A 71,023-nucleotide genomic window follows, 5' to 3' on the forward strand; every position below is an offset into this window, starting at 1 on the left:
ACAAGGACAACTCCGAATTTATATATTCTCCACCATTATAAGAATGCTTGACTTTAATACCAAAGGAATGTTGAGACTTTACCGTATGATAAAAAGTGTGAAATGTAGAACCAACCTCACTTTTAATTATCAACACACACAACCATGTCATAGGGGTGCAATCATCGACGAAAGTAATAAACTACTTAATTCCATAAGTTGTACTAACAAGAGAAGGCCTCTATATATACAGCAGAGTGTACTAGATCAAACAAAAATAGATGTTTATTCATACTTGAAAGAAATGAAGCACGATGGCTTTTAGTAAGAATACATACTTCACACTTCAATTCTACTAAATAACCTATTCTAGGAACAACGTCATCCAGATAATAAAGCTCATCTCCCTTAAAGCCACACTATGATCTCATTTCTTTGAATATCCTGAAGCAAGCAAAATAAAGGATAAATTGATAGAACACGGTTCAACTGTTCAGTAACTTGTTGTACGAGAATAGATGATGGGACAATGACGCAACTAATAAACAATGGTGTAAAGAAAGAACGATGTAAGACATAATGTTCCCACTCGAATAACAAGAGCGGTAGTACCATTAGCGGTTGCTATACACTTTCTGCAAGGAGGTGTCGTATATTGAAACAAATTCTTATCATAGGCCATATGATAACGTTAGGCGCTAGTTAGGCGGCAGGCTGGCGTTTAGGCGGCCTAGGCAGATTTAGGTATCTTGTATATCTTGTAAATACGTGCATATTAACACTTACAAAAAATTATATTTGTATTAAATCCATGGATAAGATAATAAAAGAATGATAAAATGCAAAAAGAGTATCCAACAAGTCCAAAATTTAAAAACACATTAAGCATATATGCCATATAACCATAATAAGAAGTATTGTAGGATGACACATGTATAATAAGTTCACAATTTAAAACCATATAAAATGCAAAATAGGAGGAAAATAAGGAAATATGGTAATGTAGATAGGATTTTTTTTTTTTTAATTTTTTAATTTCAAAAAAAAAAAAACTGCCGAGCCGCCTAGCACCACCTAGCCCGCCTAGAGCTCAGCCGATTTTTCCAACCGATTTGCAAGAAAAAGTCTCAGGTCACCACCACCCAACGCCTAGGCCTTTTTTTAAAACATTGCTGGAAGCCTATATCCAACTTGTGTTACGATCGGTGTCCGAGGCTAAGAATGCACACCCAACAGTAATTGTGCCTGATTGGCACGAGTCAACAGCAGCTGACTAGAATCAGTAGGAGTGGCTTCGGCTCCCTTAGTGCTGCTTGTATTGGCAGCTGCTACACTAACACATTCACCCTCAGTATTTCCATGCACCTTAGCTCTCAACTGCTTCGTAAGCTCCGGAAACGAATCGGGTACTCCATGTTTTGAGAAACATGTATCCTCAGTATGATGATTTTGACCACAATAGGTACATTTCAAATCATCCTTGTTCTCCCGAGAGAACACACGAGGATTCAAATGAGGATAATTCGATCGATCCATTCAACTTTACTCCACTCGGCACAACCAAGGTATCACTTTGGATCATAACCGAGTTCAACATAGGGTTACTTGTACGTTGAACTTAAGATCCCTTGTTTCATCTTTTGCTCAGAACTCGCATCTCCTCTGTTCACCATCTTGATGACGGTAATTAGCAGCAACGGCAGCACATGCACGGCGATGTGCTAGGGTTACAACAAGGAAACAAAATTTAAGGTTCGTATACGAACTCCGCTCCCGATACCAAATTGAAATATTTTGAAATATATATATATATATATATATATATATATATATATATATATATATATATATATATAGGCACACGTGCCTTGTCTCACAAGGAAAATAATTAAAAATATTACAATAAAATAAAAAATAAAAAAAACAAATTCTATTACTAGACTCCTTGAATATTTACAATTCATGACCACTTATGACTCAGGCCGACAATTTACTTATATAGCACGTACGTGAGATATTTTTTGAACTCTATATGTTTTGAAGGTTAGAGTTTTGTTCAAAATTTTCTATTTGTTGTCCCTATATCAACTTGATCACCATTCATAATAGTCGCACAATACAATAATCTACAGAATAGACAAGCCATATCACAATTATTGTTACTCCATACATTATGGGTGCAAAGTATAATTACCATGAAATTATGGTTTGTTTAAAGAAATAAAACATCAGAAGTTTATATTTGAAAAATATTTCTTTAATCAACTCATACTTTAACTGTTATATAAATAGACAAAAGTTAAAGAAATAACCTTTGTTGAGGATAGGAGCGAGACTGTTGCAAAATATTACACAAAAAGATTGCAACTTAGAGAGAAATAGGAGGATACTGGAAATATTCTAACTTTTCTTTATCTTTGCTAATATATCGTTGTTCTCATTGTTGAACACTCAATGCTCTATTTATAGAGCAACTACTTTGAAAACTTAAAAAAACTTCACTATTTAGCATATGAATCTGTACTATATACATGTGGGCAAATATACCCACTATTTACAACACTCCCCCTCGTTAAAACCTTGCTTGGAAAAACCCAGTGGGAAAAAAAAACCATAGCGAAGGAAAAAGAGTACAACTTTACCAAGTTTGTTGATATGATGTTGAGCATGCTTATGTTGCCTCATTAAAACCTTGATAGGGAAAACCCAGTGGGAAAAATCCTAATCGAAGGACAAAGAGTACAACATGCATGTATTATGGATGCTCCCCCTAATTCCGCATTCTTCAAATTTGTAAGCCGACGTAATTCGATTCCCTGCACTAACTTCTAAAATGTGCACTTTGGTAGAGATTTGGTGAACAAGTCTGCCAAATTTTCATTGTAACGGATTTGTTTGATCTCAATCACTTTGGCCTTCTGAAGCTCATGTGCACTGAAAAATCTTGGGGATATATGTTTAGTTTTATCACCCTTGATGAATCTTTCTTTCGTTTGGGCAACACAGGCTACATTATCTTCATGGATGACAGTTGGATTGTCTGTTTTTTAAGGTAGACCACATGAATTCCGGATGTGATGGATCATTGATCTTAACCAAGAACATTCACGACTTGCTTCATGTAAAGCAATTATTTCCGAGTGATTGGAAGATGTAGCAACTAATGTTGGCTTTGTTGATCGCCATGAAATTGCAGTATCTCCATTAGTTAACACATATCCATTTTGTGAGCGGGCTTTGTGCGAATCAGAAAAGAAACCAGCATCTGCATATCTAACAAGAATCTGGTCATTTGTGGATTTCTCTGAGTAGAAGAGACACATGTCTATTATTCCACGAAGATATCGTAATACATCTTTGATTCCCTTCCAATGACGAATTGTTGGAGCAGAGCTATACCTTGCTAACAAGTTGACTGAAAAAGCGATATCTGGTCTAGTACATTGTGCTAAATACAATAAAGCACCTATTGCACTCAAATATGGTACTTCTAGACCAAGGACCAGTTCATCATCTTCTTTTGAACAGAATGGATCTTTCTTAATGTCCAAAGAACGAACGACCATTGGGGTGCTAAATGGATAAGCCTTTTCCATGCCAAATTGCTTCAATATTTTTTCAATGTAAGCTAATTGATGGACCAAAATTCCATTAACACAATGCTTGATTTGCAGGCCGAGACAATATTTTGTTTTCCCAAGGTCTTTCATTTCAAATTTGCTTTTCAGATATTCAGCAGTTTTATTAAGCTCTTCAAGGGTTTCGACGAGGTTCATATCATCGACATATATTGCCACTATAGCAAATCCAGTATTTGATTTCTTAATGAACACACAAGGGTAGATGACATCGTTGGTATATCCTTGTTTAATCAAATACTCACTGAGACGATTATACCACATTCGTCCAGATTGTTTCAACCCATATAATGATCACCTTAATTTAATTGAAAACATACCTCATGGTTTGTTAGTTGCTTTAGGTAACTTAAGTCCTTCTGGGACTTTCATATATATGTCAGTATCTAATTCTCTATATAGATACGCGGTGATAACATCCATAAGTCGCATGTCAAGTTTTTCTGAAACCACCAAACTTATTAAGTAACGGAACGTAATTTCGTCCATTACAGGAGAGTATGTATCTTCATAATCAATTCTAGGTCTTTGTGAAAAACCTTGTGCAACGAGTCGTGCTTTATATCTTGCAATCTCGTTTTTCTCATTGCGTTTCCTTGTGAATGCCTATTTGTAACCTACGGGGTTTACACCAGACAGGGTTTGGACTACCGATCCAAAAACACTTCGCCTTTCCAAGGAATTTAATTCTTCCTGGATTGCATCTTTCCACTTAGGCCAATCTTGTCTCTGTTTGCATTCTTCAACAGAGCGGAGCTCAATGTCATCGCTTAATATAATTTCAGTGGCTATTGCAAATGCAAACATGTCGTCGATGATTATTTCATTTCAATCCCACAATTCATTAGTACATGCATAATTTATGGGTATTTCTTTGCTTTTATGTACTTCTGTCTCTTCAGGGACAGATGTCTCATCAAGGACATTTTTTTTTCTGGAAGTACAGAATTATGAATTGTGGATTCATCATTCATTTTCTTTTCCTGAATGATTTCATTTGGGTTCAATTGTGCCCTCATCTTTCTCTTTCGTGAGGCTGAATCTTTTGAACCTGGGGGTCTACCACGCTTCAGGTGTGCACTAGATGAATCATTCGCTACCACTTTATTTTTTCCAACAGGGACATCAATTCTTGCAGGTGCATTTGCAGCTGGTTTATGTGACTTTGTCACTTTCGAAGCATCATTAAATGCATCTGGCATTTGATTAGCAATACTTTGAAGATGAACGATAATTTTCACTTCATTTTCTCATTGAATGCTTCGCAGATCAAAATGAGACAAGGTGGGAACAACCCATGTCAGCTCTTGCCATTCTTCTGGAACGGCTTTCTCTCCCCTAACGACGAAAAGACTGTCCCATCAAAATGACAATCAGTAAAGCGAGCTGTAAACATATCACCTATCAAGGGTTCCAAATATCTAATGATAGATGGTGAATCAAAACCTACATAAAATACCAGTCTGCGCTGAGGTCCCATTTTAGTACGTTATGGCGATGCAATAGGCACATAAACAAACCAAAAACTTGTAAATGTGAAATGTTTGGCTGATGTCCAAACATGAGTTGTATTGATGAGTATTGGTGGTTGGCTATGGGTTCCAGTCGAACCAATGATGCAGCATGTAAGATAGCATTGGTGGTGCAAATCTCACATTTCCTGGTCGTGCCACCACAACAGGGTCATCCGCAAACAGTGCTTTGATAAACGAAGGGGTTCTCAAGGGCCGGCGACCTGTCATTCGTGGGTAAACATCTTCCAGAAAGTAATAGGCATGACCGGCAATCATTCCCTGATTCAAACCAATAAACATATCCTCATGCAGAGACTAACAATTTTGTTTTCATGAGCAAAGTGCGAGCTAGTAATTGAAGCTGCTTGATAAATACCTCTGCTAAACCATTTTGAGTATGGACATGAGGAATAGGGTGTTCAACATCAATGCCCAGTGCCATACAGTAATCATCAAAGGTTTGAGACGTAAACTCACCAGCGTTAGCAAGTCGGATTAACTTAATAGGATAATCTGGGAACTGTGCTCGCAACTTAATTATCTAAGCAAGAAGTCTTGCAAAAGCTACATTTCGAGTAGACAACAGGCAAACATGTGACCATATGGTAGATGCATCAACCAAAACCATAAAATATCGAAATGGTCCGCAAGGTGGTTGAATAGGCCCATAGACATCCCCTTGAATTCTTTGCAAAAATGATGGGGATTCAACATCAACCTTTAGTTGTGATGGTCTAGTTACCAACTTCCCTTGAGAACAAACCTTACAAGGGATATCATTTGAGGTAGTATTGTGTTTGCTCAATAATGGATGTCCATTAGAGTTGGTAATGATCCTACGCATCATGGTGGATCCTGGATGACCTAGACGGTCATGCCAAAGCATGTAAACTTTTGAATTCATGAACTTCTGGTTCATGACAGTATGTACCTCAATTGTCTTTATGTATGTATAATACAATCCACTCGATAAACCATGCAACTTCTCCAATATACACTTCTGGGTATCATTAAAGGTAATGCATAAATATTCCACATTTTCTGCACTTTTTGTTTCAATGTGGTATCCATTTAGACGTATGTCTTTAAAACTCAACAAATTTCGAGTGGATTTAGTAGCGTACAACGCATTCTGTATGAACAATATTGTTCCATTTGGTAACATAATTTGGGCTTTTCCTGAGCCTTCAATTACATCTGATTGCCCTGATATTGTTGTTACCTTTACTTTTGCAAGTACCAAGTTCGAGAAATACTTTCGATCTCGAAGTATTGAATGCATGGTTCCACAGTCTGCAAGACAAAAATCTCCGCCATTGCTCTAGTTTTAAGAATAACCATAATTTTAATCCATGCTCTCTGAGTAAAGAAATTACAGTTAAAAAGCAGTTTATTCATACTAGAATACTACTTTTATTGAATTGAAAATGCAAGCATTAAACCACAAGTACAAGTAACATGAGTACATTAAACATAAATGATTCAATCGAACCCATAAACTTCATTTCCTCTTTCAGCAATGAAGTCTGAAACATCCAGGTGAGTTGTGTTCAACTGTCCTGATAAATTGGTCACTGGATCAGGTATGTCAATCGGTTTAGCTTGGTCGAGGAAATTGGTCTCAACACCCTTCTCCTTGAGGGAGGCTTGATACAAATCCACCAGATGTTTTGCGGTACGATAGGTACGCGTCCAATGCCCATTGCCACCACACCTATGGCAAACTCTTTCAGGATTTCTAGAAGTGTTCATATGAGCTTTGCCTTTCTGGCGATTTGCACTCTTAAAGCTCGGGCCTGTATTATGCCTTGGAACCTAGACACCATGGTTCTTGCCTTTCCCATTCCATCGGCCTCACTTGTGGCTATGTCTTCGTTTGTAATTATTGCCATGAGAGGATGTGGTATTCCCTTCAAGGGAAGCAGCATTTACTTCTAGAAATGGTGCATATCCAGTAGGCCGGGACTGATGATTCTTCATCAGAAGCTCATTGTTTTGCTCGGCTACAAGAAGTACAAATATCAGCTGGTTGTACTCAGTAAAGCCTCTTTCTCTATACTGCTGCTGCAGGAGCACGTTGGAGGCATGAAATGTGCTAAAAGTCTTTTCCAGCATATCTTCCTCAGTTATTGTTTCTTCATAGAGCTTCAACTGGGAACTAATTCTGAACATTGCAGAATTGTATTCAGCCACCGTCTTGAAATCTAGGATCCTTAGGTAAGCCCACTCATAACGAGCCTTCGGAAGAATCACCGTTTTTTGGTGATTATATCTATTTTTCAGTGCCTTCCAGAGGGTTAATGGATCTTCAACTGTGAGGTACTCGCTCTTCAATCCCTCATCAAGGTGGCGACGGATAAAGATCATGGCCTTGGGCCGATCTTGAGAGGATGTAATGGTATCCTTCTTGATGGTGTCCCCAAGATTTCCTACCTCCAGATAGATCTTGGCATCCATTACCCATGTAAGGTAGTTCTTTCCAATAATGTCCAGGGCAACAAAATCCAGCTTTGCCAAGTTCGTCATTTTCTTTTCTGAAAGAAAATTGAGGTGTGTAAGAACTTGCAATAATATGTATTATGGAGGAATATATTGTTAGAACTTCTGATTCTTACAAATTTAGATCTTCAGGCCAAAATGATAAGTATTCGAAACTTCAGGCTCGAGATTTACATGATTAATGAGAAGGGCGATTGTACCGCACCATTCTCATCTAAACAAATATAGGATGGGTGATTATTCCGCACCACTTTAAACAGCAGGAAAATTTAAATATGCAGAACAGGGTGGACGATTATACCACACCACCTAAAATTGTGATAAAATTTAAATATGCAGAGCAAGGTGGGTGATTATTCCACACCACCTAAAATTGCAATAAAATTAAATATGCAGGATAGGATGGGCGATGATACCGCACCATCTTTGATTGCATAAATAAACACTGGGTTAGTAGTCAATAGCTACACCAAACAAGAAATCAAAGATATACTGTTATGTTAAGAACTAAAAGCAAGCATGGTGCAAACAGTTCTTCGCGAGGGTATATCCAACAGTTGAGGCAGAGGAAGAAGAAAAAACAGTAAAATTCTTAGAGGAAACATTTTTTTTTTTTCTTTTCGGCGAAGAGAAATGAGAAAATGGTTAGAGACTTGTGCTGTAACGTGTTATATAAATAGGCAAAAGTTAAAGAAATAACCTTTGTTGGGGATAGGAGCGAGACTGTTGCAAAATATTACACAAAAGATTGCAGCTTAGAGAGAAATAGGAGGATACTGGAAATATTCGAACTTTTCTTTATCTTTGCTAATATATCGTTGTTCTCATTGTTGAACACTCAATGCTCTATTTATAGAGCAACTACTTTGAAAACTTACAAAAACTTCACTATTTAGCATATGAATCTTTACTATATACATGTGGACAAACATACCCACTATTTACAACATTAACTTTGTTCTTACACTTTATTTCAGGCTACTTGCCATTTGATTTACACTTTTATTCTCATAGTTTTTGTACCTGCACCTTTTTTTCTCCATTTATCAATTGGCCCATATTATATTCATGAGATGAATTATGTGGGTTAGTAATCTATGTTCTAAATATAGTAATTATCCAGATTGAACAAGCTAAAGCTTGCCTGTACCTTATTTCTAAAGACTCAGTCAAACAATCTGGCATTGAGTTTAATCCCATAATTAGTATTTTCTGTTTATCCTCCAAAAGTGATGGAACTTTCTTCACGTGTCCTCCATATATACCAAGCAATTCACCTTCTCCACTCATTGACCAATTTAATTTTGGACCTGTAACCTCAACTTTTGCCAACTACAAGAAAAGCTGAGAGGTGGTGGAAAAATATCCGAGAGTTCAATCTCGAAATTCCAAGCAATTTAGAGATTGAACTTTCATGATTTCTTGTTGAACGTTCATTACATCTTGTTGCAATCTTTCTTTTTGTCCCAGCTATTAAACCATCTTTTTCTGTTGATCGGAATATTTGGGACAAACGAGAAAAATGTCGTTCAGCGGAACCCAACAGAAATGCAAGGCTTGTGATAAGACCGTTCATTTCATTGACCAGTTATCTGCTGATGGTATTGCCTACCATAAGACCTGCTTCAAATGCAGTCATTGCAATGGACAACTTTCGGTAGGTTTTGCATGCAATGCCAATTTACGTACTGCTTTCATTATTTTTTCAATTTAGCGGATAATATTCTTTTCCTATATCGTAGATTGTGACTAAACCCTTGATTATATATTATAAGATTGTTGAAATTTTGTTTGAACCTGTAGTTTATATATTCACAATCTTATAACTGGTACAAGAAACACTAATAACTTGGAGGCTGAAAATAAAATTAGGGTGCATCTTCTGTGTGCTTTAATGAATCATAGTACGAACGATGAAATCATAAATCTAATGGCATTTACAATAACAAGAGGCTAACAGATAAGTTGATCTTATTCACTTTTATACCTGAGGTCTCAAGTTTGGTTCACCCATTCCTTAATATCACATGTATAACAAAAAACAGAAGCAATTACAATCATCTTCTTGTATGAGATTTTGGCTTTTAATTTAGATTGGCTCTCTAAATATAGTTAGCAACGTAGTAGGTTAGATGCACCCAAATACGTATATACTAACATATTGAAAAAGCACCCATTTACATATATATATATATATATATATATATATATATATATATTAACATACTTAAAGAAGTTGAGGACATTAACAAAGAAATAAACAAGAAATGGATGGAGGATGAAGTGGCTGTTTTTGTGCTTTTATAGATGAGTAGTTATTCATCCATGGATGGAGTTTTATACTGCAAGCCTCATTTTGAGCAACTCTTCAAGGAGACTGGAAGCTTTTCTAAGAAATTTCAGACGTGTAAGATCCCTTTTCCCATTGCAATTTTCTTGGTACACAAATCTTTAACTAATTTTTTTATTGATTTTTTCAAGTTTTGATGAGCTAAAACCGTTTTGTTCAATCTTGTTTGATGCAGCTGGAAAGTCACAAAATGAACTGGTACACATCCTATTCCTAATACATTATATTTTGTATATGCTCAATGTTTTTTGTTTTTATTTTTATGTATGTGCGGTAAAACTTACACATTCTTTATATATGTAGACTAGGACCCCTAGCAAATTGTCCTCCATGTTCTCTGGGACCGTAGACAAATGTGCTGTCTGCACCAAAACTGTGTATCCACTAGAGAAGGTTTGAATCCTACATATCTCAATTCAAAATTTTGCACTTCAAATTAATATTATATATTATTTTACAAACTCACGAAAATAGTACAGGATAACAAACTGAGTGAATAATATTTCTACTATATCTTGATGCGACAATATTTTTTGTGGTTGGCTTGAGGTTTGGTAAATTCCAGGAATTTTTTTGTGACAGGTTACCATGGAGGGAGATTTTTACCACAAGCCATGCTTTAGGTGTAACCATGGGGGTTGCTTCCTCTCACCATCAAACTGTGCTGCTCTGGATGGCATTCTATACTGCAAGCACCACTTTGCCCAACTGTTCAAGGAGAAGGGCAGCTATAGCCACCTTACCAAGACTGCTTCACTAAAGAAAAATGGAGCTACATTGCCGGAACCAAAACCTGAGGAACCGCAACCAGAACCAGCAGAAGAAACAGAAGCAAAACCAGAAACAGAAGTAGCACAAGAGACGCAAGATTCAGCCCCACAAGAGCAATCATGAAAATGTACACCAGCCAATGACATGTTCCATTAAGCTTGTGGTTTTGGGATTTTTAAAAGCAGGTCCAGAGGGATTCGATAACTGTGCCATTTTCAATCTTTTTCATCAAATGCCAGCTGAAGGGAAACATATAGATTAAGCTTTTCTTTGTAGAAAAGAGCATTTGAATTAATGTCTAACGAAATTGTAAAGCATGTTCAATTGTGAATTTCAATACATTTAAACTGAATGAAACTTAATTCCGTCCGACAATGCAAACGGTACATGTAGACCTGACATTCGTGTCGTGTTCTCCGTGTTCATGTCGTTTTCGTGACATACTTGATATCTTAATGGGTCGTGTCGTGTAACACCCGTTAAAGTAAACAGATATTATGACCTGACCCAAAATCGACCTGTTAATATTACCAAGTAATATGACCCGATCCGTTACCCGTTAAAGAAAATATATTTTAAATGAAAATAAAAAAACATAATTTGACCCAACAAAAAATGGAAAACATATTACTAAATTAGTATATGCATACCACGTGGTCACATAAATATTACTTCAAAACATAAAAAAAACATTTATCTTTCAAGTATTACATACTTCAAAATAAGAGCCTAATGAAAAAACATTAGTACATTACTACAAAATATCAAATGTTCAAGGATATGCAAAATGGAGGGATGTGCGTTTCAAGATTGAGGAATCTTGTGCGTTTTTTACAATATAAAACCCTTCAATTTTCATCAATCACCAAAGAAAATGGTATTAGAACTTTGACTTGATATATTCTTTTCAAGAATTATATTGATGATGTTTTCATTAAGGTTTTCCACATTAGCACTCTCTTCCACATAAACTAAGCATAAAAAACCAAACATTGTAAACCATTCAAATGTGTTTCGTATTTTTAAATTACTTGATATTTTTATTTATAATGTGTTTGGTATTTTTAAATTACTTGATATTTTTATTTTTACTGTGTTTTATAATTTTTTTTAATCTCACTATTTGCCTATAGTATACTATGAAAATAAATAAATAAATAAAACTTAAAATTTTAAATTTATATAGAATAATAATACAATAATATATATTAATATACAATATACTTTACAATATGCTATTGAATTTTATAGTAAGTTTTTCTAGTAGTTTAAACAACATTAAAATCGTCAAAATAACTTTTTTCTTAATGTGTCGAAACGGGATATCCGCATGTCACCCTTATGTAAACCTGTTAAGGACCCGTTATTAACGGATTCTTATCATGTGACCCAATAACGACACGATATATTAGTTACCATGTTGACCTAAAACCCATTATTTTCGTGTCATGTTAACGGGTTGTGTAAGAAATTGTCAGGTTTACTTTAAAGTGAAGCAGTTTTTAGTGAAAATAATAATAATACCAAACTAGGCCTAACCATGCATCTTTGAACTGGATATTCAAAGGATAATGTAATAAAAATACAAGAAATGTTTGACTAAAGGGGCTTTTGGATCTAGGTCCAAAAACATAGGTAGTTTTTTGGACTGAGTCCAGTTATCCAATTACATATTTTGATATCAATTTTGCCCCTTCAGATAAAAATATTTAAATTCTTTAATTTTTTTATCATTTATTCAGTCTTTAAATTTTGAATATTTAAATACTCAAACTAAAATATTATCTAGTAACCACCTACTATTTATGAAGAAAACAAAACCGATATAATCTAGTAACTACCTACCTATTGTATAGGAAGAAAAATGCTTTATAACTACAAAGCAGATATAATCTACTTGCAAAACAAAAATAAACTACCTATTGTATTGGAAGAAAAATGCTAGGAACCTACAGGGCAGAACATAGAAATATAAATATGATATAATATACCTTCATTAAAGGAACGAATTTGGAGGGAAGAACACGAAAATGTCACCAATGAAAAGAAGAGCAAAAAAAGAGGAGGATTGATAGAGGGAATTGTTTGGAAGAAGGAAAAAAGGAGGGATGAAACGGACTGGGGGTTGAGGTGATTATATGGCTATAACTAATCCTACAATTAGGGGATTAGTTAAACGACAAATAATCCCATAATTAAGAAATTTTGTGTATTTACAACAATTTATAAGCCTAAGGGGTAAATATGGTACAAATCATAAATAAGCATACGTGGAATCTCAATTATTGGACCCATTTCAATGAAGTGGACTAATTCTACTAATGGCTCACAAAATTGGATCTATATCAAGTTATCCCTTGATTGATTAAATTTGAAAAATAAAAAAAATAAAAAAAAAAAAAAAAAAAAAAAAAAGATTCTACATATATAAAGCCAGGAGCAAACAAGGTGAAAGATTCATAATTCCAAAATTATCCCTCCTTAATTAAGATTTTAAAACAATCAATATTATTGTGAAAAAGAATTCACTAACAGAATAAAACTACTCATAGTGGACAATTTTTCCCCTTTAGTTTTTTAAAATAAAAATATTTAAAACAAAGATAAAATTACAAAGATTGCCACTGGCTCGTGGCAAGAGGTTAGCCTTCACATAAGATTGACATATTGATTAGAGCTTGCTCTTACCTTCATATTTAATTATATAAGATTTGACATCTTATTTAAAGATAGTCTAAGAGCATCTCCAAATGAAATGTCAAATTTTAAACATAAAATTTGAATTTGACAGCCTATGTGGTATTTTGACAATTTTCAAAATTTTACCCTTCATCCGATATGTCAAATTAAATATTATTTTATTACACTATTTTCTTTTCATTTTATTTTATTGAACTATTATTTTATGCCCCTTCTTTCTAGACTTCTCCTTTTCTGCAATTTCTACAGATTTGATATAAAAAAAAAAATTCTGCAATTTCGATTCCCATTGTTTCTGCCATGGTCTCAACGCTAGAAACCTTTGTCCTCCACAGCGCTTCCGGTAACCTCGTCTCATCCGTCGGTGCCACCCACTACTCCTCCAACCTTTCTCTGTCAACCCTGCCCCAAAATCCTTATCGTGGAAGCCATGGCAGCACTTCTCTGTCGTCGTCGGACTTTTCCGTCGTCGTCAGACTTTTCCGTCATGGAATTCATGGCAATACAGAAGCCCAAATTTCCCCAAATAATTTCAACCTCCTTCGTAATTTTTCTTTTGGGTGAAATTTCCTTCAGCTAAATTTCCCCAAATAGTTTCACAATCAAATTATCAAATCATGCAATGATTTTCTTTGGGTAAATTGGGTATGAGGGAAGCCGCTAATCTTCTCCGTGCATGTTGGGGTCCCAAAATTTGGAGACTTTGAGATGGGATTTTGGTGGGAAAAGGGTAGTGTGCTGCGAAGAGAGAGAGCAGAAGGTAGCATGTTGCGGAGAGAGAGAGAGAGCACAGAGAGAGTTCCAGATCTAATAAAAAAATATTTGACACTGCTGTCAAATTTGACAGCAAGGGAGAGAGCTGCCATTCCATTTCATGCCACATTAGATTTGGCTTTTCGGTGGGAAATCATTGTTGCTGCCTTTTATAACTGTTAATGATGAGATGCCAAATTGTCCAAATCAGCATTAACAGTCATAAAAGGCAGCAACAATGATTTCAAACCAACAAGCCAAATCTGATGTGGTATGACATGGAATGACAACTCTCCCCCTTTGACAGCAGTGTCAAATATGTTTTTATTAATTTTTTTATCAGATCTAAAACTCGCTTTGCGCTCTCTCTCTACAGCACACTACAATCTGCTCTATTTCTCTTCGCAGCACACTACCCTTTTCCCACCAAAATCCCATCTCAAAGTCTCCGAATTTGGGACCCCAACATGCACGGAGAAGGTTAGTGGCTTCCCTCATACCCAATTTACCCAAAGAAAATCATCGCATGATTTGATAATTTAACTGTGAAACTATTTGGGGAAATATGGTTGAAGGAAATTTCACCCAGAAGAAAAATTACGAAGGTGGTTGAAATTATTTTAGGAAATTTGGGCCTCTGTACTGCCATGAATTCTATGACAGAAATGTCCAACGACGATGGAGGAGTGTTGCAATGGCTTCCATGATAAAGATAGGAGGATTTTGGGGCGAGGTTGACAAAGAAAGGTTGGAGGGGAAATGGGTGGCATCGACGGATGAGACGAGGTTACCAGAAGCGTTGGGGAGGATAAAGGTTTCTGGCGTTGAGACCATGGCAGAAGCAATGGGAATCGAAATTGCAATTTTTTTTTTTTTTTATCAAATCTGCAGAAATTGCAGAAAATGAAACTAGAAAGAAGGGGCATAAAATAATAGTTTAATAAAATAAAATAAAAATAAAATAGTATAATAAAATAATATTTAATTTGACATATCAGATAAAGAGTAAAGTTTTGAAAAATATCAAAATACTGTCAAATTCAAATTTAACATTTGACATCTCCTATGCTTAAGCAGCCAAGTCCCTAGTACTCATGCCAATTTTCAAAGATTCGGATAAACGCCACGTCGTGCTCTCCGGCGGATAATAGAACTTGCTCGTTCATTCCCCAAAACCTCCAAAGCCTTTCACCCAGTAATCTTTACTATTATCTGAAACTGCATCCAGTACCACACTCTAAATTCTGATGAGCTTGGCTGTTCCTTTCTCTCTCTAGAAATGGACGGTTTCTCTCTCTCCCTCACCACCAACACCACCCCTTTCTTTCTCACTCGCACTCGTCTTCTTCCTTCATTTTCTTCCACAACCCAAAATTTCCCTCCGAGGCACAAGAAATGGGTTGTTTTCGGTTCCAGGGAGGAGCCAAAGCTCGACCCTTTGGACCAAATGGAGCTCAAGTTCGGTCGCTTGATCGGCGAGGACCCCAAACTTACGATTGCCAAGGTATCTATGTGTTGTGTTTGCACAACAAACAGTTGTTTGATAAAATTTGCATACGAACTTGTTAGAATTGGTAGATAAACCTTTTAGTTTCTCTAAGATGTTATTGTTTTTAAATTGTAGATTTTGGGTAGAAAAAGTAAACCCAGAAGCTAGTTATATGGTAATTCAGAAGATTTCTCTGTGTATATGTATATGTGTCTCTGTGTGTGTGTTTATGTATGAATTGTTATGGCATGGTGGTTCTATTGGATTCATTTTTTTATTTTTTTTATTTTTTTTTGAGAATGTTATTATTCTGTATTGTAGATTTTGGGAAGAAAAGCAAACCCAGAAGCTAGTTATATGGATATTGAGAAAAGTTTTTACAAGAACAAGGGTAAAATTGTAGAGATAAGGGAAGTACCTTTTGATGGGGCCAAGGAAGTTCAAACCAGCCAAGAAAAGGAGGTACCTTTAGATGGGCCTAAGGAAGTTCAGTCATCTAGGTCATTGGATGGTGTGAACTTGGTCCGACCGGTGCCAAAGAAAGGAGTCAAATTTGAAGTGGATGATAAGCCAAGAGTGTCGCTGGATAAGAACCTGAGACGCCCAGTTTCCAAGCCCGTGGAACCTACTAAACGTAGTGTTCCTAATGTTATTTTGAGAAAGCCGACTTTGTTTAATGAGGATGACGTTGAAGATATGCCTTCAAGGTTGCAAATTAAACCGAATTTGTCCTTGAAGATGAGGATTGAGCAACCAAAGGAGAAGTTTAGTGATATGACATTGTTGAGAAAACCCCAACCGGTGAGTGTTGATGAAAGTAGCGAAAATAAACAAGAGCAATCTAGTGATGCGGATAAGAATGTCATTGGTGACGCAGAAATGGAGAAGTGGAGAGAAGAAAATGATAAAGTTAGCGGTTTTACTTTATTAGAAAAACCCAAAGCAACTGGCGTCAAAACAAAGAGTGAAGATGATAATGAGCAATCTGAGAATGGCGAATCTGGTATCGTTGATACTGTTGAAGATAATGATAGCTCCAAGGATTTGTCTGAATTTACTGCAACTAGCACAACAAGAAACAGTCTTGAAGAATCCAAAGATGGTCCTGGTCAAAAGGATGACACCCTTATAGGTACTACTCTACCTTATAGGTACTACTGTATGTTGCTTTATAGAATTTCTTCAGCTAGGATTGTCAAATTAATATTGTGCTCGAAATTTTAAGGATTGCAGCCATATGAGCAAAGCACTATGGAGTCCAGTGAGGAGGTATCTGATTCGAGTGAACTGTCTGATACAAGCTTACCTGTTTCTAATGTTGACTTGACGATGGACACTGCACTACAAGGAAAACCGAAAAGGTAAATGAAAGGAGTTTCAAATGTTTATGTCTCTACTCTAAGTTTATATTTGGGCTGATTAGCAGGTTGTTTTCTTATAGATTAAACAAACCTGTTAACGATGAAGAGAGCATTTTTGTTGGCTCTGAAAATATGCGAGAATCACTCATTGAGGTCAGTGCTTTTTTCACATTTAACTCGGATTTTTCCTTAACTTGAATTTTTTTCTGTTACAAAAAATTCATATTCTATAAATCTATAGGGTCATGAAGATGCTGATTGGGTTATGGCTGAAAATATGGTTAAAAAAGGAGACAGGGGAGATGTAGAACTGATAAGTGCTAGCACCAGGGGTTTTGTTGTAAGTACACTTTGGACAGCCATTTTATAGGCTCCTATTAACTATATTTACTTTCCATCTGACCTTTCTGAGTTTGAGTTTACCTTTACGACAGGTATCTTTCCGCTCTTTAATTGGATTTCTGCCATACCGTAATCTTTCTTCCAAGTGGAAGTTCTTAGCTTTTGAGTCATGGTTGAGACAGAAGGGCTTAGACCCGTCATTGTACAGGCGAAATCTAGGAGTTATTGGAAGTTACGATATGGTGGAATCAAATACTCTTCCTAATCCAAGCCTAGAAGATCCTGATACAGATACCAAAAGTGAGGAAGTAGTTTCGCCAGATATGAAATTGGAAGACCTTCTTACGATTTATGACCAAGAGAAAATCAAATTCTTATCATCATTTGTTGGCCAGGTTTGAAGAAAGTGACCTGAATTAGAAAACTACTGCTGCATTTGGAAACTTCATTGTCATCATTTATTCCTTTAAATTAATTTTTAGAAACTTAATTTTGTAGAAAATCAGAGTACAAGTGGTGTTGGCCAACAGAAAGTTTGGGAAGCTGGTATTTTCAGTGAGGCCAAAAGAGAAGGAAGAGTCGGTTGAGAGAAAAAGAAGTCTCATGGTGAGAAGGCCACTTTCATTTGTGATGTGTCTTGAATGCTGTTTGTTTTTCCTTTATTCTTTTAGTATTCTTTTTAAGCTACAGTATTTGGTAACAACTATTTCCATTTCTGTGTTTAAGAGATCATCATGTTCAACATTTTCCGAAGAGTCGAAGACTAACCAATTTTTTTATTGTTAAGGGTGGTGGAAAAGTGTTTGTGTGTGCGTATAAACTTCCTGAAGCTGATTGTGAGAAATCAGTTTTTTATATTTAGTTTTTAGTATGTAAGGACTACATTTCTGGTTGGAATCAGGGAAAGGGAATTGGTCTCTGGAAATTAATTAATATGATTTCTGGTATATGCTATATTTGTAAGTTGATTAAAATGATTTCTGGTTGGAACCTGAGCAAGAACATATCCTTGACTCCCAAAATTGGAACTTATTAGTTCATCCAAATATATTTGTAAGGTGGTCTGAAAAATCTCTTTTACGTGGGTGATTCTTATATAACTGAGAAGCAATCTTGTCACTAATATATTAAGTGTCTGAAGGCCATGTTCTCTCGAAAGCTTATTGTACAATTCCAAGTATGAACTATGTTGTTTTAATCTCTTATGGTAATTCTTATGGCAGGCAAAACTTCAAGTTGGAGATGTCGTGAAATGCTGCATCAAGAAAATTACTTATTTTGGCGTTTTTGTTGAGGTAACTGAAAGGTTTTCCGCTCATTGTCTCTGGAAGTGGAAAAATACTTTACTCGGTTGTTGTGATATCACAGTTTTTGTTCCACTATGAGATTTTTTTTGTATGTATAAGTTATTCAAAATAATCTGTTGATGGATTGCCTTGCTACCATCTGGCTTTGGCACAATTCTTTGTGCTATATTTCATTAGTTTAAGGGTCCTGAAAATGGAGCCAAGACTGAGTTACATAGTTTTTCTCACAAAAATGAACCTAGTTAAAATTATGTAGGTTGAAGGAGTGCCTGCATTAATCCATCAGACAGAAATATCTTGGGACGCTACTGTGGATCCCTCTTCTTACTTCAAAGTTGGCCAGGTAATTTGGTCAATGATCAAACTGTAGGATACTATTTCAAATTCAGTCTATTCCACTGAAGTTTGTAATTTGTACTTAGTTCGTTAGCAACTTTTAGAGTTTCGGTGTTTCTTACTGTTTTGCTACTTTCTCTCTGCATCTTGTTTATCACATAAAGAAACTCTTTCTGATCTCAGATTATGGAGGCAAAAGTTTACCAACTGGATTTTGCACTTGAACGTATCTTCTTGTCATTAAAGGAGATTATGGTAATGTATATCTTATGGATTTTGTAAGCACACATTTCTAATTTTGATTGATGAGATATTCAATTACTAAGAAAGATTCATTCGTGTTTTTTGCAGCCAGATCCATTGATGGAAACCTTGGAGTCTGTGGTTGGTGATCGTGATAGTTTAGATGGGAGATTACAAGCGGCACAAGCAGATACTGAGGTTTATTTATTTTTGTTCACATGTTGAGTGGGATGTATTAGTCTAGCTACATCATCATAGTTGTGGACAGCATAGCGCATACTTGTAATGTTTATATGCTAACGCCAGCTTTAGTTAAGAATAAGAGAAATCAAATGCTTTTTCCAAAACTAAAAATTAAAAATAAAAAATAAATGCATAAACCATAAAGCAGTTAACAGATTTTGTTTAGAGTGGAAGACATTTGGGAATTTTGTTGTTGCAAGGATTTAAATCAGCAAGAACAGATTTTGTTTAGAATCATGCCAACAAGAAAGTAGCATGTTTTATGTATTTTTTCCTTTTTGGTATAGAATGTGATTTATGGTGATAATTTAATTTGCTATTGTACTTAATCTATATGTGATCATATGTTTATCTCTTTGATGGAAAAAAAAATAGAAGATGTAACCTCAATGATACTATTATACGTATGTAAACTATCTGGTAACTTCATGAGCTGACTCTATATATGATGTTTCTATTGCATATCAACACGTTATCTGATTCAATAGTTTTGACAGTGGGCTGATGTCGACTGTCTTATCAAAGAGCTGCAACAAACCGAACGAATCCAGTCTGTCTCAAAAGGTCGCTATTTCTTGAGCCCAGGGTTAGCTCCAACATTTCAGGTACGAACACCTAACATTTCTTGATCAAAGTTAAGGTTGGTAGAAAGCAGGGTACGATTATGTACTTTAAATTGCACTGTCAAGTAATTTGCTTGATCAAGGTTAATCACCAAACTTTTAGATTTATGACTGTTGGTTATGAATTTGTTGCTGTGTCTAGTAATCTAAATTTGTATGTGGGAACGTATTTAGGGATTTTATAATTTTACAGAATAAAAACGTACCTGGTTTCTCATTTGAAAGACTGTAAGGTAACATGACTATGGTGCATGGTTGATGAGTTTGTTCAACAGACTGCACAAATGCTTAACAATGTGTTGTAACCAATACATTAATTGTTCAAGGAATCTGATTCGGTTGAGAGTCTATCCCTTTCTAATGCTTTTTGTGTTGTATTAGTATGCTGGAAAATGTCTCTTCTTTGACCTGGACTTCTTAGCGTCATGTTTTTGCTAGAAAAACTAGTTCAGCTTATATTTGTCTAAATCTGTGTCCACTTCTTCAAAATAGTTTACTTATCTTGCCGAACTCAAATATCTGCTTTGGATCTATCTTTTCAATGCAGGTTTATATGGCATCCATGTTTGAGAATCAGTACAAGTTACTTGCTCGATCGGAAAATAAAGTACAAGAGGTGAGTTGTGGAAACCACAGTAGTTTTGCCTTCAAGGCTTCAGTTACTATTTTCCTTTTTTATTCCTTAAAAAAAAAAGAAAAAAACAATGCTTATCTCAATCTAATTATCTTGCTTTTAAGGCATTAGAAGTGCTTATTAAAAAGCAAGCACCTTAGTGACTTTAGAGCAAAGAATCAATTATCGATTGCATTACTCTTTTTTTTCAGGTAATAGTTCAAACTTCACTGGACAAAGAAGAGATGAAATCTGTGATTCTAACATGTACAAGCAGGGTAGGCTAGTTCTGTTCTTATCCGAGTTGTAAGTGCTGCGAGTGCAGTTTCGTTCTTGATAGGCATCATTTGGAATTTTGTAAAGGTAGAAAAGGAAATTGTTTCCATGGCGGGGAGGATTGAAATTGTTTCTTCATTTTGTAGAGATGGGGATCTGTAAATCCTCCAAGCTATAATTTAGAGTTATTAGTTTATGAATGCAGAAAGCTCCTTTTCCTTTCTATTGTATCTCCTTTTTTATCTTTGGGGATCCAAATCCAAGTTTGGTACTAATTTAGGATTGATTTGGTATTGTTGTGCTTTAAAAAAAAACTGTTTTTGCTGTACTGTGAGAATAAGCAGCTGTGAAATAAAGCAGAGAGTGTTTGGTAAACATTTTTGTAAAAGTGCTTTTGGAAGAAAAAAAAACAGTATTATAGTGTTTGTTATACTTTTATGTAAAACAGTTGTGACTCTGTGAAATGATTAAGAAGGGTATAATACTAGATATGTCATTAATTTAATTTTCTTAACAAATAAAGGTGAATTACTAATATACTTTATTTTTAAAAGAAAAATATTTATAACATCTTTGAGTGCAATTGCAACCTCATATAACATCTTTAAAACATTTCAATCTTATACATTTACTTACATTTTCATTACAATTTCATATTTCCGTTAAAAATTCTGTGAAGTTTACAGTTAATTGATGACGTGGCAATTAAATTTTTCACATAGATAAAAAAATTATAAGACAAATCAATATGAAAAAATATGTAATTTTTTAATGTTACATGGGCCCACCCCTTCAATGTGCATCTGCAATTCTGCATCTATCTCCATTTGACTCCATTACGAGAGAGATCATTGCCCAAGCATCATCTTCGTCGTGATCATCGGCCATCACACAGCCATCACCACCACTACAGCATCCTTGAGCCGTTTCACCGCCATAGTGCTCCCGTCGTTCGGCACCACCTTGTACATCGCCCCCAGGTTCTCTTTCCCCGACATCTCTATCAACGCCCACATCAAATCCTCCAACTCAAGCTGCTTCCTCCGGTAAAAAAACACTGGTATAAAAATGTGGTATAAGGTGATATATAAATATGGTATAAAAATATGGTAAGAATAGCATTACTGTTAAGAAATTTATAGTCATCATTTGCATCAATCAAGGAACTTCTGGTCCAATCTTTTTATATGATGGAATTTCAGGTCCAATCTTTATATATGCTGATGATTAAGGAACTTCAGGTTCGATTTTTTTATACAATGAGGATCAAGAAACTTCAAGTTTTAATTTGATCAAGGAACTTCTGATCCTGTATATACTCATCATAACAAAATGTAGCACAATAAGTAAATTAAAGCATAGGGTGATAATTCCAACCACTATAAACAAATTGCTTTAACTAACTAATGATTGTGACAAGGGCTTTAATTCAGCATCATTCACATAAATATCAAAACTTAAAGATAATAATTGTTATTATAAGAAAGGTGACGGTGCCGTGCCATTCATATATATATTAACGTATGATTGGTAATTATACAGCACCAAACACATTAATAACAAGATTAATAATGATAAGGAAAAAGTAAATATTAACTCACTATACTTCCCTTTTTCTTTCTAATCATAGTCATGTATGAACGGTAGTGTTTGAGAATTATAGGAAGAGCAAACTGTTGGATTTGACCCAAATTTTAGTATGATATGAATAAGAGGATAACGAACAACTTTTGTGAAGAAACCGTTTCGATCTAAACTACAAATGAGGTTTTGGCACTTATAAGATGGATGTCCAGTTTTCTACCGAATTGGAAATTGGGTTGGTGTTTAACATCTGCAACAATTGCATCACTAGATTTCTTGAAATTTGAATATGTTATAGGTAATGGGCAAACAAACAACTTTCAAGAAGGAAGTATTTCAATTCGAGGTCAGGAAGTTGGAGTTTATAGGCTGTTTACATGGCTGTAAGATTTTCTGTCAATAATAATAATAGTTATATAGTCAAATGTACATCTGCTTAAAGAAAATTAGTTGTACAGAAGTATGAAGATAAAGTAAAAGGATCTTCTTATCTGTGAGATTCTAGTCGACAGAGGTGAAAGGTAGGTATTGCTTCACTAGATTTACGGTGTTGTGATTTTCACTGATACAAAAGCTTCTCGTGCTAATAACATATTGTGAAACTGAGGATATGTGTGCAGTGAAATATAAAGTAAATAAGACACAATATTTCTAACGTTTGACAAGTCTGCTTATGTCCTCGGAGCAATAGTAGTACTTTCTTTTATTATCTGAAATAATAGGAGTACAAAATAACTCTCAGTATTCTTTCTTCTCTCTTGCTTGACTCACTGGTATTTTCTCGTGCATATCTCTTCTTTCTTTTTCTCTCTTTCTTTCTTTTCTTTCGTATGCTTTTCTCTCTTTTTGTGTCGTTTTTATTCAATGATGCAAATACCTCTTTATATAAAAGTTTTCATTCTTCCCTGATCTTATTTGGTCGACCATGTTTTTCAACATACCAATCTTACCAAGTCTTTTTCTCTGACAACATTGTAAAGCTACCGTCATATCTAGTTGCCTATACTCTAGGCATTCACACCTCCATTCATAACATAAAAAATATTTTAATGAAAAAAAATAATTTGTCGAAAATCCTTGGTTCAAATCCATTTTGTATTTTCAACAAATTACCGAAATAAAAAAATAAAAGAAAGTTGTTGTCGTGTCTGGTAACAAATGTCTGAAGAATCTAAGCTGTGTGACATAGATTCGCACCGAAGCCATGTCGCCTAAAGCGAACCGAACTACCTCGACAGCAGTCAACGTTATACTTTCACCTTTGACTGCAAGTTAAACATCAATTTCGAGTTAATTTTTGACCCTGAGTTACCGCTTGCCTTTGTTGTTGTTTCGGTTATCTCGGTGTCGTGTGTCCGCTGGTAAATCCCATGGATCATGAACCATGGGCAGGCGGTTGTCCATTGACCAAAATACCCTTCCGAACTCAGCATTATCCCCTTTGGGCCCCTTTCTGCTTCAAACTTCAAGTGCCACTTTATCAGCTCTCAGAGCCGCAGAAGCAAGTGGCCAATTTGTAATGAATGCATCTTCGGAGCCTGAGAAGAAGTCTCTGACATTTCTCTCCTCTCTTGCTTCTTATTTTCTGCAAGTTCAGAAAGATTAGATTTTGATAAAAGTTCAAGTAGTGAGAGGAATTTAGATTTTGGTACCAAAAAAAAGAGAGGGGGGATTTAGAAAGAAAAAAAAGGAAGAAATGGGAATGGGAACAAGCACATTTATCATCAGATGGGTCAACTTTCTCACCATGGTAATCTTTCAAAGTTTTCATCTTTCTGTAAAAATCTGTCTGAAAAAAAAAATCTGAAAAGATTGCTTCTTTTCTGTCCTTTTTTGTTTGCTCCGTTTCTGGGTATTTGTTCGTTTTAAGGATGGGTTCGGTTCTGTTTATGGATTTTAGTTTGACACTGTGATTTGGTTTTTGTCTTTGTCATCCTAAATTTGCTTGTTTCTTACCAGATTGATGTTTTTTTTGCAAAATTTTCAGTCTTTGCTCTTACATTGTCATTCAAATTGTTGGAGAGAATCTGTTGAAATTTGTGTAGCTGGTTAGCTAACCAATGAGCAGCTCTAGTTTATATGTTCTGTACATCAATTTGATGATGTCTTACTATGTTTGGTATGCAGCTCTTAGCAATTGTTGTCGTAGTTTTCGGGGTGTGGATGAGTACTCATCACGATGGCTGTCGGAGATCCCTCACGCTCCCCGTTATAGGCATTGGTGCGGTCATCTTTTTAATGTACGCTTTGCTTTCTTTAACACCCGAGTTTTTATGCATTCTTCGATTCCACTCTCTAACTTTGTATTGATCTCGAGAAATCTACTTATACTTGTGTGCTTTGGCTGTTAGATCAATAATCGGCTTCTTGGGTGCAATGAAAAATAGCTCCATACTCTTGTGGATTGTATCCTTAGTAAATGAATTTTGGTTGATTTTTGATCGAGGTTGTTTTGCGGTCGTTCGTTCTTGTTTGTTCCTTGACTTTTCATGTGCAGTATCTGATTCTGTTGTGCTTCATATTGGTGGGAATCCTCGTGTTCACGGTATTAGCGTAAGTAAACATCATCTGGAGCTCAACACTCTTCGTAATTCAGTTTGTACTTCATATCCCATCCATCTATTATCCGAATTTTTTTTTTCCTACGCCAGTTGACAGGATATGTATTTGAAAATATAAGAGAAGTCGGTACTTTTATGCAGTTTGACATTTTGATCGGGAGTTAAAGAAAATTGTAGACTTGTGGTAGTCACAATGAAGTGGGCATGCTTTTGCATATATTTTTTGTTCTGGAAATTACTTCATCATTCTCAAATGCAAGCTGATACAGGGGCTCAATTGCATTTTTGTCTATATGCTTCTGTTCTCGATTCTGTCTTTGAAGATAATGTTGATTGTGATCTTCCATAAGTATTTAAATGTTTTCTCGATAGTTGATAACCTTACATGTGATTTTTTTGAATTACTGCAGTTCAACCCAATTCAATATTTGCTCCTTAACGGTTTAGTTTTCATTGTACCAGTTTCATAATATTTGTACGAGGGCCCAGTTTTATTTGTGTGTATGAGTTAGACGTCGCATAATTTTCTGCCTTTACTTGCAGGTTCATTGTCACAAATAATGGCTCTGGTCATAGCGTGGTTGGCTTGAGGTATGCGAATTATTTTCTGGTCACTCGACTTGCTTTATGGGAGGGCATGATCTTGATTTGTGGTATCTACTCCCGAAATATTGTCTGACCAGAACTTTGAAATGATTAGGTTACAGAAAATTGCAGCTGTAAAAGTTTAGTAGCTTCAAATCATCTAGAGAAGCACAAGTTTCAATTTTTATTTCATCAAAAGAATGCACTTCTAACCACTGTAGGAATAAAATACAAAACATTTTTTCATCCTCTTTTTTCTCATCTGGACAGGTACAAGGAGTATCAACTCCATGATTACAGTCCGTGGTTTCTAAAACAAGTGAGTTCCTTTTTTCTTTTGCAGTTTAATGATGATATGTAGTGTCCGCTTTGTTATGCGTTTTTTTTTATATCAGTTGCTCACTTTTGTGTTTTAGTTGAACAATACGCAAAACTGGAAGCACTTAAAGAGTTGTCTTGTGAAATCTAATGACTGCAACGACCTACCAAAAAAGTATAAGGTGCACTTCTCAAACTTGTTTAAATTGCTTATTTGTCTGCATAATATAGTTGTGATTTCCTTTACCTTCTCTTTTTTCCGATTGACTTAATTTCTTTCACTTCACTTGTTGGATTCAGACTCTGAAGCAATACAAATTGGCAAAGCTAACCCCTGTGGAGGCTGGTTGTTGTCGACCACCATCTGAGTAGGTGCCATACTTCTTGTTTTCATTTCTGTGTCTTTTGTTGTTTGGTAAGTTTCCATCGCCTCATCCTCCTGACTGTCTTTCTGCTTTAAGATGGAGTTTCACTAGTCTGAAATATGCATATAAACTATTAAACTTCCATGAACTGCACAAAACGGTCGACAAGAAATAAAGTGCCCCCCCCCCCCCCCCCCCCCCCCCCCTCCCCCGCCCCCGCCCTCGCAAACACAACAACTGAGATGATAAGCATTCACTAACACAAATATGTAAAAGTATGAGACGATAATATAAAATAATTAAGTATATGAAATAGACAATTGAAGTGCATGGTACATACTAGATAACATGTTACTGATTTACCAATTGCTGGGATTCAACTTTATTCCTAGATGCGGTTATCCTGCTGTTAATGCGTCATACTATGACATGAGCTTCCATCCAGTTAGTTCAAACAAGGACTGCAAACTTTACAAAAATGCCCGGGACACCAAGTGTTACAATTGTGATTCCTGCAAGTAATAATCACACCTTTATCTCAATTTTTTTGTCTCTTCTCGTTTTTCCTGTATTCTTGTGTATAAATTTAATCAATTCTGAGCACTATTCGTCAATCATTTTCAAGGGCTGGAGTTGCACAATACATGAAAACTGAGTGGAGACTGGTTGCGATCTTTAATGTTGCTCTGTTTGTTGTTTTGGTGAGGCATTCTCTCTATTTATTCAATCACAACCATTGAAATTTCTTCACTTACTAACAAAAGCTGAACTATGTAAATTATGATAACATTATCAAACATTTCCAAAATTTAACTAACAAGAGTAGACATTTTGTATGTGATGCATGGCTAAAGATTAGAGAATAAACATCTACTATATTCATATAGTTAGTCTCTGTTGAGAAGACTGCAATAACTTGCGTTCTACGGTTGTACCATCATTTAAGATCAATTTTCTCCTGTAAGTGCTTGATGCCATGACATTCCTTTTTTTTGTGCAATGCCAGTCTATGATATATTTCGTGGGATGCTGTGCAAGACGAAATGCTGCAAGAGTCCGTTCCAAAAATTAACAAGAGGACCTCTGCTATCAGAAACATCTTAGGGACGAAGAAACTATGTAGTCCTGAAAATGCATTCAAGCAACCTGTGAGTGATTTCTTTTATAGAATTTAAACAAAGAAAGTGCTCCATCATACAATGGGGAAGTACTTGCTACCTAGAGGCTATCTGCCTAAAGATTGTATAAAAATGCTTTGTGATGCTACGGAAACAAATTATATCATTTCTTTACTTATCTGAGACTAAAGTCTGAAGCATTATTTTCTATCATGTTCTTGCCACACACACACACACATATCTACCTACGTATACTACAGTTACTGTATCATGATCGCAAATTTCAATCAAAGGTTGACAATTCAGTCTGTTCGAAGTAGAGGCCAGAAACTCGACTGTCAGGCAACCAAGCTAGCTCTACAGGACCTTTTGCGCCTTCTTCAACTGTAAGCATCCCAGTATTCTTGTTTATGTCAGTTCTGGTAAAACTAGGACTGACTGTGTTAATAGCAATGTCGGGATACGTCTTTGCCAAGGCTCTTGTATAAGCATTCAGTGCTGCTTTGGATACGATGTAGGCAGATAACTTGGCAGGCCAGACTTTGGCTTCAACCAAACTCTGCTTCACATCCTCCATAAATTCCTCAACTAGGTTGTCCACTTCCTCTTCTCTGAGGCTATCAGTATCTCCTAGAACCCTCTTTGCTTTCTCATTTGGTATTCCAAACTCAGACATGCAGTTGAAACACTAGAAATGAACAAAAATTCGTATACACTAGTTTTATATCAACAGAATGCATCGTTATATAGGTAATGTTATCTTGCCACATATGTATATGTCATGTTATGTTGTCAGTTTGATGACATAAGATAACATTTTCTTTGTATAAATTGGGAATGCATAGTATTGATGGATTTCAGATTCGGGTTTCGGTACTGTACTCTTAGCTTTCCCACCGAGGAGGAGACATTGACTATCGTTGCCGAGTTGGATTTTTGAAGCGGTGGAATAAGTGCTTCGGTAAGTTGCTTAACTCCATAATAGTTTGTTTTCAGGCAATCCCTTGCTGTCTCATAGGTTTGCTTCACAACTTCATTGTCGGATCCGGCATTGGAACGTTGAAGCTGCATCATTATTCTCTCTTGTCAATGAAATAAAAAGTTAATTATACTTTCTATGTACTATGTGAACAAAATAAAGAATCTGTGAAGCGAAACTTCCGAGTGACGAAGTAGCTCGACCGTGAGTGAGAGGCGAACCGTGTAAAAGTAGGGTTCCTAAGCAAACGAAGGTGGACAACGGAAGGGTTGGGGCTTATACTCCAACAGGTATTTCCATGGCTAGAAAGGCTTCTTCAATCCAGCCGTACCTTACCATGATCGACCCGGGGCTTTTGAGCGAGCAAGCCACTTCTCGGCAAGCTACAACCAATGTCATGTACATATGTCTGCCCCTTCGCGTGCATGATGGGGTTGCACACGAGAAACGGTGTTATTAGTAGCGAGAAACGCTGTTAGTAGTTAACTTCGTAGACATGATTAACCCATTTTATTGATTATCCAACGCAGCCGATAGAAGAATACAAACTTCCAAAATGATGTACAAAAAACAACCGAGTTCTATTGACTTACATCATCAGGCGCTATGGATCCAAGAGTTCCTGCATTATTTACCTGCAATATTGTAAAAGTATTTACTTCTTTTAGTGCTTAACCAAGTGATAAGGAGACCTTGGAAGTTCTCGTGCTGCATCCCTTTCTTTCATCGGCAGACTCAAACATAGGAAAAACATCGTAACAAGATTCGTAGTTAGAGACGGGAATTACCAATATGTCAAGCTTTCCGACTTGAGTTTTGAGAAATTCGGCCTGAGAAGCAATGCTTGTTGAGGAAGTTACATCAAGCTGATGAAATACTACCCCATAGAGGCCATAAGAAGCCTTCAATTTCTCAACTGCTTCTGTTCTCCTCACATCTCTTGCAGTTAAACACCACCCCAACTCCATGAGCAGCTAATTGCCTGCTTATCTCATATTCAATCCCTTTGTTGCCTCCAGTAACAACTGCAATTCTGTTAAGAAAGAATATTAATAAAACCGTGATCACTAATTAAGCATCGTTACTGCTCCTTCGTTGTCATGTGGCGCTTTAGGAGAGGATGCGGATCGATTAAACGAAAGATTGATGTACCTCTTGGACTCAAAACTGATGGTTGTTTCTGCCATTTGTTAGAGATTTGGAGGAGGAAAAAAATGTTAGCTATGTGGATGGTGGTGATGATTATTTAGAGGGACTACTCCAAGTGCTTCTTCATCCCTTGTTCTTAGGCTATTTATTGTTTAATTACTAAGCTACTGATTTATCATTTGTCAGAGATGGTCACGTATGCCATGACATTATCAAATGTTTGAGAATTCTATTTTCAATTTTCTTTGGTCAGGGTGCAACTTATATGATATGAGTTCATTGTCATTGTGACATTTGTATTAATAATACAAGACCAAATAAAAAGAAACTTACATGTAGTATTGTCAGTGGCACAAAACGTCACAATTGCGATGTACCATTTTCATGTAAAAGTTTTTCTCCTTCAATCATATTTATTGTTCAACGATGTTTCATATCCAGTTCAGTCATATGGATTCATTTGGATTTCAAGAAAATGGTGGTTTTCATTTTTCTGTTTATTCTTTATTGTGTTCTTTGTCAAATTTTACACGTGGCACGAGCTTAGAATCTAAGTAAGAAGAGATACTCTCATATTATTGGGGTAATGTTTGAGCATGTGACTAGTATTCAATGGATGAATTGGTGATACCACTAAGACTGTATATTGGTTGCAAGAGAGAGTCTTTCCCAATTAAGCCGGAAAGTGAGTCCACCGTTGCCGCATAAACATTTTACGAAATTATTAACCATGGTTTAACAAATATGAAATTTGTTTTAAAACATTAGATAATTTGTTAATAATGTTTGAAAAGGTCATAATCCTTGTGTTTTTCACATGTGATATTAGGGAAGATGAGTATGAATACAAGTTGTATGAACGAATATGCGTTCTTTTTCTTTGAAAAACATGAAACTAATCACGAATAAGATCATCGTTAGATCTTTAAACCACACATATCAAATTGTTGCTAAGAAATTATATCAACAGAAAATAAGCAAACAACACACAAAAATGACTCTAAATATGCCTCAACGTAGAAAATTCATCCGCTGTCATATTGGCATGAATATGCATTCCTAATCACTTAAGTTGCAATTTAATTTCTTTTGGTCTAAAAATATTGTCAATTTAAAGAATTGACCGTAAGAAAATGTCTCTTATTTAAATTTTGGATTTGGTTACAATACTTACATATCTAATTACCATCTCGATAGTCAAATAGTAGTTGTATTAAATATAGGTAAATATTGTAGCCAAATCCAAAAAAGGGACTTGAAGACGCAGAAAACAAGAAATTCAACTAAAACACTCAAATGACTGGAGACGTAGCAAAAGTTAAAGACAATATTAGCATTGTTTGAAGTGACCCCTGTCTCTTTGATAATTCTACAGTCAATTTTTTAACACGTTAAATGTTTTAGTCCAACGATTGTTTTTCATAAGCATGACAACAGTATTTTATTAGAAAAACTAATGAAAATGACTTAAAAATTTTGAGTTTAAACGATAAGTGCAAAATAAAAAGTAAAGTGAATAGTACCAGGATTGACTTTTTAACGTAAAAATGTGATTTTTCGTAAAAATGAATAGTATCAAGATATTTTCGTTAAAGTTTTTTATTTTATTTGTTAGTAGTCTTAAATATACAATTATCGCTTTTCTACTTTGTTAGTTTGCGTGATGCGGGATGAGTTGCAAAATCCTCAAAAGTGGGCCAGATTCATTTGGAATTCAAGAAATTAATTAAGACCCAAGCGTATATGTTCTTTTATGGATTTGACAAATTGAAGGCGGCATTGTTTTTGGGATGCATTTTTGCTCACCCTGTAAGCTTTGATGTATGCATTCCACACACATCTAAGCCTGCCAAATTATGGGATTGAGATTGGGAAACCAAGCTCAATTCTTTGGCTATAAATACTGGGCACTCATTCATAAAGTCAATAAAGCGGAATGCATCATTCGAATCGAGGCAGAAGACATGGAGAAAGAAAGATATAATTGCTAGTCGTTTTCAACTCCCTTCTATAAGCCTTGGATTGGCTTTCTCAGGATAAGGTTTGAAGTCGATTAATCTAGTTAAGCTAATCTTAAGTGAGGGCAAAAAGAAGGAAGCAAATCCACACGCGCATCCTCATACTCAGATGCTCAAACTCCCAAACACTCTACACACTCAAAAGATTCAAAAAGCTCTTTGCATTCTTCGCCACACTTGTGAAGAACCATCAAGCACCACTACACATCCAGGTTCTTCCACCGCCTCAAGCCAAACTCTTGCAACGTTCATTGGTTCAAGAACAAGTCACTACGACCCCCAGTTCAACAACCCTACACGTACACTTCGCAACCCAGGAGATCGAATCGGATGATTAAATTTTGGAATAAGAGATTGTAACCCTAAACATTCATTTAAAACAAATATTATTTTGTACATGTGTTCTTGTTTCGTTTGTCACAGGAATTTTCATGTTTACAAGGAAATCCCCCGGGTCTGAGGATTTTGACAGTCGTAACGTGTCACCATGACATGCTTGACCCTGATATTCCTCGAACGCCAGGGTAGGCACGTGTTGGCCGACACCCGAAGGTGACGAAACCATATTAGGATGCAAGAGAACTATGAATATGAATAAAATAATAGAAATTTAAATATAATGAATATGCATTTAAGGAACATATTTAGGGCATACAACTAAACTAGAACACTACAAGAGGAATAATATAAAATTGAATCAACAAGTGAATGGGTCCTACACCTAAAGGACTCGAAGATACTGATGCGGAAGAGCTTTGATGCCAGGATCGTATGCCTCGAATCTAAATCCTAAGGGGCGCAAAACAAACATAAGTGGACCAAGTTAATATATATATATATATAATATATATATATATATATATTATTGAAACAGTTATCAACATACTAACCCCCAAAGTTTTATGAAAACATCAGTAGCATAATATATAATAGGTTTTCGAAACCCTAGCATGCCATAAAATTCTTTCATAAAACATATCTCATATATAATGGGCTAAATAGTGGTATCCAGTAACGATATCTCCCGGCCCAATGTCAGCTCCATGTCTCTGTGCCCGTAGCCAGAGATTATTTCTCTCGGCCCAATGCTAGCTCCATGTCTCTCAGCCCAAAGCCAGAGATTATTTCTCCCGACCCACAACCAACAACCATAATCGTCGCCCATGGCAGTATAGTGACCACTAGATAAGCACAAAAGCATTGAACATAGACTTTCAAAACATAGGTGTGTGTATATATATATATCTCTCAAAAACATCTTCATAGTATAAAGTCATCCATGATCTATACTATAAAAAACATGTGTTCGATAAAATATGGTAATTCAAAATATTCTCAGTAAGCATAATATCTCATAAAACGTTTCATAAAACGTAATCATAAATCATGTTTTTCATGTATGCGTTTCAATGTTTAGAATTTGATTGTATTAAATACATGTAATTATTTTAGCCAAATCCACATAGAAACTGTAGACGTAGCAAACAAGTAATTTAACTAAAACACCCAAATGACTGAAGATGTAACAAAAGTTGGTTGAGTTGTGACCTAAAACAAGAGATTTAGAATTGAAACTTCATTAAACCTTGACATATTTTTTATTGAGAACACATTGTGCTTAAGAGTACATGTCACATGTGCATACAGAAAATTCACAAATATGCCATGTCGAATATCTCACCTAAAAATATATAAGCCAGATGATATAAATCAATGCAATTGATAGGTCAGCCGGAGTCACCTAATGTGACATGTACGACTGAATCTAGAGCTCATCCATATAGCTGGAGTCACCTAACGTGACCTGTATGACTCAAATCCACATCTCAACAACTATACCTGCACACGAGTCGGAACCACCTAAAGTGGTCTATACGACATGTCTGGGTGTAAATAAATACGCTTAAGTGCTATGATCATGTGAAGATTGTGCGAATAATCGCAAGTCACCTACAAGTCAGAACCACCTAAAGTGGTTTGTACGACAGGATTGTGCACCTAACTTGGATCCAAGGTGAGCGTATGGTGCGGGAGGTGAACATCACGTGAAGGACTGTGCCCTAACTCTGGGCGGGAGCACTAACACTGGGGTGCAGGTTTATGAGCTCTCAACACATCTCACATAATCATCAATTCACATAAACAATCTATAACTCACTTAGTACTTACCTGAGCGTCCACCGCGTCAAATCACAATATGCACAGATCATACACATTCATAGTCTAAGCATAAAATCAATAGGCATGGCAAACACAATTTCATTCAAATCAATTTTCTGGGAAAAATCTCAAGTATATAGGTATATACGGAAAACCAAAAGCCCACTCACTGGTATGTGGAAGGGTCGTAGCTTCCAAGCCTCTATTGACTGTGCTCGTCCTGAGGATAGGTCTCACCTATATGCGAAACAACTATATAAACGTTAATTTAAAGCACATAAACAAAACTAGGTAATAACTTCTCATACAATGCTCAAATGGGGTGTTTAAATATATCAATGTCATCTACTCAACCTCATGAACATCCCCGTATTTTAAAATAATTTTTTGTACGTCCCATGTGCCGCCACGCGCAGGCCAAGGCAAGGCTAGATGTGCCCCCATGCGCGGCCATGTGCCTGGCACGCCTAACGGTAACCGTTAACGCCGTTAGGAATATTCTGTTAAAAAGTAGCATATTCCGTTAAAACTAACTAACGCCGCTAGAATATTCCGTCAAACTTGACGGAATATTCCGTTGTCTTCAACCTTGGTTCGCCGGTGACCATTGCCGTCGTTGGAAACTTGAAAAACTTCAAACCTTAATATCTTCTTCATTTCTTAACCAAAATCCATGAAATTTTCACCAAAATGAAGCTCTAAACAAATAGAACACATTCTTACCACTTTTGCGACCTAAAATCCACAAAAATTCGTCGGAAAATCCTTCGATATTCCGGTCACCTCTGTTACTCGCCAATCTGAGCTTTCCCGATGTCCAAAACACTTCAAAATTACTCCTCGAGCTTCGTGAAGATGTCCTAAAGCTTCCTAGAACCTTAAAACTCATGGAAAACTTCACGATTACGTTTGCATGAACAGTATATCAAATCGGGAATTCTGGTTCTTGGGTTTTCAAAGGTTTCCTGTCCAACCAAAGGTATGGATCGACTCCTGAGCTTGCAAGGAGTCCAAAAACACCAACAATGATCTCGATTTGCAATTGGAAGGGTTTGTTTGAGGTTTGTTCGTACAGTTGTACGGAAATGGAAGAGAATCCAAGAGAGAGGAAAGAGAGAGGGTCAACGGGTTGAGGTGTGTGTATGAGTGTGTGGTCCAGGTTGCAGCCAACCAGAAACAAAAAAACAAACCTAAGTCTAAGTTCCTAATTGGTTCCAAAATATTAGGGACTTAATATATTGGTCCACAACCAAAACTTAAACCACACAACACCATAAACGTTCAAGGGTACCTTAGTAATTTCACGCCATCGATACAAATATTTCGGGACGGGCTATGACATTATTGCTAGCCCATTTTGAGGCTAAGCCCACTGTGAGGCTAAGCCCACTTGCCTCCCTTTTAGTGTATATCTTTTTTTATAACTAGCATTACACGCTTCTTAAGATGTTTTGAACGTGTTTGAAAAAAGAGAAATTAAATCACTTTATTACTAGCATATTGTGAAGCACTAATTAAAAAAAATAAAAAAAATAAAAAAAATAAAAAAAATAATTATTAAAAAAAATACTGTTAAAATGACGACAATGCCCCTACCTTATTTAATGCATTATTTTGGGATGCCTTCGAAATTTTTTATCTTGGGGGCATTTTTGTTCAAATAATTTTGTTAAAACTTGGTTCCTATTCACTTTTCCATTGGCTTTATATAGAAGATTAGTGAAGACCCAAGCATGTAGGTTTTTCATGGGATTGGAAAAGTGGCATTATTTATGTATTTATTTTCCATTTTCTATGTTCAAAAGTATTTTTTTTTCTTTAAACATTTTTCAATAGAGGGAGAGAAATTGGAATTGGCGAAACTAGGGAGAATTTGGGTGGCTAAGAAATTAGAGTTGAGGGGTCGTATGAAATTATTTTGTTTCTTGTTTTATTCAAATTTTCAATTAAAAAACTATAAGTTAAGAGAAAGAGAATTATTATTAGTACTCTAAAAATCTCATTTTATACTCCTTATATTCTTTCTAATTATAGAAAATTTAGAGTACAAAATGAGTTTTAAAGTCACTCTGTCGCGAATATTTACAATCAAGACTTAAGTAGTCAAGTTCAAGTCAATGGGACTACATTTGTTTCACCTTCTTAGTTATGTTTAAGACTAAGCAATACATGAATTGTGAAGCTTTTAATGACCGTATAGCCACCACTAACTGTGTAAAGTTCAGTTTTGGAGATTTCAAAGCATGACCCAAGTCCATTGGTGGATGCATTAGGGGACTACTACAGTGATTTTGGGACCATCCAGAAGCTTTGATATGTCGTTATGATGAGGACCACCCAAGTTTAGGCATGTAGTGGAGGAAAAGAGTGTAGCGGCGGACCGACAACTACATTTTCTATAAATTATTACCGAAGAAGAAGAAGATTATTTTGGTTTTTAAAAGACTTTGTCAAAATTATGTCATTTTAAACCAAACCATTTAAAACAAAATAGTTAAAAGTAAGTTTCTTGTTAAACCACGTTAGAAAAACCCTTTTTAATTAAAAATAAATAATGCCTATTCTCTTTCCTTCTACTCAAGATCTCCACCCAATCCGAATCGATGCTGAGAAGCTTGAAGGATTAAATGCGCATGTCACCCCACGGTCATCCCCCCACAACATCGTATGTGCCGACGTTGGCATGAGAAACATGATAGCCGAGGGGGAACTATGAGATAGAGCTGGGTCAAATACCCTACTCAATCTTTAACATCTGCTTGTTCTATAAAAATTCATCACAGCCGCTGAATTTCAGGTATCAAAATGAAAGGCTCAGATTCGATCACACCGGGTCATGCCCACGACCCAGATGCCAGTTTGGGTCAATTTGGGCCCAACAACACCCTAATGTAGGCCTAGCCCAAACGTCCTCCTTAAACCCCAAACCAGTAAAACCCTTTCGTTCCCCCTCTCTTTGATCACCGAATCTGAGAGTCAGAGACCAGTGACAGGCCCATTGTCCATTGGTGGATCCGACCCTGCTGACCGCAAACCATATCCGCCTCGATGCTCATGGAGTGTCCGAGACAGTTCTCCAAGCTTCTCTGCAGGCTCATTCTGACCCGACCCATGGGCTGCGGGCCTCGGACCTTCCCGGGCGGCGTCAGCAAGTGGAAATGGAAGCGCATGCACGAAAAGGGAGCCAAAGAAAAGAGAAACGCCTTTTAGACCAAGAGAAACAGTTATACGAGGCCCGCCTCCGCTCCCAAATTCGGGCCAAAGTCGTGGGAAAGCCCGACCCGTTTTCGAGTACTGGAACCGGGCACAACCCGATGAACCGGAACCAGCACCTGAAGGCAATTGCCGATCGGTTCATGAAGGAAGGCGCAGAAGATTTGTGGAACGAAAAGGACGGGCCGATTGTTTAACCGTCGCCGTCGGTTCGACCGGACGGAACGACGAGATCGATTGCGGCGCCGCCGCTGGACCTGAGGAAGCTGATATCGAAATGTCGTGATTTGGCGAGAAACAGGGACAGTGTAAATTTGAGTAATTTGGGTGGCAATTATGTTGGGAGTAGGTACCACCCGGCGTAGAAATGAGAGTTCTTCCGACGACTCGGATTTTGATTCGGACAGTGAGTCCGTACAGCCATTTTAGAATGAGAAATCGAAATTTGGGAGAAATGTGATGAGATTTGGGAGTAGTGCTTCATTGGGAAAGTAAGATATGAAGATCATTAAGAGGAGAGTGCCCCTTAATTCACTGGATGACGAAAATGACTGCCTACATATCTCTGGGAAGGAGAATTAAATCACTGGTGCAGTTATTTAGAAAGATGATACTATGTGAGTTTTACATTGAGGATCATCTATGACGAATATGGTGGGGGCGTTAAAGAGATTAGCTCTCCATGGACTTGTCTTCGCGCAGACTAGGGTGTTGAAATTCCTAGTAGTACGCCTAAGCTTGGGTAAATTCAACCTTTTGGTCATCCAAGTTCCATCCATGTGCTGCAAATTGTAGGTTCATTTCCTTCCTACTCCGACGACTTTGTCTAATCCTTCCCAGTTTGTTCTGAGCTTGCCTTCTCTTGGTACTTTGTGTTCTTGAAGACTTCTCTTAAGACCACTTCTCTTAGAACCAGATCTCCAACTTGAAGGCTTCGAGGTTTAAAGCCCTTGTTGTAGTACAACCGAATATGCTATTGATAGGCGGCAAGCCCGACTTGGGCGCATTCTTTGCGTTTCTCGGCAAAGTCTCCAATGTGGTTTGTTCGTCAGTATAAAAGTTAGGCATCGTGATAACTTGGACTGGGAATGATGGCTTTTGTCCCATAGGCCATGGAGAATGGGGTTTCCCCGGTTGCTTTTCGAACAGTTGTGCGATAGTGCCTATAGAAATCCAGGCGACTCATATGTCCACTTGCTTTTCTTTACAAGTCTGTTCTTTAAGCATTGCAGGATAGTCTTGTTTGAGGCCTCTACTTGCATGTTGGCTATGTATCACGGAGTAGAGGTAAGATGGCAGATGCCGAGTTCCTTGTACCCAATTCGTGCGCTATTCGTAAATCATTGCACAACATAACTTGAGTGGAGACTGACTGTGATCTTTAATGTTGCTCTGTTTGTTGTTTTCCATTTGTTGAAGATTTGGAGGAGGAAAAGAAAAATGCTTGCCATGTAGATGATTATGATGATTAGCGGGACTACTCCAAAGTGCTTCATCTCTTTGTTCTTAGGCTATTTATAGTTTAATTATTAAGCTATTGCTTTATCATTTGTTAAAGTTGGTCAAACCTACGAGGAGTCCGTGATGATCATGTATGCATAATCACCTAATCACGTGACAAGTAAAGTGAATGATACCATGATTAACTTTTTAGTGTAAAAATGTGGTTTTTTTGTTTAAGTGAACAGTACCGAGAGTTTTTCGTTAAAGTTCTTGTTTTTTTTTTTTTTTAACATTAGGCATTTAGAATGTTTGAAAAGATATTTAATGCTTGTGTTTTTTTACTCGTGATATTAATACGAACTGTATGAATGAGTATGCATTCCCTTTCTTTAAAAAACAAGAAACTAAGTACAAGTAGGCTTTTTAGCTAAAATGATCATTGAGATTTGTATAACTCATCAGTTTAATCTCTGAGATTTGAAATCAATAGAATTGGTCTTTGAGTATGTTCACCATCAATCATTTTGGTCTATCCTTGATAAATCTCCATTAAATAAGAATATAATGATCAAAACACCCTTAATTTTTGTCAAATCATTTTGGCATATTATTTATTAAATTGAGAGTATATTTGTTACTTTGATCCTTATTTAACATAATTTTGCACGGTAGGAGCAAAATGATTGTTGACGGACAATCTTAGGGATCACTTCTATTGATTCCAAATCTCAAGGACCAAAGTGATGTGATATGCAAATCTCAATGATCATTTTGGTTAAAAAGCCCTTACAAATAAGATCATCGTTAGATCTTTAAACCAAACATATCAAAATATTGCTAAGAAATGATATGAACAGAACAATAAGCAAACCACGCACAAAAAAGATGTAATTGTGCCTCAACGTAGCAAAATCATGAATATGCATTCCTAATCAATAAGTTAAAAGTTAATTTCATTTTGATCAAAAAAATATTTTCAATATTAAGAATTGATCATTAAAAAATCTCTTATTTAAGTTTTGAATTTGGCTACAATACTTACATGTATTTAATACAATCATGATTTCAACATTCATAATTTGATTGTATTAAATACATGTAATTATTTTAGCCAAATCCACAAAGAAACTAAATACATAGCAAACAAGAAATTCAAATAAAACACCCAAATGACTGAAGACGTAGCAAAAGTTGGTTGAGTTGTGACCAAAAACAAGAGATTTAGAATTAAAACTTCATTAAAACTTGACATATTTTTTTTATTGAGAACACATTGTGCTTAGGAGTACATGTCACATGTGCATACAGATATATTAAGAGACGAAAAACAGACCAATTATTTCACAGTTTCAAATTTTCATTCGAAGGTTGACAGTTCAGTCTGTTCAAAGAAAAGGCCAGAAACTCCAGTATCAGGCAGCAAAGCCAGCTTCACAGGACCTTTTGCAGCCTCTTCAACTGTGAAAACTCCAGTGTGATTGTTCATGTCCGTGTCAGTAAAACCCGGACACACGGCGTTGATAGCAATTTTGTTGGAATACTTCTTAGCCAAAACTCTTGTATAAGCATTCAGAGCGGCTTTGGATACAGTGTAGGCAGAGAAATTGGCTGGCCAGCTTTTGGCTTCAACCAAATTCTGCTTCACATCCTCCAAAAATCCCTCAACGAGGTTGTCCACTTTCTCTTCTGTAAGGCTATCACCATCTCCTAGCTCCTTCTTCGTTTTCTCGTTTGGAATAACCTAAAAAAAATTGAAAAATTAATTCGATAATGTGATGTTATCTTGCATCTTATGTTATGTTGTCAGTCTAACAATGTGAATGCGAGATTTGAGACAAGGGTTTCGGAAGTGTACCCTTAATTGTCCCAATTGGGAGGAGACATTTACGATCCTTGCCGAGTCAGATTGTTGAAGAAGTGGAATGAGAGCTTCCGTGAGTTGCTTAATTCCATAGTAGTTTGTTTTTAAGCAATCCCTTGCTGTCTCGTAGGTTTGTTTTAGGGCTTGATTCTTATTTCCTGCTTTGGGACCTATAAGCTGCATGATCATTTGCTCTTGTGAATATGATGTGTGTTATACAGTAGTGTTCACTAAAGTTGATATACGTATATCGATCTATTTGCTAACATCTAATTTTCACGATCGAGGTCCTTGGTTTGAATCCCTCGATCCCTACCCCTGCCTGTTACATATTATTTATTATGTATATGGTTGTCTGAATCTGTATGCCTCTCCATGTGTAGATTCAACCTACACGAGAGAGGGCACTAGATAGCTCGACCGACATTTTTAGAACCGTTCAACGGTTTAAGCTTTTGAGATCTGGCGATTCTCTAAACACAATGAATTTTCAAGAACTTACATCATCAGGCCCAATTGCCAACTTCTCTTTGTCGTCTGTGAGGAATACGGATCCGATAACTGCTGCATTATTTACCTGCAATATGAAGAAAATATTTATATATTATAATCAGCAGATTACATATATTTTTAACAGGACGTCCGCCGCTTTTAATTACTTAAGTTACAAGCCTACAAGCCTTTTAGAAATGCGTAGAAATAAGCTAGGGAAATTACCAAAATGTCAAGTTTTCCAAGTTGAGTTTTGAGAAATTCAGCCAGAGAGGCAATGCTAGATGGGTCAGTTACATCAAGCTGATGAAATACCACATCAGAGAGGCCATAGGAAGCCTTCAATTTCTCAACGGCTTCTGTTCCCCTCCTCACATCTCTTGCAGTTAACACCACCCCAACTCCATTAGCTGCTAATTGCCTGCTAATCTCAAATCCAATCCCTTTGTTGCCTCCAGTAACAACCGCAGTCCTATGAAAAAGAAAAAACAAAAATTAACAGAACATTACTCAAATCATGACTAATCCAGAACTGTTCTCAGCAGTTAACCCTCCAAAATAATCATCGTTCACTCGTCTCACTAACGAATAAACGAAAGATTGATGTACCTCTTAGACCCGAAACTGGTTTCTGCCATTTTTGTCGTCGACTTGGTTGTGGATGATAAATTTCAGATGGTTTACAAGGACTTCAATTATTTGTGCTTCACTGCTTGGTGTTCTTGAGGCTGTATTTATAGTTCATTAGCTATTGATTTGTCAAAGTTGGTCCAATCAAGGCGTCGGTGTCGGTCACGTATGCCATGACATAATATGATATTTCGACATAATATAATATGATATTTCCACTTTTAGTGTTCTAATTAATCTAATTCTTAATAATGAATATATACATTTCAAACACTTTCAATTACTTTTTGAGTTGAACATGTATTATTTTGGAGGACAAAAAAAAATTGAACTCGGAATCTATTACAACTTTAGAAGAAAAGTATCGTTCTGTTTTCATATTTACAAGCTAGTGAATTAGCGGGTAATTTATTATTCGTCATTGACATGTCAATTCAATTTAGTCACGTGTTTAATAATGAAAAACTTGATATGCATTGTTATCAATTTTTTTTAAACACAGTAATTAGTGGGCTGATAATTGTTTTACATCAACATGACATTATAATTTCATTTGTAAGTGGTCTTCAACACGATTTTCGTTCCCTCTTTCTTTGTTAGTTTGCATGATGCGGATGAGTTGCACCAAGATGTTTGACGAAGATATACATGTAAGATGCAAAATCCTCGAAAGAGGGCCAGATTCATTCGAATTTCAAGAAATTAATGAAGACTGGGCATGTAGGTTTTTCATGGGATTGGACAAGTACATGGTGGCATTATTTATGTATTTATTTTCCCTTTTTTTAATTTATTTTCCTTTTTTTTTAAATATTTTTCAAATGAGAGAGACAAATTGGATTTGGCGAAACTGGGGAGAATTTGTGGTTAAGAAATTAGGGTTAAGGGGTCGGATGAATTATTTTCTATTTAAGAACCATAAGTTAAGGGAATAGTTACTAATACTCTAAAAAATTTATTTTGTAAAAAAAAAAAGGAATAGTACTCTAAAAATTTTCGATTTAAGAAATATAAGTTAAGGGAATAGTTACTAGTACTCTGAATAGAAAAAAGTAAACACAGTAATTTTTTTTTTTTTTTTTTTTTTTTTTTTGTTCAAAAGTATTTTTTTTTTTTAAAAAATATTTTTCAAATGAGAGACAAATTGGATTTGGCGAAACTGGGGAGAATTTGTGGTTAAGAAATTAGGGTGAAGGGGTTTGGGTCAATTTGGGCCCAACAACACCTGAAAGTAGGCCCATTCCAAACGTCCTCCTTAAACCCTAAACCAGTAAAACCCTTTCCTTCCCCCTCTCTCTTTGATCACCGACTCTACGAGTCACAGACCAGTGACAGCCCCATTTTCCATTGGTGGATCCGACCCTGCTGGACCGCAAACCATGTCCGCCTCGATGCTTATGGAGCGTCCGAGACAGTTCTCCAAGCTTCTCTGCAGGCTGATTCTGACCCGACCCATGGGCGGCGGGCCTCGGACCTTCCCGGGCGGCGTCAGCAAGTGGAAATGGAAGCGCATGCACGAAAAGCGAGCCAAAGAGAAAGAGAAACGCCTTTTAGACCAAGAGAAACAGTTATACGAGGCCCGCCTCCGCTCCCAAATTCGGGCCAAAGTCGCCGGAAAGCCCGACCCGTTTTCAAGCACTGGAACCGGGCACAACCCCATGAACCCGAACCAGCACCTGAAGGCACTTGCCGATCGGTTCATGAAGGAAGGCGCAGAAGATTTATGGAACGAAAAGGACGGGCCGATTGTTGAACCGCCCCCGTCGGTACGACCGGACGGAACGACGAGATCGATTGCGGCGCCGCCGCTGGACCTGAGGAAGCTGATATCGAAGGGTCGTGATTTGGCGGGAAACAAGGACAGTGTAAATTTGAGTAATTTGGGTGGCAATTATGTTGGGAGTAGGAACTACTCGGCGCAGAGTCGAGGGCGATTTCGGAGAAATGATAGTTCTGCCGATGACTCGGATTTTGATTCGGACAGTGAGTCCGTACAGCCGTTTTCGAATGAGAAATCGAAATTTGGGAGAAATGTGATGAAATTTGGGAGTAGTGCTTCATTGGGAAAGTATGATATGAAGATCATTAAGAGGAGAGTGCCCCTTAATTCACTGGATGACGAAAATGATTTCGAACAGCAGGTGGAGGTGATCCGAAGCGAGCTCAATAAGAAAAAAGCCGTTGAAATTGAAAGAGAGGAAAGCAAAAAGGAGGAGTCAATTCTTAGCGAGAAGAGGTATGCAAGTAATGTGCTTTGGTTGATTGCATGTGGAACATTTGTGTTAACATGTTGAAAAGTTTTAGTCTTTGATGAGTTAAATGTTTGTCTTCTGATTGGTAATTCCTTTGGTTTTCGGCGTTTGGCAGATTTGATGAGTGTGGTATATCTCCATTGACAGTCAAGGCACTCACTTCTGCCGGGTATATTAAAATGACAAGGGTACAGGAGGCTGCTGTTTCTGTTTGCCTTGAAGGTCAGTTGGCTTCTTGTTTAAGTGAGATCTTTGTTATATTTATCGCCTTACTAGTTAAATTCTAATCGAAAGTAAACTGTAACTGTTGCGATGGATATTGTCAAAATTGATATTCTCTTCCTCTTACTAAATTAGATAGAACGGTAACGTTTGTGATTCAAATCCCAGTGATCTTGGGGACGAATGAGATCCTAAGGCCTCTAGGGTGTTTCCCATGGGACATTTTGTCAATCAGTTAGTTGAAAGCCACATGTGGTGTGATTGATATTTAAGTTCTTGTTCCTCCAGTCTGAGTAACTTGAGAGACAGTGGTGTGCTAATTGTTAGTAAAAACAACCAAACGCTATGTATCTGATGATTTTCCTTTTAATTTGTGACAGGAAAAGATGCGTTGGTCAAAGCTAAAACAGGCACAGGCAAAACTGCAGCTTTTTTGGTATATCAATTTTCCTTTTTGTTACTGTGGAGTGGTTCATAGTAGTTTAGGTTCTCTTGTTTTGTTTCTCTTGTTAAACACAAACAGCTTCCTGCTATTGAAGCAGTTGTGAAGGCTATGGCTAGCAATACCAATCAACGGGTGTCTCCAGTTTTTGTTCTTATCCTCTGTCCCACAAGAGAACTCGCAAGTCAGATAGCTGCAGAGACAAATGTTTTGTTGCGGTACCATGATGGCATAGGTATGCAAACACTAGTTGGAGGCACGCGATTCAAAGAAGACCAGAAACGTCTGGAATCAAATCCATGCCAGGTTTGTACACTGGTCCTGGTCATTGAAACTGGCAGCAAAAGTTTCGCTTGATTGTAGGGTGGATGTTATGAGATTGAAAACCGTTCTTCAATTCTTTTGCAGATAATAGTTGCAACCCCTGGCAGGTTGCTAGACCACATTGAGAATAAATCAGGCTTGTCTGTGCGGTTGATGGGACTGAAAATGCTAATACTCGATGAAGCGGGCCACTTACTAGACCTAGGATTTCGAAAGGATATAGAGAAAATTGTTGACTGTTTGCCTCGTCGAAGGCAGTCCTTGCTCTTTACTGCAACACTTCCAAAAGAGGTTTGGCTATCCTTTATACTTCAACTCCAAAGCCTAAAGTAGCTTTTTATTTGTTACTGTAAACACTTGGTATGTTTTACTGAGTGAAACCACCATAAGCCAGATTTTTCTTGATTACGAATGTGCAGGTTCGCCGAGTATCACAGCTTGTTTTGCAAAAGGACCATATTTTCGTTGACACAGTGGGTTTAGGTTTTGTTGAAACTCATGCTAAGGTATATATAACAGTCACCAGTTGGCTAGTTTTCACAATGGGAATTATGCTAAAACTTTTACATCTCTGTTCAGCCTTATAATGTGGAGAGTACTGGTGTGCACCATTTCAATTACTCTATTATTGATGATTGAAAGTACCTGAATCATAAAATATGACACGGGTGTCATGATGTCATGATCCTATCTTGTCTTGTGAATGCAGGTTAAGCAGTCATGTTTTGTTGCACCACATGAATTACATTTCCAAATAGTGCACCAGCTTCTGATGGAACATATCTCAGAGTCACCTGATTATAAGGTTTGGTGTTATAGCTTTGTGGATTCAAATGTTTGGTTGTATTTTCTGTGCATGAGGCCTAACATTAAACATTTCAGGTTATTGTTTTCTGTACAACTGGAATGGTAACATCCCTCCTCTATCATGTTCTCCGTGAAATGAAAATGAATGTCAAGGAGATACATTCTAGGAAGCCTCAACTCTATCGAACTCGCGTCTCTGAGGAATTCAGGGTATCGAAACAACTGATTCTTGTTACCTCTGATGTATCGGCACGTGGAATGAACTATCCTGATGTGACCTTGGTCATTCAGGTATTTGCAGCTCAAGAGAAATATTACTTTATCTTTTGCTTATAGGTTGAACCTTAAATTATCACTGACGTGTGAACTATTAATATTTCTAACATTCATATGTGCTAACCACAAAATATAGGAGGTCGCTCAGGTGGGTTCAAATTAATTTATTAGATTTACGTGGCAGCCTTGGGCACAATTTTTACAGTATGGTACCTACATTTTGTATAATGTCATCGTTTATGTTTAATGAAACTGGAACTTCGTTGTTCTCACATTGAGTACTACTGTTTATAGTGTTCTTGAGTGTTAATTTCCTAGTCATTGCTATGATAAATCTTGACTTTTGGTCTCAAAATTTAGGACATGTCCGCATCTATTAACTATTTCACATTAAACTAACAAAGAAAAAGACAATTTTAACTCATGAAAGTAATCACATGTGGTCTAACTGTAATCAGGTAGGTATTCCTTCTGACCGGGAACAATATATACATCGTCTTGGAAGAGCAGGAAGGGAGGGTAAAGAAGGACGAGGCATATTGTTACTTGCACCATGGGAGGAGTATTTTCTGGATGAATTGAAAGATTTGCCTGTGGAAAAATTTCCTTCGCTGCAATTGGATCTGGATACTAAGCTTAAGGTACTTGCATCACCTCCTTCAATTGTTTTCTTTGCTTTATGTGTGCATGCTGCACCTGAATCACATTATTTAGTTCAGAGGAGCTCACGGTTCTGAAATTGAAGTTCTTAAAGCAGTGTTCTCTTTTCATGGTCCAACGATTAATTAAAAAGATTTATTGGTTCAATTTGTATCCTTCATTCGGTTTCAGTTTTCTGGAAATATCAGTATCTGAATCCCAGTGATGAACTAGTATTTATCAAACAATTCCCATAATTATGGGATCGATAGCTCGGTATCTGCTTGTAGCTCGTAGGTTTTCATTACTTTGTTTGAATTATTTGTAATGCTCGGAACTTGCTTATTCTCTTAGATTGACGACTCGATGACCAAGATTGACACTAGCATCAAAGAAGCAGCATTTCATGCTTGGCTGGGGTATTATAACTCGATCAGGGAAACTGGCAGGGATAAGACCACACTTGTTGAGCAAGCCAACAAATTTTGTGAGTCAATTGGTTTGCAAAAACCTCCTTCTCTCTTTAGAAAGACAGCCTTGAAGATGGGTTTGAAAGACATACCTGGCATAAGAATACGAAAGTAGGGCGTAATTTGGAACACGGAAAAGCAACCAACCTGGTGATTGAGCGGCGGGAACGGAAGGACAAGAAGTGAAGGATCTTCATCGTATTCTCGTTTAACGTAGGTAAAACAGGTTCACCCAGTTCAAGTTGTTATTTCATATGAAAATTGCCTTAGGTGAATGGCTGGTATAGAACTGGTGTGAGGTCTGTATTGTAAACATTTGAATTATAATGTAAAGCCGCATTTTCTTCCTTCCTATACTCTAGTACGCAAAAACAAGAGCAATGACAGTTTTAACCCTAAACATAAATCTAGCAGAAGTTTACTTTTATCAAGAATAAAACTATTTAGTTCCTAGGCTGGCGTGTGAGCCTTAGGTATAACCGGAGATATGTCTATGGTTAGCACACATGACCGTGATATATATACATACACACGTTAAAATCTTTTGTACTTATAACATGTTTACATGCATAAAGGCAGAATGAGTTACCAGGAAGAGAAATGTGAGAGAAATTCTCAAAGTGAGATTCTTCATGGACTCCTTACCATCTCATGTTTTTGGCATAATTTTTGTACCAACATTGTAAAACATTTTGCAAAAAACATGAGGTGACAGAGAGTCCATGAAGAGTTCACCTTTGAGAGTTTCTTTAGCATTTTTCAATCAACATTGTAGAAGGGGTAATGCTAGGGACACTAAATTTGTAGATAAAATTTGCAAACTAAATAATGCACTTGTATAAATGAGCACGTTTACAAGGTCTTACGTCATAATCCAATCACCAACGCCTTAAGTCATAATCTAATTACCAACTTTCATGTTATTAAGTTTACAAAACTTTGTTTATAAATTTAGTCTTCTTAGCATTATCGTTATAAAAAGAGACACCTTAATCAATCCATGTAACCGTCCTTGATACCGTTGTTGTTGCTACCCCCGCTAACATTAATTAGGGGCAAGCCCCATGAAGACCCAAACCCGGTTAGAAAAATTGTCATCATTTCCATAAAACCAATTGGCTATATGAGGAGTAGCCCAACATTTTATAAGCTCATACAATATCTCTTCTCCTATCAATGTGGGATTCATTTTCAACAAGTTTCCTCACCTGTGGCGAATTTTCAAGCTTAACACGTGAACAACATAATTGGGGTGATGTGGAGCACGTGTGGTCGTTGGGATTCACAAGTGCAACAACTTGGCTCTGATATTATGAAGAAAATTAAGATTCCACCATTAAACCAATTGACAATATAAAGAATTACCCAACCTCTTATAAGTCTATGTAAGGTCTTTTCTTTCATTAATGTGAGATTCATTATCAATAATTACAAACTAGTAACACACAACAAAGGCAACCTTGCTCTTCTTGGAAACATTGACCATTTTTTGTTTTTAATCAGTTTTCAAATAGTATTAAGAACTAAACGCTCCCCATAGAACTGTTTGCTCTCTCAAAAACTCTCACTGATCACTCTTTCTTTTCTATAAGTGGTGTGGTCATATGAATGGAAAGACCTGCGTTTTAAAAGAGGGAGGAAGTTCTACTTCTTTGATGGAACTGTCAGTTTCTGGCAATGCAAGATTATTTTATGGTGGTTAATTTTTCCAAGAAGAACAAGGTTGCCGTTGTTGTTGCCGAAGTTAATCCGACCAGAAGTAGTAGAAAGGTCGGTATATGTGTGAACGAAAGTCGTACCAACCAAACCCTAAGACCTACTCTATGATTGAAGTAAAACTCAAATTTTAGGTTCTAAATTTACCCTAACTTGTTTCAACCCTTGGGGCAAATATGAGTTTAAACCTAAAACTTATTTATGGGACAAATTTAACCTAGGATTCTCCCTGAATTAGTGGGGCTGACCCACTATATATGTGTATTGTTTTTAGTTTTATATTTATCAATTCATTTAATCTAACGGTTAAGATCTAATATGATCAAATCTAACGGTTAAAAAAAAAGGAAAAAAAATCAAACGGTCTAAATTTAAATCCAACGGCTAAAGTAATTAAACAAAAAAAATCTTTTATCAGTTTCATATTTTTTTCATAGTGTTCCACGAGTTCCATGGTATCGGTTTAGTGAAATTTTTAGGTTAAAATGTTCATAAAATTAAATTAGGATAGTTTACATAATTTTTTTTTTAAAGTTACTTTAAGAAAAAATTATCCTAAATTTATTTTTTAATAATCTTGAGCTAAAAATTTAACCAGAAAGGTTGGATGAGAAAAATTATTTTTGAGTTAAAACCTTAATTTTCTGAATTAAAATTTTTAAGTTTTAACTCAATAGTTGGAGATGGTCTATGAATGAGCATCTATTTCAAGAAACAGCTTATCGCGAACAGCTTGTCTCGATTGATCCTCATCCGTCTCCACATTGGGTAAGCTATCAGCGAGCTATCCTTTGCCTTTGATGGTCTAATAGATTTTTTCATAATGCGTATTAAATTATGGTTTTTCTCATAGATTTTATTTTATTTATTTTATTTTTTATTTTTTTTAATATAGAATTGCTCCTTCCTCTTTTATTTTTTTTTCTAACTAAACATTTATGCTTTTTTTTTTTTTTTTTTTAACCACGGTATATTTATACTCAGAGGTGGGCAAAATGTATAGATGCCATTTCAAACTTTGATGAACAAGTTTTGCGGTCATTGATTTTCTATTTATTTTCTTTTTTAAAAAAATGGGGACAAGTCATGGTTATTCACCTCTTTCGGGAGTCGGGAAGACTCACAGAGACATTTCAGTCTCCCCTTGGATAGTCCTATTCATACACCTATTTTTACCTCTCACACACCCTTCATAAATTTTGGCCATTGGTCTTCATCAATTCATTTGATTTGACGATAAAAAACTAAGAGGGTGTGTGAGAAGTAAAAGTAGGTGAGAATAGCACTACCATTTACGTCCATGCAAAAAGTCTCAACTTACCCTCTTCTAAATTTTCTTTTTACCTACTATTTTTTTAGTAAACTTGATTATTAAGTTTGGTCTCCTTTGTTGAGTTATGTCCTTTCACTGATCATGCTTTTGTTATTATCTTTTTTATTAAATTGTTATAAATGTCATCCCTTGTTTATTAGGTTTTTCTTCAAAATAAAATAAAATAAAATAAAATCTTTTTCTTGCTCATAATTCGTATCTCAATTTTTTCTTCTACCTCCATCACATATTAACTGTGTTGTAGGTACTATATATCAGCATATATACTATTATTGAATTATAAATGTATGGAAGATAAAATTTCTATGAACAATTTTTATAAATGACAGGTAGATTAATTTTTATATATTTTTGTAATACTTTTATCACAAATTAAGTATATTTTATCAACCTATTATACATGCATTAATGGTTACTGTGCTAGAACAATATAATCTGCATATAATTTGAGACACTACATGTATTAATTTTCTTGTTTTGAATTTGAATTTCATGACCATATATGTATTGCTTTAGAGAAAGCACAAATTCATTACCCTATCCTTGAAGAAAAGGATGGAGGAGTATGGCTCCACTTGCAATTGAACGACGTGGACTTTATGCAACTTTGAGCTCTCAGGTTCACGTTAACATGATGTGAGTAGAGCAGCATATGTTCTCTCTCTCTCTCTCTCTCTCTCTCTCTCTCTCTCTCTCTCAATTTTTTTGGTTTATTTTTGCATGTCAGACACATTTCGGTTTGATGGACATTGGTAGGAAGGTCACATTACGAAAATTATAATGGTTTCCTAGGCTAGAGCATTCCATATTTTGTTCAAGTTCAATTCCTTTCCATTAAGGCACTGTACCCTGTTTTGATTCATGATGATTGTAGGTACTATCTCTTCTGAAACGACGGATCCAGAGTTAGAAACTGAGCAGATATAGACTACGATATCCTGGCGAGGAATTTATGACCTTAAATTTTCTGGTTTTGATGTATCTCTTTTGTTTGTAGATCTTGGAATGCAGCTTGCTGCAATCGAATCCATTTGAATAAAGCTTGACCTGACTCTGCTCAAGTTTAACTTCTTTAATGCTCCTCGAAGATTGACTACTTGGTTCCATGATGAATCAAGCAAAAGACCGAGGGGAATATTGGAGAGCGCTTTGCTTTTCAGTTGTGGAAATTTATCCTCCTTGGTTTTCCATTTCTTTTTATCAATAAGCAATGACCACTTGATGTTGAAAACTGAAATAGAAAAGGAACGAATTTACCCGAAAAATGTAGAAGCCTTGAGTGGTGAATGATTCTTGGGATGAGTCGCGGACTAAGTCGCTCTCTTTAAGATGTTTCGCGGCTCTGCCCAAAGTGTGCAAGCAGTTTCACAAACACAACGTCGTCCCCAGGATAAAATAGCCCAGAATCTTCTTCTGATGAGGTTCTTCCTTGCACACCGGAAGAACCTTCGAACTTACACTTTTTCGATATGTTGCTATTAAACTAATGTATGTAAAACTTCTATTTTTTTTTCACTGAAAAAACCTTTCTGCATCCAAATCACTTATGCATATGTGTGTGTGTGTATATATAATATAAAGAAATAGACATTGGGATTACAAAACCGTAAGGAATCAAAACTATAGGAGTTATTTGGGGTGCAAAACTGTAGAAGTTATTTGGGGTTCAAAACTGTTGGAAATCATAAAGAAAAATTAAATGGACGAGATCCAGAATGGGACAAAAACAATACGGAATGATTATGGATAAAGACTTGTTCTTCTTCTCTATACAGAGAAGGAATCTCAAAACATATTTATGTGGTGCCAATTACTCCTTTTTAACTGATAAGGTTAATAGCAATTAACAAATATATACTTAACATTTCTAATAAAACAAAACATAAATATATGAACATTTGAATAAAAACATAACTGCTCCAACAATCCCCCACTTGTTTTTATTTAAAAAAAGTATATCAAGCAACATATCATAAAACTATGCATAAATAAAGGTGTTTCTCAACTTGAACCTATACATAGTGTTAGTGATCCATATTATACTAGAGTAACTTATAATTTTGAACTTTATCTTTGACAACACCACACACACAACTTTATTAAGGTGAAGTTCAAAAAGCCAGCACATTATGGCCATGTGCTTGTATCCCAGTATAGTGAATGCTCTAGAAACTTGCCCAAGATTTCATAGGAAGCGGCCTCACTTCCACATTCATATAGGTAAGGCTATCAAGGATATTCCTGCAGCTAGATATCCCACTCAACATAGAGTATAGACCTTACTAAGAGAAAAATAAAATCTCAACCTAAAATCGCTTCAGGATGTCATGCTTCTTAGGGATGGACATGGAATAATATTCCAAATTAAAATTAGCAAGACTTCACTCATATCACTTGTGATTTGTTATTACCCTTTGAACCTATTTCTTGGGATCTCCGGTCTATAGGTTGGGTTGCTATCATAAATGACTCAATTTTCTACGGGCTTTAGTCCCATTCTTCTCGAGGTTTTCCAAACCTTTTCTTGTGCTAGTCCTTTCGTCAAAGGATCAGCCAAGTTTTCTTCAGACCGTATATGATCCACTTTTACAGCTCCATTAGAGAGATAATCTCTTACAATGCTGTGCTTACGATGTATTTGTCGCCTTTTCCTGTTATAATAACGATTTTGCACTTTAACTATTGCTGCTGTGCTATCATAATGGATCAAAACTGCTGGAATTGGTTTCTCCCATAAAGGGGTATCTAACAGTAGGTTTCTCAACCATCCTGCTTCTTCGCTTGCCGTAGCTAGTGCCGTTAATTCTGACTCCATAGTAGACTGTGCCAAGATAGTCTGTTTCTTAGACTTCCATGACACAGCCCCGCCACCAATACTAAAAATATATCCACTAGTAGCTTTAGAGTCATCTGACAGGGTATTCCAATCAGCATCGCTATAACCTTCTAGGATAGCGGGAAACTTCTCATAGTGTAATCTGAAATTCATTATCCTTTTAAGGTATCTCATAAGCCTCTCTATATCATGCCAATGCTCCAAACTAGGTCTGCTAGTGAACCTGCATAAAACTCCTACGACATACAATATATCAGGCCTAGTGCAATCAGTAGCATAACGAAGACTACCAATAATGCTCGCATACTCAGATTGTTTAACACTGTCACCAGTGTTTTTGAACAATTTTACACTAGGATCATAAGGAGTACATGCTGGTTTACAATCAAATAATTATACTTTCTTAAAAAAAATTCTATGTAGTGGGATTGATCTAAAGAAAACCCATTTTCGGACCTAGTTATTTTCAAACCAAGTATTACACTAGCTTCACCTAAGTCTTTCATATCAAAATTAGCACATAACAAAGATTTGACATTATTCACAACATGAATATTCGAACCAAAAATGAGCAAATCATCCACATATAGGCATATTACAGTGCATATATTATTTTCAGACTTATAATATATGCATTTGTCACTTTCATTTATTTTAAAACCATTTGAAGTAATCAAACTACCAAATTTTGCATGTCATTGTTTATGAGCCTGTTTCAATCCATATAGTGACTTATCTAACTTGCAAACTTTATTTTCTTGTCCTGGAATAATAAAACCCTCTGGTTGATCCATATATATTTCTTCCTCTAATTCACCATTTAAGAAAGCTGTTTTAACATCCATTTGGTGCACAACAAGATCATGAATAGAAGCTAAAGCAAACAATACACGAATAGAAGTTATTCTAGTCACAGGTGAATAAGTGTCAAAGAAATCTATATTTTCGCTTTGTCTAAAGCCTTTGGCAACAAGTCGGGTTTTAAATTTTTCAACTGAACCGTCAAGCTTTAATTTTCTTTTAAGAATCCATTTGCAACCTATTGTTTTGCAACCAGGTGGAAGATCCACCAAGTGCCAAGTTTGATTTGACTCCAGGGAGTCCATTTCATCATTTATAGCTTCTTGCCACATTGCATCTAAAGAAGTTAAAGCTTCCTGAATTGTATTGGGATCTTCTTGTAAGTTATAAACATGAAAATCAGGCCAAAAAACTTTAGCTATTCGAGCTCTTTTACTTTTCCTAGGTTCTAATGCGGATTGACTATGTTCTATAACAATAGGTTCATAAATTTTAAAAGAATTAGAAGCCCCACTATTTCGAAGATTAAAAGGAAATTTATTCTCATAAAAATCAACATCAAGTGACTCAATTATGACATGATTTTTCAAATCGTAAAATCTATATGCTTTGCTATTACATGCATAACCAATAAAAACACGTTCACATGCTCTACTAGCCAATTTCGATCTTTTTGGATCAGGTTTATGAACATAAGCTAAACAACCCCAAATTCTGAAATACAACACATTTGGTTTCTTATTTTTCCAAATTTCATAAGGAGAAATATTCGTTTTTGAATTAGGAATTCTATTTAACACATAACAAATAGTCAACACAATTTCACCCCACTAATAAGAAGCAACTCCAGAACTAAGCAAAGTAGCAACAGTTAATTCACAAAGAGTTCGATTTTTTCTTTCCGCTTTACCATTCATTTCAGGAGAATAAGGAGCAGTAGTTTCATGAATAATTCCATGAGACTTAAACAAATTAACAAATTCAGTGGAATCATATTCTTGTCCTCTATCACTACAAAATCTTTTAATCTTATGATTAAATTGATTTTCAACTTCAGTCAAGAAAGTTTTGAACATGTCAATAGTTTCACTTTTATTTTTCATAAGATAGACAAAACAATAATTGAAACAATCATCAATAAAGGTAATAAATTAACGTTTTCCATTTCTAGTTTACACTCTATCAAATTCGCATATATCAGATTGAATTAAGTCAAGTGGTTCAGATTCTTTATTGACAGATTTATGCGAAGTTCTAGTGATTTTAGCTTGACTACAAAATTCACATTTTTCAAAATCATTCAATGGTAAGTTGGGTAAAAAGCCTAATTTACTCATGGTCTTAACCAAGCATTTGTTCACATGACAAAGTCTAGCATGCCAAGTATTAAAAGAAGACAACATGTAAGCAGAAGTAGACATTTTATCAACATTCAATTTAAACATTCCATCAGTAGCATATCCCTTTCCCACAAAAACCCCATTTTTAGTAAGAGTATATGTATTTGCTCCAAACGTTTGAGTGAATCCAGCCTCGTTGAGAAGAAAGCCCAAGACAAGATGCTTCCTTATCGCTGGAGCGTGCATCACATCTTTCAGTATCATGGTTTTTCCAGAGGTGAACTTCAACTCCACCTATCCAGTACCAGCAATATCAGTTGAATGCGAATCACCCAACAAGACCTTCCTTCCCTTAGTCACAAAATAAGTTTGAAAAAGGAACGACCGTAGCAAACATGGCGAGAAGCACCAGTGTCCACTCACCTTCCCTTGGATCCATCAACTACGTTGATTTCTGATATCATTGCAATCAGTTGCTCTTCAACAAGATTTGCCTGAGAAGCAGAGTTTGCCTTTTAATGCATGGCAGATTGAATTCGTCTTAAAATTGTTGAAAACTGAAATAGAAAAGGAACGAAGTTACCCGAAAAATGTAGAAGCCTTGAGTGGTGAATGATTCTTGGGATGAGTCGCGGACTAAGTAGCTCTCTTTAAGATGTTTCGTGGCTCTACCCGAAGTGTGCACGCAATTTCACAAACACCACGTCGTCCCCAGGATAAAACAGCCCAGAATTTTCTTCTTCTGACGGGGCTCTTCCTTGCACATCAGAAGAACCTTCAAACTTACACCTTTTCGATATGTTGCTATTAAACCAATATATGCAAAACTTCTATTTTTTTCACTGAAAAAAACTTTCTGCATCCAAATCACTTATATATATATATGTGTGTGTGTGTGTGTGTGTGTGTGTGTGTGTGTGTATGTATCTATATATATATATATATATATATATATATATATATATATATTATATAAAGAAATAGACGTTGGGATTACAAAACAGTAAGGAATCAAAACTGTAGGAGTTATTTGGGGTGCAAAACTGTAGAAGTTATTTGGGGTTCAAAACTGTTGGAAATCATAAAGTAAAATTAAACGGACGAGATCCAGAATGGGACAAAAACAATACGGAATGATTATGGAAGGATTATGGATTAAGACTTGTTCTTCTTCTCTATACAAAGAAGGAATCTCAAAACATATTTATGTGGTGCCAATTACTCTTTTTTAATTGATAAGGTTAATAGCAATTAACAAATATATACTTAATATTTCTAATAAAACAAAACATAAATATATGAACATTTAAATAAAAACATAACTGCTCTAACACTTGATCTATGCAGCCTAAAGGTATTGGTTTTCCATTCCTCTGTATTCATCACAAACGTTTTGTTTTGTGACTAGTAATGATTTTCGCTTCTTCGCAGAACCCAGGCCTCAAACAACTTGTTTTACCAACCTGGAACCTAATTACAGTGGCTGGATTTGAAACAGCTGTTAGGAATTGGGAAGGGCTAGAATCAACGGCTGTTGCATGTCTTGATTTTCTTTTTGAATATGAAGCTAGTTGGAAACTACTTCAGCAACATCCCAGAGCTTATAGTTATGTGCCAGCTTAAGGTGTACATCAAAACTTTTATTTGTATATTTGGCGAAATGGAAAATTGGGAAGTTATAAGTTTTCCTTGCTGCACTTTTTAGAGGATTATGAGTATCCTGACTACTCTTATACTTGTGAACAACTTGGAGACTCAATCATTGCACAAGCCTAACGACATAAGGAGTTTCTTGTGTGTCCAGGATTGCTTTTTGATAAGTGTAGGGTGGAAATGGAATAGCTGATGAAGAGGAGAACAAGTGGTATAGACTTGAAGAAGAAATTTTCGGCAGTAGTTTTGCTTGCTTTTTTTATAGACCAGTTGAGAGAGCAAATATGTTTAAGCTCTGTATCTAAAGGATAGAAAAATCATTTGCATGTAGTCATCAATCTTATCTCCATTGAGAAGGAAGACAAAGAACTGTACCTACTATTGTACTGTTGTAATCTAGCCATACAACTCCAATTTTAATCTCAGCCCTCCATTTACCTCTTTGGATTTGGCTTGAGAATGGCTTTTAAATAAAACTAGCCATTGGCTTCTTGTTGCTGGAAGCTGTTTAGCTTCTAAAACTCATTTCCAAACTGTTACCTGCTTGCACTCCAAGTAGCCTTCTAAGATACATAAATCCTTCCTTGGGTGGCCTTGGTAAAGATATCGGCAATTTGATCCTCAGATATGTAGTAGAGCTATTCAATCATTCTCTTGCAAGCCTTCTCTGATGAAGTGTTACTTTTTCTTGATGTGTTTTGTATTTTGATGTAACGCAGGGTTTCTTGTCATTGGTATTGCAGAGGTGTTGTCACATATTAAGGGTGTGGCATCCACTTGCAATTCAATCACAAGATAAAACTAAATTATGAGATTTAGGGATTAATCGTTCATGCTATTCTTCTCCCTTAAGGAGGCAATATATATAAAACATATATTATGATACAAGGAACATTAAAGGAATCCTAACTAAATTAGGAAACACAATTATATCACTAATCACAAACATTCTCCTAATTAATAGGGTTGACTCACGCCAACACTTCTCCTCAAGTTGGTGTGTAGATACCTCCTAAGCCTAACTTGTCGAGTAAGTCCCGAAATCTTCCAGCAGGTATCACATATGTTAGAATATCCACTAGCTATTCTTTTGTCTTCACAAACGGAATGTCAACCAGTTGAACATCAAGCTTTTCCTTTATGAAGTGTCTATCCACCTCAACATATTTAGTCCGATCATGCTGCACCGAATTGTTAGCTATCTCTCGAGCTGCTTGATTATCACAGTACAACAACATAGACCTCTTGGGCTTAAAACCTATCTCAGTTAGAAGTATTCGAAGCCATAAAAGTTCACATACCATGTGCCATTCCCCTGTATTCAGCTTCTGCTGACGATCTTGCCACCATATTTTGTTTCTTACTTCTCCAAGTCACCAGGTTACCAGCCACGAACGTAAAATAGCCTGATGTAGACCGCTTATTAGTGATGTTCCCAGCCTAATCTGCGTTAGTATGCCCTTTCACCTCCATGTGTCCATGCTTTCTGTACATTAGACCCTTTCTTGAAGCTTTTTTTAGATAGCTCATGATTCACATTACTGTTGCCATGTGATCCTCATTCGGTGTATGCATAAACTGACTCATCACGCTTACTGCATAAGCAATGTCTGGTCTAGTGAGTGACAAGTAAATCAATCTTCCCATTAACCTTTGATACCTTTCCTTATTTGTTGGAACTTGATCTTGATAGATTGCAAGGTGATGATTTTGAACAATTGGAGTATCAGCCGGTTTACATGCCAACATACCAGTTTCGGACAATAAGTCGAACACATACTTACGTTGTGACATGTATATCCATTCTCGAGATCTAGCAATCTCAATACCTAGGAAGTACTTAAGTCCCCCCAAATCTTTCATCTCAAACTCAGAACCCAAATACCCATATAACCGTTCAATTCCCTTTGTATCATCACCTGTGACAATCATATCATCCACATATATAATGAGTAAACTAACTTTACCATCCTTGTGTTTGATGAATAAAGTACGATCTGAGTTCCCTTGCCGGTATCCGCACTTTTTCATAGCCTGAGTGAATCTCCCGAACCATGCTCTAGGTGACTGCTTGAGACCATACCATGCTTTCCGGAGTCTACACACTTTTCCACTAGAGTTTGTCACGTCATATCCTGGTGGAAAATCCATATAGACCTCATCCTCTAAATCCCCATGCAGAAATGCATTCTTTTCGTCAAATTGTCTTAGAGGCCAATCAAAATTAGCAGCAAGAGATAACAACACTTTAATGGCATTCATTTTTGCAATCGGAGCAAAAGTTTCCTGATAGTCAACACCGAATGTCTGTGTGTACCCTTTGGCCACTAGTCTCGCCTTCTACCTATCGATGGTTCCGTTAGCTTTATGTTTGATAGTAAACACCCATTTGCATCCCACTGATTTTTTTCGTTTAGGAAGTGTAACCACACTCCACGTATTATTCTTTTGTAACGCCTCCATCTTAATTTGCATTGCCTTTATCCATTTCGGATCTCTCAAGGCTTCTTCCACTCTAGTAGGTATTTTGAGTGTCCATCTGTTGAACAGGTGCATAATATTTTGGCGAAAGTCGATGAGTGGAGACATAATTTGCAATAGAGTATCGTACCTTCTTTTCTGGAGAGTACATGTCTCTGGCAGCTTTCCTCAATTTTGTCTAGGAAGTAACATATAAGGTGGTTTAATAATTTCTGAGTGAGTATTTACCTCTAGGTTATCCGATGGATCATGGGCGAGTATTGGAGGAGTGTGAGAGGGGTTGTCTCTTGGGATAACATTCGAGCATGCGACAACGGGCCCATTTGGGCAAGTGGCAGCAACAAGGGCCCTATTTGAGCTGGTGGAACGAGCAGGAGACAACCCTGCAGAAGAAGGCAGCCCATATGGGCTTGTAGCATCATGCGGCCCATCTACCAACAACCATCTCAATCACACCATCATTAACAGGCCCACATGGCTCAACATGCATATGCCCATCTGGGCAGTCATTATGTACTCTTCTGTTTTAGATTTCAGCACGCCCATTATTTGGGCTAGCATATACATCTTCAACATGCCCATTATTTGGGCCAACATGTACATCTTTAATACACCCATTATTTGAGCCGACAGGTACAACAAACCAGCCATAGTCTTCACCTAAAATTGTCTCCCCCTGAGGAGTATGGCTGGGAAGAAAAAATAATTCATCTTTGGAGAAGGTAATATTCATAGTGACATAGACATGTCGGGTAGGTGGATGATAACATTGGTAACCTTTTTATTAAGGACTAAAGCCAATGAAAACACACTGGATAACTCACACCAACATCACATTCTCTTGCAAGGCTTCTTTGATGAAGTGATACCTCTCTTGTGTTTTTTAATCTCAAATGGAACACATGATTTCTTGTCATAGCTATTGTAGAGGTGTTGTCACACATTAAGGGTGTGTCATCCACTTACAGTTCTCCAAAGTCTTTGTTGCTTGACAGAAGCCCAAGAGAAGATCCCTGAAGAAAATGTGAAAGAATACGCTGAGGTGTTTCTCATGTCATTCTCATTTCCACCCCAATCAATATCATATAATCCCATAAGAATAAGAGCTTCTCCTTTTTCATACTTGATACCATAATCAATACTCTTTTGGCTATTCCCATATGAATTCTAGTTGGCTTGTGCATGAATCTAGAAAGAAAACTTGCTGCAAACATCACATTAGGTCTAGTGGTGGTTAGATAGGTAAGACTTCCAACTATTTTTCTGTAAAGGTTTGGATCTATACGTTATGTCCCATCATTCTTGCATAGTTTCTCATTTGACCAAACATTTCTAGCAAGGTATGAGCATACTTCTTTTAGTGAATGAAGATCCCTTCAACTCCTTGAATTACTCCCATCCCAAGGAAATTGTGCAATAACTCCAAATCTGACATTTCATACTTTTCCATTATGTCATCTTTGAATTCCATCATCATTTACTCATTGATGCCAGTAAATACCACATCATTAACATAAATTGTGCCACAATGAGAATATTAGTGCCACTTGCTTCTTTCACATATAATGTAGCTTCACTTGGACTTTTCTTGAAACCACTTTGTGAGAAGTGTCAATTTCACTGTACTATGCTCTTGGAGCTTATTTAAGCCCATACAAGGCTTTTCTCAATCTACACACCTTGTTTCTACATTTTTTTTTTTTTTTTACTTCAAATCCTTAAGGTTGTTCAACATAGACATCCTCTTGAAGTACGCCATTTAGAAAATGCCGACTTGACATCAATTTGAAACAAATTTCATCACTTTTATGTAGCAAATGCAACAATGTTCTAATTGTATAAAGCCTAGCTAATGGTGCAGATGTCTCATTAAAATCAACTCTTGGTTGTTGAAAGTATCATTTTGCAACCAATCTTGATTTGTTCTTCTGCACTGAGCCATCAAGTTTAAATTTGGTCTTATAGACCCATTTAACTTCTATCACAGGCTTGTCACTTGGTCTATTGACTAATTCCCAAATGAAGTTCTAAGTCATTGCAATTACATCATCCAGGCTATGTCATTTTCATCTTATTCAAAGTTCTCAGGCTCTAGAACACAAAAGTTGCAGGTGGCATATATTTCACTCATGCTCTTCATTCCAACAAGAGTAAAGCTTGGAGTTGAATTATGAAATATTGCATTTTATTGAGTCCTCATTTTTAGATTAAGGTGTAGGCTGTTGAGGTGATTGTAACAATGGAGGCTGAGGAGATTCATTTGATGTACGAGTATCATTCTTAGCTTGCACTTCTCTATCTGTCTCATTACCAATTCTGCCAACCTAATAGGTATTGAAACCTCAGTTTCCATTTCATCTTCCCAATTCCACCTTGCATTTTCATTGAAATGACATCTTTTGAGATGTTAATCCTTGGTGTCTTTAGATTGAACAATTTGTACCCTTTTCACAACTACCATAACCCACAAATATACACTTATTGCTAGTTTCTTGTAATTTGTGCCTCAATTGTGTTGGTATGAGTGCATAACATATTGAACCAAACACCTTGAGATGCTTCACTTCTGGATTCCTGCCACTAAAGAGTTCAAATAGAGTTTTCTTGTTTAAGGATTTTGTTGGACAACTATTCAAGAGGTAGATTGTTGTGTCCACGGCTTCCCCCTAAACTGGTAAGGAATGATTTTTTCATGAAGCATGAGATTCGTCATCTCCACTAAGGTTCTGTTCTAAACCTCATTTTGGTGAGGGGTGTATGCTCTTGTCAATTGCCTTTCCAGGGCCATGTCCTCATAGAAAGAATTGAACTTAAATGAGATATATGATCACCTCCCCTCTCATTCCTTATCTTCTTCAGCTTGTGCCCAGATTGTAGTTCAACCATTGTTTTGAACTTCTTGAATATGTTGAACACCTCAGACTTGTACCTCATGAAATATACCCAACAAATTCTAGTATGATAATCTATAAAGGTTAAGAAATATTTGTTGCCACTTAGTTGCACTTTGAAAAATTTAAGTGACCATATCTCTTATGCCATAGCCAAGTAGTCTATGTGATGCTCATAGTGAGATGGATTCATGGTAATTTAGTAACAGTGGGAAACTTTTGTTTTCAATCATTTCAACTCTGGTAACCAAATTCTCCAAGCATTTGTCATCAAGGACCTCCATTAAGTCACCTAAGAGTATAAAATAGCAATGTAGTATCATTTGGCCTACACTCAACAAGTTCCCATCAAGTCCAGGCACCAACATAACTTCTTTGATGTATCTTCTACCTTTGTTCGTTTCAATCACAAAGGTGCCTTTACAATGGCTCTCACAAGTTGACCATTACCCATTTTAACTTTACCAATGAATTGTCTATCAATGTTGATGAGTAAAGACTCATGTGCAGTCATGAGTAAAGACTCATGTGCAGTCATGTGAATTGTCCATTAGAATCACGATCTTTAGGCAAATGACCAAATATGTTACACTTGTGATACTTGGGTTTCCTCTTAAACCAACAAACAACAAGGTGAGCTTTATCACAGATTTTGTAGAAAGGCTTTGTACCTTATGCACCATTGTTCCCAACACCACTATTTCTTGCAGGCAAGCTTGGTTTTCCTTCTCACTTTACCTTTTCCCTTCCAAGTCTTCTTCTGATGCTTGAAATTATTAAACCGAACATCTGAGCTGCCCCCTCTAGGATTGACACTAAGAGACCGAAATGCCTTTTATGTGTTGCATCAACATGCCTTTCTAGCCTTTGCTCAAAAGATTTCAAAGAAGCCATCACTTCTTGTGTATCAAGTGTGCCTGTGTCCTTGGTTTCTTCTATGACATTCACTATCAAATCATAGGGTATTGTCAAACTAATTAAAAATTTCTGGACTAGTTTCTCCCTAGGAAATTCTTTCCCAAGAGTTTTCATTTGATTCGCAATATCTACTTAGGTTACCTTCTATGTACTCTCTTTACAAGACTTCCCAAGCAATTTTGATCGTCTCTTCATTTGATATTCCAGGGAAAGATGGCATCTGAAACTATCCCTTATATTATTATATTATTCCCAGAGCTTTGACATCCATCATCACATTATATCTCAGTGTAATTTTATGAGCTACTGAGAGTTCTTCTTCATCCTGGGTCTCATCATCTGAATGTGGCTCTTCATGTGTGTTATTTGTTGTTTCCTATTCTTCCCTATTCAGTTCTCGATCATGTTTATGTTGTGTATTGTTCTCACTTTCACTTCTCTATGTTTATCATCTGCAGCTCTCCTGCTAATATCCGCATATTATTTGACATCTGCTATGTGTTTCACAAGATTTTCTAAATTAAGGATAATTAACAACCCATCACAGTAATGAATCTGATTTACATATTTCTATGAGGGGGATCTGCGGCCATAATACCTGCACATTTATTATGCATTCCTTAATATGAAGTAGTATCGTTAAATTGAACATTCAAGTCATCAATTACTCAGTTTGCTACTATTAATTTGTTCGTTAAACCTTGAATTTAGTGAGTTATTTGTTCCATCCAATACTAGATAGCAAACAAGGTGGCTAGGAAACCAGACCGGCACTCTAGCACTTTTTCTCAGTAGAAAGCATATATTGCTGGTGATTTATCTACTAAAAATCATATAAACAAAGTTAAGAGAAACCCAGTTTAAAACACTTGAAAAGAATCTATCCACTTGTTGCTGAATTAGCTAGAATATTATCAATTCTCTTGTTGAATGCAATTTTCCTTCAAGAAGCTGCATAGCATGGTTTCATGACACTACTTTCCTCTCCGGTACTTCAATACTCTTTGGCCGCATAATTTACCAGTCTTCTATAGGACACATGACACATTTTTCAAGTGCAACAACATTATTTATCATGTAGTAATTAAGAATCATCTGGGTTGCCATGGTACCCATATACCTCCACTTCCCTGAGGTTATGATTGAATTCGCAGCTTGTTTGGGTTTCTTTCTCCTTGAGTAAACACTATGAAAACTGTATTAAGGAAACTAGCTAGCTACTTAATTTCAGTGAATATTATATACCTTCTACAATATAGTAGTAATATCGGTTGCAATCTACAACATAGGAATAAAACCTTCAGCACAAGTTTGTGCAAGGGAAGACACGACTCAATGAAAAAGTTTACTGAAGAAGAGAGCAATTGTAATCGTTGTCAAGGTTTAATTCCAAATGCTTGAGATTTACGAACATAGACATGATTCACATTGTAGATCTGAAAACCAAATAAGGGGTAAGTCACTGACGTAATTAATCCAACACAACAAAGTGAAAACAAAGACATATTCATGACCATAAAATGCTCCAGTTTGAGAACCTCTAGCTGAGGAAGAGAGCATGAAAGACGGGTGAGGCTGGTCAACTGACATTGTATATTTCATGAAATTGCCAGAAGTTAACTCAAAAAGTCTTACATTTCTAAGAACAAGTTTGTATCGAATCCATCATAAAGAAAGGAAGCAAGGTTCGGTGTGCATCACAACTATTGATGCCTTGGATTTCACCACACCTTCGTATCTCTAAATGCTTCAATGCAGTGGATGGACCTAAAAATCTTAGATTAACCAACTTAAATTTGTGCATTGAGTAAGTATGACTCATTCAAGAACTGGATAGTTAGACAAGGAGCACCCGACAAGTGGTTCTGTCACTAGTACAAAATCGGAACAAATAAAATTGATGGACTTAAACGAATTGGAAAACATACGAGGGTGTAGAGTCCATAGACTTGAATTATCATCAGGGAGTTGAGAACACGAGTACTTGGGAGGGTAAAGTAGTGATACTCAAGGAAATCAATCCAAAACATATATTATTAAATTGCGTTAATCACAAGCAATCCGGACATTAAATTGAATCCCCTTCTTTCTGAACTGCTTGTACACCTAGGATCTGTTCCATCAAAGCAAACCAAGCATTGTTCGACGTTAGAGGGCCTCTATGATGTTCCACTACATTAGTCACCATATTGCAATATTTAGCCACTTCCAATTCTTGTTTTTCTGGTTCTAGGTCAAATAAATGGTTTACCAACGTTTCATCATTATTCTAGTGCCTTCGTTTACAAAGGATAATAGTAGCTCCTGCTTCATTTAGTGACAAGAGAGACACGATCGTAGCAAGAAGCACATCTGGCAATTGATTGACTCGGTCAACAACAGGCAAGTTGTTTGCTATACTCTAGTTTGGAAACAACTTCAGAAGTTTTAGTGTTTTTGCGGGGGTGCAGGGAAGAAGAACTAGAGGAGGAGTTGGACGTGCCCTTTTACCTATAATTAACTCTAAAATTGAATATGTTTTCCCTCTCTTTTGAAGAACAGTCATGTTTAAGGCCTATTCGAACACTGTATTACCAATCGTGTCTAAAACCTTTTCAACACTATATTACCAGTCATGTCTAAAGACTCGTCCAACACAATCTAAAATCCACCATGCAAAATTTCAAAAGTTTACTTATAAAGCTGAAGGGTATGAGTTATATAGGCAGGCAGGCATCAAACCCTAATGCCCTGCAAACCCGAAGGCCAAATTTTACTAGGAAAAGGAGACACAAGGTATGGTTGTTGCTGTTAAACTACCTATGGAGAAATTTTTCAATGTATCTGGAACACAAGCTGGTACATCATGTGACTCATAACACATGGAAGGACACTGAAAAATATATCTTTTTGCCACTTATATTATGAGGCTTGTGTTTCGGTAACAGAAAAATCTCTCTTAGTTATGAGACGGGATGCAAAAAGACGGATGCATCAGTTTTTGTATTGCACAAGTGAGACCCACCTCTTATAAGTCTGTATATTGGAGGTTTATGGCTACACAGCGATCTCCTTCACAAGCCTCTGGAACGAGAACTGGCGGATCAGCAGCTTGGTGCTCTTCTGGTACTTCCTGATCTTCCTCTGCAGTGTCACTGTTCCTGGCCTAATTCGGTGGGGCTTCTTCACTCCTCTGGTAGCCAGAGCTGACTTCCAGGGGGCCTTGGTGGCAACGCTGCATGGGAGGGGCTATGCCTCCGGGTAGACTTTTAGGTAGTCCGCATGGTGCAAAGCATTGAGAAAACATGTATTGAATGCTTTGGTTCGGAGGTGTTTGATTACTTACCTGGAAATTGGCAAGGTATTCGTAATTTCTTTTGGTTCCTCTTGCTTTGAAGGAGGATGCAAATTTTGGGTTAATTTCAGCAACACGAGATTTATCATGTTTATGTAAAACATACTGACATATATATATCTGAGAGAGAGAGAGAGAGAGAGAGAGAGAGAGAGGGAGGGAGGGAGGGAGGGAGAGAATGGTTTAATTTTTTTTATTTAAATGTTTAAGGTTGATCTCAATCTCTCAGATATGGTAATTAAAGATAGAAAAAAAAGTGTTAAATGTAGGAAGAAACTTACAAAAATCCGTGGGGCCCCATGTGAAAAAGATGGATTCTTCTATGCAGATGTTATACTTCATGTACAACAGAAGTTACTTGAAGGGAAGCGTGAGTTTACTTTTGCCGTTACAAAGCAAACGAGTTTTCTATAAGAACCTGTCTCGCCACAAAGTTTTAAGAGCAACAACAAACAGCACCAAGAGACGAGGTAAGCTCTGAACTTGAATTAATTTGTGAAATTTCATCTTGGTGAAATTTCATTTTTGTACTGGAATTTCTTCTAATTCCTTAGAATATCTATGTAGTCGTAGCTCACAGAGCATCACTGGATTTATATTCTGACAAGGTGGTCTTCATTTCTTGCAAATTTGAAATTTAAGCTGAAAAGAGATGTGAAATTTGATGCAGATACATTTCTATTGATCAACCTCTGGATTTACAAGCTATCGTTTAGTTGAGTAAAGCAGCATCTGCTCTCTCTCTCTCTCTCTCTCTCTCTCTCTCTCTGTGTCTTTATTTGTGCTCAAATACATTTGGGGTTGCTTTTATGAAATGCAGTGTAGATTTGATCAAAAGTTAAAAGGTTCTAGTATTTTGTAATTCCTTCACTAACCAAAATCTGCATGTTAGATTTTTAAATATCCTCTTTGGTAAAGCACAATCTACATGCAAATCAGAGTTTGAAGAGGGAAAATTTTCGCAGGGAAAAACAAACTAAGATTTATAAGGTTGCATACATTGCAGGGTTATCGTGAAATATAAATGACAGATGCCCTTTGTTTTTGCTTATCAAAAATTACGATCACAATTTTCCCGATCCAAAACCTTAAGTTTTATCTGACTTAGACGTAGGAAAAGTCCTGTAGTTTCAGCTTGTCCGAAATTCTTATATGAGTATCACATAAGGTAGATATAAATAATTTATTAATTAGCTTATTTTCTCTAAAGTAGTCATATCTATGAACATAAAATGGATGAACCAGGGGTTGATTTGTTTTAACGGATTCTTGATTCGAATATACTGTTTGAGTGACGTCAATGTGAATATTCGAATTTCTAATTGGGGTAATCGCATTTGAAATTTGAATAGAGTTCATTGATGGCGTCTAATGAAGTTTCTTTGTAGGTTTAGGAAAGAATCAAACTTTCAATTTAGTCGTTGAATGGCCACAAAGATGCAGATATTTTCTAACAGAAAGTTTCAGACATTAATATGGCATCTTATAAGATGATGTTGTTACCAAATTCCAACTCTATCTTGATTTGTTTAGAATGTTCTCGAAGGTTTGTTGACAATGATAGTATCGTTGACAACTTATATGTTACAATGTTTGACGAATAGCTACATACATGGTGTCACAGTGTGAAATCCGTGGTTTGGTTCTATTTATATTCTTATTTTTGTTCTTCAAAGAAAAGAGAAAGTGATTAGAAAACTGTCTCCTCAATCATGTGTATGCTTACAGCATTTTTGCTGATTTTCTTGTAGGCGGATTAATGGTTGACCTTATAATAGTCGACATTTTAGGGGACATCATTTGTATGAAAACTGAATGAAATAGTCCACGTACTCGTGTTTGACAGTTGTCCCAACTGTTCCAAAAGATACTATGTGCTTTTTAAAGTCAAGTGTAAGAATACTGAATGTCGTTATGTGTAACGTGTAACCTAAACTATTAGCGCTTTGAGTGAAACTTGTTTGCTTTAAATGGTTAGCAAATTATATGTGCGTTTCAAAGTCATCAATATCGGTTTGAGCATTCATCTACATTTCGGGTACAATCCCTTACGCATGTTTTGTTTGTTTAGCTTAGTGAACCTTCAGGTTAAGAGTTACTAGCGAGGGCATCATTTTTGTGACATCCTTATTTATAATAGCAATTTCAAACTATAGTTTTCTCAGAAAGCTCATTTTGGAGTGCCCGTGGTCGGCATTCAACATAATCTTCTGAAGTTAGAAAAGTTTCCTAGTCTGGAATCGGGTAAATGGAAACATTGCATTTTTCTACCCAACCCCACTTTGTATGTAAAGTTTTATTTTTTTAATTTTTTTAATTTTTTTTAATTTTTTAATTTTTTAATTTTTTTAATTTTTGTCCCACAAGTAAAAACACTGAACACATAGGTGTCGTCGTTAACTCAAACTAGCTAAGAACGTTTCCTGTTCCAGACTACCTCTTAATTCTAAATTACTAAATGGTTATGATCTATTTTTTTTTTTTTACTGTATCTGATATTTCTTATAAAAATTTCATCTCTGAATGCCGTACACATAAACACCTTTTGACTTCCTAAGTATCCTAGCATTTAATTATCAGTAAAATCTGTAAGATATTGACTTTGGTATAGGAAGGTCAAATTCCGAAAATCGTAATGGTATTAAGACTTGTCTCCTAAGCTACAGCATTCCATAGTTTGTTCAAGTTCTATTTTGAAGACGAGTTCAATGCCTTTCCATTATACCTGGTTTTGATCTTTGATGGTTGTAGGTACAATCTCTTCTACAATGGCAGGGAACAACGAATCCAAAGTTAGAAACTGGGCGGATATGGACTACAATATCCTTGTGAGGATATTTATGACCTTGAATTTTCTGGATGTGATATTTGTTTCTTTCGTTTGTAAATCCTGTAATGCAGCTTCCTGCAATCCAATCCCTTGGGAAACGCTTGACCTGACTCTGCTCAAGTTTAACATCTGTAATACTCCTCGAAGATTGACTACTTGGTCTGATAATAAATCAAGCGAAAGACTACTGAAAGTATTGAATAGTGCTTTGCGTCTCAGTTGTGGAAATTTATCTTCCTTGGTTTTCCATTTCTCTTTATTCGTAAACGATGACCACTTGATATGTGCAGCCGAAAGGTATTGGTTTCCATTTCCCTGCATTCATAATAACAAACGTTTTGTTTTGAAACATAAAGTTTCTGATAATGTTGAATCCGGGACTAATACTGATATCCTCTTCCTTGCAGAACCCCAAGGCTCAAACAACTGGTTCTACCAACCTGGAACCTGATGACATTGACCGGATTTGAAACAGCTATCAGGAATTGGGTAGGACTTGAATCATTGGTTGTTGCATATATTGATTTTCCTTTTCAAATCATGAAGCTAGTTGGAAGCTACTGCAACATCTCTCAGCTTAAAGTTATGTGCTCTTCTAAGTTTGACGTAGTATGCACGAGGGCCATTGTTGCCTACAATCCCAAGCTCAAGATCTTAAGTCTGCAGTGCACAACGGTGCACAAGAAAGCTTTGGTTTTTATAATGAGCGAAATGGAGGATTTGGAAGTGCTGAATGTGTCTCATTGCACATTTATAGATGACTCTGAGCGTCCCAGATACTCTTATGGATTCGAACAACTTGGTGAGTCTATCGTTGCACAAGCCTTGCGGCTCAAGGAGTTTCTTGTGTGTCCGAGACAACTGTGTGATATGTGTGCTGGTGGAGTAGTTGATGAAGAGGTGTCTATATGGCATAGATTTGAAAAGGAAATTTGGCGTAAGGATAAGGTAAGTTCGCTTTCATACTGATAGACATTATGAGAGGGACACAATAATTGCATCTGAGGAATATACTGTAAACGAAGTTGTTAGGGTGATGCATATTGTATAAGTTCTTATCCTACAAAGAGTGTTCACTATGAGGGATTTTTCCATCTGTTGTTATCATCGCAAAACATAAAAACTTTTGTGTCAGAATGTCTAACAAATGTTTTGTTACCTAGCAAATTGTCACTTGTAGCAGAATCTGTTAATATAATGAAATATTCGAATTTGGACGTAGAGAAAGAGGATATCGTTTGAATGAACCCGGCTAAGCTCAATTTTGCTCGTGTTTTATGTTTGCTTCTAGGTTCTTGCAAAATTTATCAACTGGTGCAGTCAAAGTGTTTCGATCCTTGGATGGATTTTCTCTTCCTTTTTCTGCACAACGATATATTAGTGATGAAGAATACAACCAGACCATAGTACAGTAGTGCTAGTTTAGATAGAAATCTCTTTAATTCAAACAAACTAACATACTTATTACGTACATTCACTCCAATTACTCGACCGAGAGTCAAACATCGACATGCATATTGTACGGCCAGGCAATCCCAAATCCGACGTCTTGGAGGCAAAACTTGCAATGGCACACGATGGTTTTCATGATTTCTTCTCGAATTGAGCTTCACAGAAATGCAGAGGAGGCAATGATTCACGTATTAGATGTGATTGTATGTAATTAAATTCCCACCACTCTCTCATTTATCTCCAATTCTCCTGAGAAACAAACCGAAACCGAACCGTCCAAATCATCCGCAACAATTTTCTCAATGCCTCTCACCAAGCTGACTGCCCGAAAGTCTACCGGAGGCATAGGCCTTTGCATGCAGCCTTGCCACTAAGGCCACCCAGAAGTCGGCTCTGGCGACGGGAGGTAGCAGAAGAGCACCAAGCTGCTGATCCGCAAGCTCCCGTTCTAGAGGCTTGTGAGGGAGATCGCTCCGGAATTTAGGACCCATCT

At 36.5% G+C, this 71,023-nt stretch overlaps 6 protein-coding genes and 1 pseudogene across 7 annotated transcripts; 5 read left to right on the plus strand and 2 right to left on the minus strand.

The window, feature by feature from the left end:
• Positions 1 to 8,919: 8,919 nt before the first annotated feature.
• Positions 8,920 to 11,126, plus strand: LOC137711538 (LIM domain-containing protein WLIM2b-like). The gene is made up of 5 exons (XM_068450785.2): positions 8,920 to 9,287; positions 9,938 to 10,037; positions 10,156 to 10,178; positions 10,284 to 10,373; positions 10,563 to 11,126. The coding sequence occupies exons 1-5, from the start codon at positions 9,153 to 9,155 to the stop codon at positions 10,872 to 10,874; spliced, it is 660 nt and encodes a 219-aa protein (XP_068306886.2). The 5' UTR covers positions 8,920 to 9,152; the 3' UTR covers positions 10,875 to 11,126.
• A 4,151-nt stretch (positions 11,127 to 15,277) lies between these two features.
• Positions 15,278 to 21,260, plus strand: LOC137710799 (Nucleic acid-binding, OB-fold-like protein). The gene is made up of 14 exons (XM_068449930.2): positions 15,278 to 15,708; positions 16,015 to 16,825; positions 16,919 to 17,054; positions 17,135 to 17,207; positions 17,296 to 17,394; positions 17,489 to 17,791; positions 17,895 to 18,002; positions 18,620 to 18,691; positions 18,960 to 19,046; positions 19,223 to 19,294; positions 19,391 to 19,480; positions 20,023 to 20,130; positions 20,696 to 20,764; positions 20,974 to 21,260. Exons 1-14 carry the CDS (start codon positions 15,484 to 15,486, stop codon positions 21,046 to 21,048), a joined length of 2,328 nt encoding a protein of 775 aa, XP_068306031.2. The 5' UTR covers positions 15,278 to 15,483; the 3' UTR covers positions 21,049 to 21,260.
• Positions 21,261 to 24,081: 2,821 nt separating this feature from the next.
• Positions 24,082 to 27,758, plus strand: TET10 (tetraspanin10). 2 transcript variants are annotated; one of them, XM_068450298.2, is made up of 11 exons: positions 24,082 to 24,371; positions 24,749 to 24,861; positions 24,973 to 25,027; positions 25,119 to 25,174; positions 25,726 to 25,773; positions 26,038 to 26,086; positions 26,184 to 26,267; positions 26,386 to 26,453; positions 26,843 to 26,968; positions 27,076 to 27,151; positions 27,457 to 27,758. In XM_068450298.2, exons 1-11 carry the CDS (start codon positions 24,318 to 24,320, stop codon positions 27,520 to 27,522), a joined length of 795 nt encoding a protein of 264 aa, XP_068306399.1. In that variant the 5' UTR covers positions 24,082 to 24,317; the 3' UTR covers positions 27,523 to 27,758. The 2 variants fall into 2 exon arrangements, with proteins under 2 accessions (XP_068306399.1, XP_088551910.1); XM_088695784.1 differs by lacking the exons at positions 24,973 to 25,027; positions 25,119 to 25,174 and having other exon boundaries at positions 24,084 to 24,371.
• A 93-nt stretch (positions 27,759 to 27,851) lies between these two features.
• Positions 27,852 to 28,724, minus strand: LOC137710046 (short-chain dehydrogenase/reductase 1 pseudogene; annotated as a pseudogene).
• Positions 28,725 to 39,750: 11,026 nt separating this feature from the next.
• Positions 39,751 to 41,632, minus strand: LOC148696293 (salutaridine reductase-like). The gene is made up of 5 exons (XM_088695785.1): positions 41,493 to 41,632; positions 41,109 to 41,355; positions 40,894 to 40,968; positions 40,386 to 40,568; positions 39,751 to 40,271 (listed from the first exon to the last, which is right to left on the minus strand). Exons 1-5 carry the CDS (start codon positions 41,519 to 41,521, stop codon positions 39,888 to 39,890), a joined length of 918 nt encoding a protein of 305 aa, XP_088551911.1. The 5' UTR covers positions 41,522 to 41,632; the 3' UTR covers positions 39,751 to 39,887.
• Positions 41,633 to 42,790: 1,158 nt separating this feature from the next.
• On the plus strand, positions 42,791 to 47,297 carry LOC137710837 (putative DEAD-box ATP-dependent RNA helicase 48). Its single transcript, XM_068449974.2, has 10 exons — positions 42,791 to 43,749; positions 43,881 to 43,987; positions 44,368 to 44,423; positions 44,511 to 44,735; positions 44,838 to 45,044; positions 45,173 to 45,259; positions 45,463 to 45,558; positions 45,636 to 45,851; positions 46,295 to 46,477; positions 46,830 to 47,297. Exons 1-10 carry the CDS (start codon positions 42,893 to 42,895, stop codon positions 47,058 to 47,060), a joined length of 2,265 nt encoding a protein of 754 aa, XP_068306075.2. The 5' UTR covers positions 42,791 to 42,892; the 3' UTR covers positions 47,061 to 47,297.
• A 21,719-nt stretch (positions 47,298 to 69,016) lies between these two features.
• Positions 69,017 to 70,047, plus strand: LOC148696294 (F-box/LRR-repeat protein At3g48880-like). The gene is made up of 2 exons (XM_088695180.1): positions 69,017 to 69,375; positions 69,486 to 70,047. The coding sequence occupies exons 1-2, from the start codon at positions 69,017 to 69,019 to the stop codon at positions 70,045 to 70,047; spliced, it is 921 nt and encodes a 306-aa protein (XP_088551306.1).
• The last annotated feature ends 976 nt before the right edge of the window (positions 70,048 to 71,023 follow it).

This window comes from Pyrus communis, chromosome 6, assembly GCF_041283825.1.
Source record: "Pyrus communis isolate YQ-2024b chromosome 6, ASM4128382v1, whole genome shotgun sequence".
Taxonomy (NCBI): domain Eukaryota; kingdom Viridiplantae; phylum Streptophyta; class Magnoliopsida; order Rosales; family Rosaceae; genus Pyrus; species Pyrus communis.

Excerpts from the sequence above, each read along its gene's own strand:
- TET10 (XM_068450298.2), top strand. The coding sequence starts at position 24,318 with ATGGGAATGGGAACAAGCACATTTATCATCAGATGGGTCAACTTTCTC. Across the intron at positions 26,087-26,183 it reads GTCCGTGGTTTCTAAAACAA|TTGAACAATACGCAAAACTG; the intron begins GTGAGTTCCTTT and ends TTTGTGTTTTAG. Across the intron at positions 26,454-26,842 it reads TGTTGTCGACCACCATCTGA|ATGCGGTTATCCTGCTGTTA; the intron begins GTAGGTGCCATA and ends CTTTATTCCTAG.
- LOC148696293 (XM_088695785.1), bottom strand. The coding sequence starts at position 41,521 with ATGGCAGAAACCAGTTTCGGGTCTAAGAG. Across the intron at positions 41,356-41,492 it reads ACCAGTTTCGGGTCTAAGAG|GACTGCGGTTGTTACTGGAG; the intron begins GTACATCAATCT and ends TCTTTTTCATAG. Across the intron at positions 40,969-41,108 it reads TTGGAAAACTTGACATTTTG|GTAAATAATGCAGCAGTTAT; the intron begins GTAATTTCCCTA and ends TTCATATTGCAG.
- LOC137711538 (XM_068450785.2), top strand. The coding sequence starts at position 9,153 with ATGTCGTTCAGCGGAACCCAACAGAAATGCAAGGCTTGTGATAAGACC. Across the intron at positions 9,288-9,937 it reads ATTGCAATGGACAACTTTCG|ATGAGTAGTTATTCATCCAT; the intron begins GTAGGTTTTGCA and ends GTGCTTTTATAG. Across the intron at positions 10,374-10,562 it reads CTGTGTATCCACTAGAGAAG|GTTACCATGGAGGGAGATTT; the intron begins GTTTGAATCCTA and ends TTTTTGTGACAG.
- LOC137710837 (XM_068449974.2), top strand. The coding sequence starts at position 42,893 with ATGTCCGCCTCGATGCTTATGGAGCGTCCGAGACAGTTCTCCAAGCTT. Across the intron at positions 45,260-45,462 it reads TTGTTGAAACTCATGCTAAG|GTTAAGCAGTCATGTTTTGT; the intron begins GTATATATAACA and ends TTGTGAATGCAG. Across the intron at positions 46,478-46,829 it reads ATCTGGATACTAAGCTTAAG|ATTGACGACTCGATGACCAA; the intron begins GTACTTGCATCA and ends TTATTCTCTTAG.
- LOC148696294 (XM_088695180.1), top strand. The coding sequence starts at position 69,017 with ATGGCAGGGAACAACGAATCCAAAGTTAGAAACTGGGCGGATATGGAC. Across the intron at positions 69,376-69,485 it reads TTGATATGTGCAGCCGAAAG|AACCCCAAGGCTCAAACAAC; the intron begins GTATTGGTTTCC and ends TCTTCCTTGCAG.
- LOC137710799 (XM_068449930.2), top strand. The coding sequence starts at position 15,484 with ATGGACGGTTTCTCTCTCTCCCTCACCACCAACACCACCCCTTTCTTT. Across the intron at positions 16,826-16,918 it reads AAAGGATGACACCCTTATAG|GATTGCAGCCATATGAGCAA; the intron begins GTACTACTCTAC and ends CGAAATTTTAAG. Across the intron at positions 17,792-17,894 it reads TATCATCATTTGTTGGCCAG|AAAATCAGAGTACAAGTGGT; the intron begins GTTTGAAGAAAG and ends TTAATTTTGTAG.